General features: G+C 35.8%; 4 protein-coding genes, 2 non-coding genes and 1 pseudogene across 7 annotated transcripts; 5 read left to right on the forward strand and 2 right to left on the reverse strand.

The window, feature by feature from the left end:
• Positions 1–22038: 22038 nt before the first annotated feature.
• LOC141709679 (small nucleolar RNA R71) lies at positions 22039–22145 on the forward strand. Its single transcript, XR_012570244.1, has one exon. It is a non-coding gene; the product is annotated as a small nucleolar RNA R71 (small nucleolar RNA).
• Positions 22146–26523: 4378 nt separating this feature from the next.
• TRNAS-CGA (transfer RNA serine (anticodon CGA)) lies at positions 26524–26605 on the reverse strand. Its single transcript has one exon. It is a non-coding gene; the product is annotated as a tRNA-Ser (tRNA).
• Positions 26546–31142, forward strand: LOC141707496 (kinetochore protein SPC24 homolog). 2 transcript variants are annotated; one of them, XM_074510690.1, is made up of 6 exons: positions 26546–26757; positions 26851–27073; positions 29522–29663; positions 29768–29869; positions 30679–30755; positions 30865–31142. In XM_074510690.1, the coding sequence occupies exons 2-6, from the start codon at positions 26896–26898 to the stop codon at positions 30969–30971; spliced, it is 606 nt and encodes a 201-aa protein (XP_074366791.1). In that variant the 5' UTR covers positions 26546–26757; positions 26851–26895; the 3' UTR covers positions 30972–31142. The 2 variants fall into 2 exon arrangements, with proteins under 2 accessions (XP_074366791.1, XP_074366792.1); XM_074510691.1 differs by having other exon boundaries at positions 26863–27073.
• An 847-nt stretch (positions 31143–31989) lies between these two features.
• LOC141707497 (protein TIC 56, chloroplastic) lies at positions 31990–35466 on the forward strand. The gene is made up of 5 exons (XM_074510692.1): positions 31990–32817; positions 33581–33778; positions 34214–34496; positions 34629–34791; positions 34991–35466. The coding sequence occupies exons 1-5, from the start codon at positions 32133–32135 to the stop codon at positions 35153–35155; spliced, it is 1494 nt and encodes a 497-aa protein (XP_074366793.1). The 5' UTR covers positions 31990–32132; the 3' UTR covers positions 35156–35466.
• A 507-nt stretch (positions 35467–35973) lies between these two features.
• On the forward strand, positions 35974–38279 carry LOC141707498 (small ribosomal subunit protein eS4-like). The gene is made up of 5 exons (XM_074510693.1): positions 35974–36116; positions 36693–36770; positions 36869–37049; positions 37258–37355; positions 37641–38279. The coding sequence occupies exons 1-5, from the start codon at positions 36114–36116 to the stop codon at positions 38073–38075; spliced, it is 795 nt and encodes a 264-aa protein (XP_074366794.1). The 5' UTR covers positions 35974–36113; the 3' UTR covers positions 38076–38279.
• Positions 38280–39502: 1223 nt separating this feature from the next.
• Positions 39503–41719, forward strand: LOC141707500 (uncharacterized; annotated as a pseudogene).
• A 138-nt stretch (positions 41720–41857) lies between these two features.
• On the reverse strand, positions 41858–43553 carry LOC141707501 (uncharacterized protein At5g01610). Its single transcript, XM_074510694.1, has 3 exons — positions 43361–43553; positions 42550–42604; positions 41858–42427 (listed from the first exon to the last, which is right to left on the reverse strand). The coding sequence occupies exons 1-3, from the start codon at positions 43445–43447 to the stop codon at positions 42057–42059; spliced, it is 513 nt and encodes a 170-aa protein (XP_074366795.1). The 5' UTR covers positions 43448–43553; the 3' UTR covers positions 41858–42056.
• Between the last annotated feature and the right edge of the window lie 28536 nt (positions 43554–72089).

Below are 72089 nucleotides of genomic sequence, written 5' to 3' on the forward strand. Positions count from 1 at the left end.
TAATACCCTAAAGTCTCTTTAGGATATCCCATAAAATTACATTTTATGGATCGAGATTCTAGCTTATCTGGGTCAAATTTCTTGACATAAGCTGGACATCCCCAAATCTTAACGTGTTTAAGACTCGGTTTCCTTTCTTTCCATATCTCATATGGAGTTTGAGGAACAAATTTGGAAGGCACCTTATTCAGTAAATATGGTGAGGTTTCCAATGCATAACCCCATAGGAATACTGGAAGATTCGCATAGCTCATCATGGACCGGACCATGTCTAACAAAGTTTGATTTCTCCTTTCAGATACCCCATTCAACTGTGGAGTATATGGAGGAGTCCACTGGGAGACTATACCATTTTCTTTGAGATAATCTAGAAACTCTCCATACAAGTATTCACCACCTCGATCTGATCGAAGAGTTATAATATTATGTTTGGTTTATTTCTCCACTTCATGCTTATATTCTTTGAACTTTTCAAAGGCTTCACACTTGTGTTTCATCAAATACACATATTCGAATCTAGATCGATCATCTATGAAAGTAATGAAGTATGAAAATCCACCCATGGCTTGCGTAGACATTGGTCCACATACATCTGTGTGTACCAATCCTAGCAAATCTGCAGCCCTCTCTCCATGTCCACTAAATGGAGATTTGGTCATTTTACCCAATAGACAAGACTCGCACGTAGGATATGATTCAAAATCAAAGGGGTCAAGTAACCCTTCCTTATGCAATGTCCGCAGTCTTTTTCACTAATATGACCAAGTCTGCAGTGTCATAAGAAAGTGAGATTTTCATCATCCCTTTTTCTTTTATTAGTTTGTTCAATCTGAAGTAAATTATGCTCTACGTAACATACATACAGACCATTATTTAAAGTACCACGTCCATAAAGAACATTATCTCTAAGAATAGAACATTCATTATTCTTAATAATAAATGAAAAACCATCCAAATCCAACATAGGAATAGAAATAATATTCCTCACAGTAGAGGGAACGTAATAAAAATTATTCAAAATAATAGTCTTGCCCGTAGGCATATGTAAACTAAATGATCCTACAGATATGGCGGCAACCCTTGCTCCATTGCCCATACGTAGAATCGCCTCATCTTCTTCAAGAGTCCTACTTCCCTTTAGTCCCTGCAACGAATTATAAATATGAGAACCACAGGCGGTATCTAATACCCAAGTAGAATTTTGACTTAGTGACATATTAACTTTGATCATGAACATACCTGAATCAGAAGCGGTAGTCTCACTACCCTTCTTCTTCTTTAATTCTGCAAGGTAAACCTTGCAGTTTTTCTTCCAGTGCCCCACCTTGTTACAGTGAAAGCAAACAGCTTTGCTCTTGGGGTCTTCAGCTTTTAGTTGAACCGGCTTTTTCTCACCTACTTTCTTCTTCTTGGAAGGGTTCTTCTTCCTTTTCTTAGGATTGGAACCTTCACCAATTAGAAGAACAGAACTCTTCTTAGGGGGAAAATTCGATTCTGCAGTCTTCAACATGTTGTGGAGTTCAGGCAGGCTAACATCCAGCTTATTCATGTGAAAGTTCACAACAAACTGCGAGAACAAACTCGGAAGTGATTGCAAGACCAAATCTTGGCTCAGCTCCCAATCCATGGCAAAACCAAGTTGTCCAAGACGTTCAATCAAATTGATCATCTTAAGTACATGGTCATTCACAGATGATCCCTTAGACATCCTACAACCGAACAGCTCCTTCGATATCTCATATCGAGTTGTCCTCCCTGCCACATCATACAACTCTTGTAGATGCATAAGGATAGCGTGAGCATCCATATGCTCATGTTGCTTCGGTAGCTCAATGTTCATGGAAGCTAGCATGATGCATTGAGCAACATTTGCATCATTTATCCACTTACGATACACAACATGTTCATCATTATGTGCATCGCTAGCAGGTTCAGTAGGCTTAGGTGAGTCAAGCACATATTCCAGCTTCTCAACCCTGAGAACAATTCTCAAGTTTCGAAGCCAGTCAGCAAAATTAGGACCAGTCAACTTGTAAGCATCTAGTATACTTCGGAGTGATAGTGCAGAAGACATAACATATATAGTAAATCTGTAAATGATGAACACATAACAACACTTAGCAAATATTCAATTTTATTTCAAAACACTATATGAATCGGGTCTTTATTCATAAGTGGCTCCCACTAGTTTATCTAATTTATATAACCCCCTAAGTGAAAAATTAAGCATTCATAATGCTAGTGGGAATAGGGATCCTACATTCCATCACACAACCTCGGCTGTAGCACGAAACGTCATGTGATGTTCAATAGGTAGACAACTCTTGTCAATTACATCTTATGATATTCCCTAATAAAACTTTAGCCTCTTGAATAATTGAGTCACGGCTGTAGCATGACAGACTCAATATTCTAAGTCAAGTCTAACCCAACATTTCGTACAATTAAATCAGTCTCCAACGGGCCACGGCTGCAGCACGTAACGACCTTTAGATTCTAATTCAATGTACACATCTCTATGTAATAGACAAGTATTTCTTATTTTGAAATCAAAGCCCTCGGCTGTAGCACGAAACGATAATGATTTAAAAATAAGAACTACTTTCTACCATGTTGGAAGGCTTTGACCGACACAAGCCCGTTGTGTCATTGGCCAATTACTACTTGATATTATTTAATTTTAGAGGGATTATATTATGTTACAATTATAATCATATTATAAAGAGATTCTTCCTTTTAAATTAAATATTTCAAATCAATAATCGATAATCAGATGATTCCCAGATCGGGGGGAGCATTGTCAAGAGGCGTCACTTAATACCCCTTTCTTACAGATAGAAATCTGCTTTTGACAGAATCATCCTTTCTCTCAATATTGAAAATTCATATTTAATTACATGTTTCATAAACACAAGAATCTCATGATTGTATTCATAATATTATTGTTAAGGCAAGAAACGAATCTTATTCTAGATTTTCTAGAGCACGCCTTATATTGATTTAAGTTCACCTAAATCTATCATCGCATGGTAAACATAGGCATATATCTCATATATAAAAATAAATAAACAAGTAAGCATGCAAGCAATATCATGTCACACATTGATATAATGATGTATGAATTTATTATAGCATTTAAAAGCAATTAAAACAATTAAAACATTCTTTAAAACACTTTCGGGAATATAAACAGTTCAAAACTTTTATATAAAAAAAAATTGACCACTCCATTAGATCCGTCTCGGAAAAACGAATCCAACGATATATTGCACGCTCAAAACGGAGTTATGAAACTCCCAGAAATCAAATTAAAAAAAATAGATGGGCTGTAACGCATTTCAGGAACGCGTTACAAGCCCTGTAACGCATTCCGATAATGTGTTACAACCTTTTTAAGCCATTAAAAGGTGTATCGCATTCCGTGAATGCGCCACAGGGTGTAACACATTCCGGAATGCGCGACACCCCTTTTCCCCGCGTGCAGCTTCTGCGCCTGTCAGCTTCTACCGCCGCCTTGTCTTGAAAACCGTGTCACCATTAATCAGCAATAGCAGAACACCTTTCTCTTTATTCCAGCAGCAAACAAATATATATATATACTATATATACATATATTTAATTACGAATTTTAATTAAAACAACTTCAAAAAATCATAATAATTAATCCACACATCAGAAAATTATGAAAAAAATACCCAGACGATCTACAACACTTATAGAACCCAGATCTACAGTCAAAACAATTTTGAGAAACAATTTCTAATCAATCATAATTAATTCATGATATAACTTGCAAAAATCATAATAAATTCATACAAGATCATAAAATTCTGAAATTTTTATCACAGATCTATATGTATACAACCTAAGCTCTGATACCATTGTAGGATTTTATACATCGCGGAAGCATGGTAAAACAATTTTCTTGATATAAAATCCAAATAAAGGCATACAAATCGTGATTAAATCATAAGAGATCGTTCCTAACCTTTAAAAGCGATCCAAGAATGACGAGCGGAGATCCCTAGCAGCTGCTCCTCAAGTGTGAAGCACTCCACCGGTATCCACCAAGAGATCAACGTGATGGAGGAGGAGGGGGGGAATTAGGGTTTTCTTAACATTTTAGGTTAAAGAAAAAATAGGGTTTATAATATTATATTTATAGGCAAAATTTTCAGCTGAAAATTTTCCCATAAAATATTATTATTATTATTAACCCTTTATTTTTATTAACCAATTAACTAATAATTAAAACACCTTTTAATTATTAATCCTTTTTCTAAACACTTTGGAAATAATTCTCTCACTTGATTTAATTTCCAAAAATTAAATTCTTAATTAATAATATTAAGAACTTTTTCTTAATTAATTTATAATCAATTAAATCTCATTTAATCAATTATTAAATTTGCCAATTAATTATTTATTACATAAATAAATAATTATCATCCATTATTAATTAATTCCTCCACCATTAAATCATTCTCTTTTATGGTGTGACCTTGTAGGTTCAATATTAAGCCGGTAGTAGAAATAAATAATAATAAAATTATTTAGCAAAAATAATAATAATAATAATAATAATAATAAAACTATTTTATCATTATTTATATAAATTCTCTAATTCATTAAATATGATTAATTAATTAATCATATTTATTCTACATCGTGAGGGATACTTCTCAGCATATCGCGACTATCCGGATAATACGAATTCACTGCTTAGAATACCAAAAACCCATTCAGTGAATAGTTACCGTACAATCAATTCCTTCTACCCTGCAATGTCACGATTAAATACAAGGCATGGAACTTATGTCAAGCCTATCTTATTTAATCATATGCTTTCCCATTCACTATGCTTAGTTCTAATTAATGTAAATTAGAAACTCCTTTCTAATTTCATTCACTCTGGCCAGAGATTCCTGAACTAGTATAAGTGGATCAGCATTGAACATTCTCTTCCTTCACTGGAAGGGGCAGATCCTTTATTGATCATACACTATCTTCGTGTACAAATTCCTATACCCAGTAGAGCCCTTATAATTATCCCTGGAGACTAAGAACTAAACCAAAGCATAGTTCAGTGTACACAGGATGACTATGATGATCTCAAGTCTAAGGATACTTGTACAACTATCACTATGTGAACAACTGCTGACACGTGAGTGAACTCCATCAGTTGTTCAGCTGTGTGAGTCATGTTCAGTGAACTTATTCTATAATAAGCAGCTACATACTAGCTATAGTGTAACCACACAAATGTCTATGAGAACAGACAACCTTTATAATGAAGCAAGCATAGTATGTACCGATCTTTGCGGATTATTAATTACCAGTTAGTAATCCTATGACCAGGAACTATTTAAGTTTAGAGTTATCATCTTTTAGGTCTCATTATTATGATCTCATCACAATCCATAAAAAGCTTTACTCTAAACTGTGGTATATCTTATTTAAACACTTAAAATAGATAGAGCCCGCAATATAAACAAAAAAGTCTTTTATTAATATCAATGAAATCAAAACAGATTACATAAAAGTTATTCCTAAATCCTCATACATGATTGGACTTAGGACACATCTCTTTCTGATTCACTAAAGCCAAACAAACTCAATCTTTGAAGACTGCTATAAGTGGTTTTGAAGCAAGAGTGGTTTCAGGAAAGGAAGCAAGAGATAAATCTGGATTGGGTAGTGCTGATGAAAGAAGAGTGCAGAACACAACCAATGATCCAACTTTCTTAAGTGAACCAGGTGTTGGAGCAACTCCTGAAAGATTGAATCGACTTGAATCTGTACAGATGGTTTACCATATCTTCTTGAAAGAACACATCTTGTTATATTTCATGACAGATGGAAGGGTATACCATATTAGGGAGAATGCTATACCACTGAAGTATTTTGAGGAACTAGAACATGTTCTATTCTTACTTCAAGTGAAGAACAGATTAACAGAAAGTGCTGCAAATTATTTGAAGACTCAAATTCAGAGACAGGAGAAGCTTTATTCTGTAAAGTCTGACATCACATACTGTCCCAAGTACAGAGATCACAAGGGTGATATTGTTGAGATGAAGCCTAACTCTGCTAAGATTATAACTACCTTTCTGGGTTATAAGGTTGTAGAATTCAATCTTGAGTCTGACAAGGCATATTTGATCAGACTAGATCAGGACATAAGGAAAGCTAGAATAAACGATCTCAGGGCTGCTATCTTTTAAATTGGTGAAGATACAGTTGAATTGAAGAATGCTAAAAGAAGGATGATTGATGAACTTAAATATGCTGAGAGATGTTTGTTAAAGAACTATCTCAGAACAACTCCTGACATCAAAGAGATCAGTAATTGAAGCCAAGTCAAGATCTACAACTGCTCAAATTCTGATGTGTATACAGACTGAAGCTATTATCAGAAGTTAAAGTTGGTAAAGCTTTAAGGACTGTAAGTTGTAGTTATCTAGTCAAATTCTCATGCATTTGTACTTAATTTTTTTGACATCATCAAATATCTGTTAAACTTGTATATTATGCTAATTTATAAGTTGGGGGAGATTGTTAGATATATTTAATAATGTCATGTCTAATATGATTTGTGTTTAGTTTTCAGATCTTACTTAAACATGACAAATCAGTACTTAACTGGAAATCAACACTTATACTGAAGTCAGAACTTAAGTGGTCAGAACTTAAGTTATCAGGAGATATTTATCAGGAGACAATATCAGGACTTAAGGAGACTTTCAGATAAGGAAGGCGGCTGATTGAAAGGAAAGAAGATCAAGACAAACGCAAGAAGAGATATGCATGAAGAAGGAAATCTATGAAGAGTAGAATACTTGGAAAAAAAAATATCTAATTGATATATTTTAGGAAGTAGAATTATATTCCATATCAATTAGAGATTATCTTGTAACTGTGTAGTATATAAACACAGACATAGGGTTTACACTATATGTGTTATCATTATTGAGAATAATATTCATTATAACCCTAGCAGCTCTCGTGATATTTGTTCATCACTGAGAGAGGACAGTTCCATATTGTAACAGAGTTTAATAAAGTTTGTTTTCTGTTACTTGTGTTCTTTTAATTCGATTTGATTGTGATAAACACTGTATTCAACCCCCTTCTACAGTGTGTGTGACCTAACATAGATCTTACAAAATAACTTAATATAAAAATAATCTAATTAAAATATACAAAGATCACCATTATTATCACAAACATCACTAGATCTAATTACAAAATACAATAATAAAATTATAACAACCACATCACCACCATCAAATATTTTAACAAATCTAAGCATGAAAATAGTAAAATCGTAGGAGATGGTGGTTCAAAATGAGAGGAGGGGAAAGAAAGCTTACGGGAGAGGAAGTGGGGATGAGGGGGCGGAGGAAGGAGGCGCAACGGCGGAGGCATGGCGACATAAGGTTGTGGGGAGCAGATTGTGGTTGTTAGTGGATACGAGAAGGGTTGGAGGATGGAGGTGAGAGAGATGGGATAGGGTTGGGTAAATGGGCATGAGAGAAAATATATGGTGTGGATTAAAAGTAAATTAAAAAAATATTTTAAAATGGAGGGCTAATATTAGATCTCAGTTCTCACAATAATATGGGTTCTTATTTGAGTAATCCCCTGTATATATATATATATATATATATATATATATATATATATATATATATATATATATATATATATATATATATATATATATATATGAAATACCTTTAAACAATTAATCTAATTTCGTCCAAAAAATAACTAATCTAATCTTTCTCTCCCTATATATATATATTCAGTTTTAGGTGCAATTACATGTAAGGTTTTTGTTGTGATGGAGGGAGGTGGTTGGTATGATACTATAACAGACAGTGTCTTTCGTAAAACCGAAATATTGTATTTTAATTCAATTTATTTACAAATAAATTATTATTTTTTCAATTAAGATCTAAATTTTTTTTGGAGATAGAATCAAGTCTTGTGTGTGGATTTATAATAAGTCAAATTTACTGTGACAAAAATTAAACAACTTAAATAATTCAAAAATTTACTATATACATCCAAAATATCATGATTTATATTAATCAATTCAATAATAGATATACCTTCTTTTTCATTAAAAGAGAACCGCAAGAAACGGCATCTGTTTCGGTCATAAAAAGTTCTCCTCAAATTGAGGTTCAATATCAACAAGGTAATTTTTTTTCCTAAACTAAAACCAAGAGAAAACTTATATTATGCGAATTACATAGCATTAGGGGCATAATCCCTATAAAACACCTAGGTAAAGTACAACTAAACATCTGAAAATCTAAAAAAAAATTGACCGATTGTCAAAGTATACAAATCTATAGTTTAATCTCACAAAAATTGAATAAAATTATAGATAAAAGGAAGGGACCTCCTGCCAGCAAAGATGCCACCGTCGAAAGATGGTGAAAATTGGCAAGAGAGTAGAGCTTTTATTTTAAGTTGGATAGGGTTGAAAAAGTTAATATAACGTGGAACTAAGATGTTCAGACTCATTCCTAGTTGAATATTATTTGGTATTTAACAAATGAGTTTGAATTCAAGCATTTTTAAAAGAGTGGATCTGCTCGTTTAAATTTAGCAAGTTTAAATTCCTGACCGAATTCGACCATCATAATTAAATTTTTGATAGAGACATTCAAAATAAAAACACGAGTAATTCATTATTCAACACAAAATCACAAAAAAAATTAACTTGTAGTACAATAAACAATACATTTCACCTTATTTGACTAAACTAAAATGTTTACAAATTTTGATATTATGCTAAATTTGTTACCCATAATAATCATAAACATACACCCAAAAATATTTTGTTGTGATGATTCAATAAAATTACAATTGATCTTATAAATAGAAAAATCCAGGAAGACCATATTCAATTTAGAAATTAAAGTAAATTCATTAGAATTCTTGAATTTTAAATAATTATCGTTGATTATAATTTTGAGCGAACTTTAACAGAGTTGTTGTTGAAAAAGTCTCTGAGAGCTTGTTGATTTAAAGAACTTGTTTTTAACGTAGTTCAAACAAATATTTCAAAATCTCATAGATTTTAGAAGACATAAATACACTAATAAATTTATCAAAATCTACCATTTTATCAATTATAAAAAATTCATAAATATTTGAATGTTATCGAATTAATTGCAGTTTTTAAAATAAAAATTGAATATCACCCTATTTTAATGGACTTTTTAAAATTTAAATGGAATATTCTCAAATTTTAAAAGAATTTTATTCAGTTTTCAATTTTCATCAAATACTACCAAATTTTAAAAGATCATTTTTAAAAAAATTTGGGAATCAATTCAATAATTAATGAAAAGTCATACAAAATCTACAAATATAATTGAAATTGAACAAAAATTTTAAACATATCGCTCATGAATCCTTGAGATGCAATCAAGAGATTTATTAATATGATAGAAATATATGTATTTGTTGCGACTCCACTATTGTTTTGAGCAAATGATCAAATATACGGCCTTATACAAACTTTTATCATTGAATCAAAATAATAAAATCTGCAGATATATTATTCCAGACATGAAAAATACCAAATCGCGCCAAAATAAACCAAACTCTTATAATTAAGGAGAGATAAAATAAAATCCAAATAAATTGGGAGATTATTGAAACAAAAAAACAAAAACTTAATCAAGAAAAACAAATAAAAAAGAAGGATGGGGACTTTCCACCAATAAAAATCGATGAAACCCTTTGAATTTTTTTGAAACGGATACTTAACGAAGTGAGAGGATATTAGGGTTTTTAAGTATGTGTGTATTTTATAAGATCTTTTAGTATCTAAATTGAAAATACTATAATTTAAAAATCCAAAAAAAAAAATCTTTAAAATCTGCAACTCTAAATTAAGTTTCTTGAATACAACATAATACATTATTACTACGTTTTTACATTATAATAAACTAGTATATAACCCGTGCGATGCACGATCGTTTTCATCATTATATATTAAAAAATATAATGTTAATAATATGTTACTTGTAGAATTCAATCTTATATTACTTGAATAATAATTTTAAAATTATATATAATGATTCTCATCAATTTGATCTAACGGCTCTAGATTGAATAACTAAGGACCAACAACCAAATTTTTAATGTTTTGTTTTTTAAATTATATCTAACGGTTCTAATCAATTTGATCTGACGGCTATAGATTGAATGACCAATGACCAATAACCAAACTTTTAATGTTTCGTATTTAATATAATAGTATAGATATAATAAAGATAGTACAAATAATATAGATTAGTTACATACTGATTTTATCAAGAAAATATATATTTAATTGTAATTGGTTTTCAACTAAATAAATTACAAATGGCAGATTTTATTTTAGCTAAATATAAAGAAATAATAACATGTTTCAAAAAATATAGGAGGGGCATTTCCGTCGGGAAAAAATATAGATGGATACCCTAGGTTTAAAAAGGTATAAAAATAACGGGGTTGGCGTCAAACCCTCAACTTGATTTTTTTACCATCATCCTCTTCGAAGTGTTGTATATCCTCTCTCAAGTCTCAGGGAAACACTCTTACAGTACAAACATCTCTGTAATTACTTCAACTTATGTTTATACTTTATACGCATCTTAATTTTATACGTCATTCATATTTATAGGTTTGCAGTATAATATATAGATTTATAATTAAGGGCAACACAAATAAAATAAAATCAAATTTAAGGATATTTCGGTAAATTCAACGTGTACCAAAAAGTAGGCACCACACCGAAACTTCCAATATTTCATCTTTTATATAATAGTAATATAATTAAGGGCAACAAAAATAAAATAAAATCAAATTGAAGGATATTTCGGTAAATTCAGTATGTACCAAAAAACAGGTACCGTGCCAAAACTTTCAATATTTCATCTTTTATACAATAACAAATGATAGATTTTGTTTTAGCTAATTTAAACATATGATAACATGTTTCAAAATATATAGGTGAGGCATTTCCGTCAGGAGAAAATATAGATGGATACGTTAGGGTTTAAAAAGGTATAAAAATAATCAACTTGATTTTTTAACCATCATCATCTTCAAATTGTTGTATCTCTCTCAAGTCTCAGGTAAACACTCTCGCAGTACAAACCTCTCTGTAATTGCTTTATCTTATGTTTATACTTTATACGCGTCTTAATTTTATACTTCGTTCATATATATAGGTTTGTAGTATAATATATAGATTTATAATTAAGGACAACAAAAATAAAATAAAATCAAATTTAAAGATATTTCGGTAAATTCAGCGTGTACCAAAAAATAGGTACCATACCAAAACTTTCAATATTTCGTCTTTTATATAATAGTAATAGAATTAAGGGCAACAAAAATAAAATAAAATCAAATTTAAGGATATTTTGTTAAATTCAACGTGTACCAAAAAATAGGTACCGTACCAAAATTTTCAATATTTTGTCTTTTATATAATAACAAATGGCAGATTTTATTTTAACTAAATTTAAAAAAATAATAACATGTTTCAAAAAATATAGGTGAGGCATTTCCGTCGGGAAAAAATATAGATGGATACCTTAGGGTTTAAAAAGGTATAAAAATAACGAGGTTGAGGTCAGGCCCTCAACTTGATTTTTTAACCATCATCATCTACGAAGTGTTGTATATTCTCTCTCAAGTCTCAGGTAAACACTCTCGGAGTACAAATCTCTCTATAATTACTTCATCTTATGTTTATAGTTTATACGCGCCTTAATTTTATACTTCATTCATATTTATAGGTTTGTAGTATAATATATAAATTTATAATTAAGGGCAACAAAAATAAAATAAAATCAAATTTAAGGATATTTCGGTAAATTTAGCGTGTACCAAAAAATAGGTATCATACCAAAACTTTCAATATTTCGTCTTTTATATAATAATAATAGAATTAAGGGCAACAAAAATAAAATAAAATCAAATTTAAGGATATTTCGGTAAATTCAGCGTGTACCAAAAAATAGTTATCATACCAAAACTTTCAATATTTCGTCTTTTATATAATAACAAATGGAAGATTTTGTTTTAGCTAAATTTAAAGAAATAATAACATGTTTCAAAAAATATAGGTGAGGCATTTCGGTCGGAAAAAAATATTTATGGATACCTTAGTGTTTATAAAGGTGTAAAAATAACGGGGTTGAGGTCAAGCCCTCAACTTGATTTTTTAACCATCATCCTCTTCGAAGTGTTATATATCATATCTCAGGTCTCAGGTAAACACTCTCGCAGTACAAACCTATGTGTAATTACTGCATCTTTTGGTTTATACTTTATACATGTCTTAATTTTATACTTCATTCATATTTATAGGTTTGCAGTATAATATATTGATTTATAATTAAGGGTAACAAAAATAAAATAAAATCAAATTTAGAGATATTTTGGTAAATTCATCGTATACCAAAAACTAGGTACCATTTCAAAATTTTCAATATTTCGTCTTTTATATATAATAGTAATAGAATTAAGGGCAACAAAAATAAAATCAAATCAAATTTAAGGATATTTCGGTAAATTCAGCGTGTACCAAAAAACAAGTACCGTACCAAAATTTTCAATATTTCGCCTTTTTAAATAATAGTAATAGATTAAAAAATGTTTGTCCCATCTATTACTATTATATAAAAGATGAAATATTAAAAGTTTTGGTACGGTACCTATTTTTTGGTACACACTGAATTTACCGAATTACCTTATTTTGCTTAAAAAATTATTAGCCTTGGGAATCAAATTATAATAGAAAAAGAAATAAAAATCGTTTTCAACTTTAACACGTTACCTTTTTTTTCTCTCAATTAAAACAACTTCTCTAAATATCACAGACAAATTTATTTAATAAAATAGAATAATAATATTATAACCACTAATAAATGTTAGGCACAAAGCATGCGCTAAATAAATCACGCAAGTATACGCGTTCGCAAGTAATATAGAATGATTTCTAGTTCGTTCCCACAGAGACTCTGATTAATTATATTTAATTAACAGTTACTCACCAATGTATGATTATTCTTCAATGTCAAGACAATAATAATTAAGGTTGATTAACTAATAATAACTAAGAGAATTAAACACTTGAATGAACAATATTAAACACACATGAGATCATAACTTCATTACTACTTCATTCAATAGTAATTGTTATTACCCTTAGCATGTAATGGTAATGATATTAATCGAACAACACGAAACTGATAAACGCCAACTTTCGTTGTACGAACACCATTCTACCAAGCATCCATAATTAAGATAGAAGTTGAATAGGCATCAATTATGTTGAGACCCTATATATCTAAAGAATTTGACAACATAACGATTTAAGCGCAAGTTATTCATGATGATTACACAGGGCAAGTAAAACGGTTAGAGTAACCCACTAATCATGCATACAATACACGAACCTATGCTAGCATGTCAAGTTCTAAATCTCAAGATTCATTGTCGCTTCACAAGAGATTAACAGGCTATCTTACATGTTCGAGACGCACATAAGACGAATAAGCACAACCTATGCTAGATATCATACAATCACCACATACCAAGGTATTGAACAATTAACTAAAGAAATCCATTGTAAATCCGCTATGATCCCATGATCATGATTAGCCCATAATAGAACTCATCGTCACAATGGGTTCATATGAAAACATGATAATAACACAACGATATAAACTAAGAAAATACTTAATAAATAATGAAGTACGTCACAAGAGTATTAAGGTTCAAAGCATAAAGAAAACTAGCATCCACTGTTACAATGAATTAAAAGAATCACAAGATAAATGTATGCTTCCTCTTCTTCGTTGTTGCGTGCTAAAACGGTCTTCTCATCTTCTTGCCTTTGCTCTCAATTATCTTCTATGAAGAAAACATCTTCCCAAAAGGTTTATATAATAACTCAAAAGAGCCAGCTCTCATAGAAGTCCAATCGTAATAGAATTATAAAATCCAGATTCGGAAAATCCGCACCCAGGCGGCCGCCTCCTTCTTCCAGGCGGGCGCCTGCTACCAGGCGGTCGCGTGCTCCCATCAGGCGGGCGCCTGCACCACTTCTGGAAAACTCCTATTTATGCTTCTGTTTTTGCTGAATTCTTCGCACATCAACCCGAGACTGATTCCAAGCACTTCCTTAGGCTTTATTTGATGAAAACACCCTATCTAAGCAAGTTATACCCTTAAATGCAAAAACACTCGAAAACACGTCAAATACACAAAATACTCGAGTTCAAGACACCAATTCAAGACGTTATGAGACGCTCTAAGTGGTATAAAATGCCACTTATCACACCCCCAAACTTAAATCGATGCTTGTCCTCAAGCGTCACAGACTCAAACTCAGAATAAAACATGCATAAATGCAAACTATATGAATGCAATGATCCTCATCGCGATGACTAAACCAACCAACAGATGACATATCAACAAATGCAATTAGGTGACTAAAGATCAATTAAATCTCGCAAGCTAATGTACAACTAGAAACGTGGTGTGTGCGAATGCTTAACAGATATGCTTCGAAACTAGATCAATCACCATAACTTAATTATACTCAAGGCAATCACAAGCTTATATGAAGAATATATTCTAGACACAAAATGACTTATAACACTTCAAGATTATTGGATTTTATTACAGAATCATGCTTTTATTCAACACATAAACAAATGCTTATTTGATTATGCAATGAGTGAGGTCCACAAAAGACTTATGCAATGGTACCCTTTTAGCGAGAGTTAGGTTAGCGGATCCCAGACTATAAAAGCCTTAGGTCACTAGGCACAAAGTCCCCTAAGAACTTAATAACTCGAATACCAAAGAGCTCACTCGTGATCAATTGTGCATTAAACCATTTTTTTCTTTTTTCTATTTTTTTTCAATTTCTGAGCAAGTGCGTTTCGCTCCATCTTGCTCAACCCTATACTACTCGTATACAATACCAGCCGGCTACTAGCTATTTGACGCCTAGCCACAACTAGAAATGAATTCCAATTTTTCCAATTTTTATCTTTTCATGTCTTTTATCATTAAGAGCCTATCATACATTCTAAGTATAAGCAATAGATTAACCTCAAAAACCATCAAACTATGAAAACAATCTAGTCCTTAAGCATACTCTAAGACTTAGTGAAATTACAAGTGTTTCTAGCATGCATGTCAACCTAACAAGATTCAACATCACTCAAACGTTATCACTACACTCGCATCAATATCACATATTAATCAGTAAAGCAACACAAAGGGATCATGGTATATGCATGAGCTATATGACATGATAAATAAAGTTATAAAATAAAAAAAACTATATCAAAAAAAAACTATATGGAAAAAATATGCAACTGTATGAACTAAACTAACATGAAAATGCAACTACATGACACACACATAAATATGTTCCTTAACTACCACCCCCAAATTTAAAATCTTCACTGTCCCCAGTGAAGGTAATAGAATGGAACACAAAGTATACCTACTCAGATGAATCATCATCATCACCCTCAGAGGGTGGAGTGTTAGGAGGTGGATAAGCAGAATTCTCACCATAAACGGGCCACTGGATGTCAGCTCCAAGGCCTCTAAATGCAGTCCCAAGTGCTTGGGTGAGCTCCTGCGCAAACCTACTCTGCGACTCATACATCGCATCCATCCTCCTGGAAAGCCTCATGTACTAGACATCAGCCAATCCCGAACCATCTCCTCCCTGGGCTCTCGAAGAACCTGCCTCTCCCCGAGCCTGACTGTGCCTAGCCATGGTAGCACTAGCTGCTGGAACTCCTCCTGGAAGGTGATATCCCAAACCATGCGACTCGGGCTCTCCACCCGTCCACTCCTGCATCGCATTCAACATCGATGAATCAATAGGAGTGGCCGCCATCTATAGCTGTTCATAAGACGGCTACTGGACTCCATATGCCTTGCAAAGCTTCGTGACAATAGAGGCATACGGGATAGAGTACTGCGATTTCCCCCTCAAAAACTTCAAAATCCCTTGGTAGATGTACTCACCAAGGTCCACATAATATTCCTCATTCAGAATTCCCCATAACAACCTCGCCCTCTCCACTGTAACCTCATATGCATGCACAGAAGGAAGAATATTAGCACACATAAATACATTCCAAGCACGAGCATACCTGTTCATCGCGACAGCAGAAAAATTACGATACTCGTTGGTTCCTCTTTTGAACTTCCACACTGTGCCCGACCGATAGAGAGTAGCAATAATCAAGTCCATATCAAAGTCCTCAGGGACTTTTCATTCCAATTCTCATCCTGTGGTTTCCTTTATCGCTGCCCAATAACAGGCGAATCGCCTCAGGCTGATAATCAATAGTAATCCCACGAACAACAGAAAACCCATTCTTGCCGGCCTTGGCGTTCGCATAGAACTCGCGAACGATACTCATCGGAACCGCCTCAGGTGGCTCGCAGAATGTAATCCATCCCTCCTCAGCAATCATCGGTAGCAAATCACCATCCCTCCCTGATGGCAAGAACCCCCTCTCCCTCATAATAGGCTTAGTCAGAATCTTGGTCTACTCTTCTTCAGCAACCTCATCCAATAATTGGGGCCTCGCAGTAGTGTTCCTCGAAGAATCAACAGTCGGAATGGTGCTGCTACTCCCTACAGTTCGTGATCTCTTTGGGGCCATTCGAACTGAAAATAAGGGTTAGAGAGTTGTGTTTGGTGTGTAGGAGGGATTTCGTAGAGTTGAAAGTGTGTGGGATGTGTATGGAGAGGTTGTATGTATATATATAGCAAATTAGGGTTAGAATTTGATTAGGAGTAGGAATTGTAGCTAATATTGGGGAAGAATTCGTGGGTTAGTGGTGATATGCTGCTGTGTTTTTTGTTTTGTGTTTTTTTGTATTTTTTTTATAGGCTGAAAATGAATTTTTCAAAATTCAGGGGCGCCGGCGGTCGCCTGCTAGTGCGCGGCCGCCTGATCCTAGCAGGCGGGCGTCTGTAAGGTCTCTAGAAAAAAAAATTCTGCCAACATTTTTCTGATGGTGCCAGGCGGGCGCCTGCTAGCGCGCGGCCGCCTGATCCTAGCAGGTGGGCGTCTGCAAGGTCTCTGGAAAAAAATTTCTGCCAATATTTTTCTGATTTTTTTTTGGGGTTTTGGATAAAGTACTAAATTCTAAGGTGTCCTATAGTCTCATATCTTAGGTTGCCTCCCAAGAAGCGCTTCTTTTACGTCATTAGCTTGACGTAGAGTAATGCGATCAAGTTGACAATAAAACAGCACTAACCACTTCACGGTTTGTCATATCCCCATAATAGTGCTTCAATCTTTAACCATTTACTTTGAATGCTTGGCCCGGATCGTCCACAAAAATCTCCACCGCTCCATGTGGAAACACAGTTTTGACAATAAATGGTCCAGATCACCTTGATTTCAACTTTCCAGGAAAAAGTCGGAGACGAGAGTTGAATAGAAGAACTTGTTGCCCCGGCACGAATGACTTAGACGATAGCTTCCTGTCATGCCACCTTTTTACCTTTTTCTTGTACATTTTGTTGTTTTCATACGCTTGAAGTCGAAATTCATCAAGTTCATTTAACTGAAGCATTCGCTTCTTCCCAGCTACATCTAGATCAAGGTTTAACTTCTTCAATGCCCAATAAGCCTTATGCTCAAGCTCCGCAGGTAAATGACATCCCTTACCATAGACAAGTTGAAATGGGGACATCCCAAGTGGAGTCTTGTATGCTGTTCTCTAAGCCCAAACAGCTTCATCGAGCTTCAAAGACCAATCTTTCCTTGAGGAATAAACGACTTTCTCTAGAATGCGCTTGATCTCTCTATTAGACACTTCAGCTTGACCATTAGTTTGCGGATGATAGGCAGTAGCAATACAATGATTCACATTGTAGCGTTGCATCATAGAAGTGAACTTACAATTGCAGAAATGCGACCCTTCATCACTTATGATAACTCGTGGCATTCCAAACCTTGTGAATATCTGCTTATGAAGAAAACTCAACACTACCTTTGCATCATTAGTCGGTAGAGCCTTGACTTCTACCCATTTCGAGACATAATCGACTGCCAACAAGATGTACTGATTATTGCAGGACGAGATAAATGGTCCCATGAAATCGATTCCCCAAACATCGAAGACCTCAACTTCAAGCATCACATTTAAAGGCATCCCATCCTTTCTGGTAAGATTCCCAACTCTTTGGCAACGATCACACCTTAAAACGAATTGATGTGCATCCTTAAACAACGTAGGCCAGAAAAAACCTGCCTGAAGAATACGAGTTGCTGTCTTTTCACTACCATAATATCCAGCATAAACTGTGGAATGACAGTCTAGTAATATCCCCTCCGTATCACAAAATGGGATACATCTCCTGATGATCTAGTCAGCTCCTTGTCTAAATAAATATGGTTCATCTCACATGTACCACTTCACCTCATGCAGAAACATCTTATTTTGAGCTGTATTCATATTAGGAGGCATTATATTGCTAACAAGATAGTTCAAAATGTCTGCGAACCATGGCTCTTCCTCTTAAATTTCGAACAACTGCTCATTCAGAAAAGATTCGTTAATCAATGTCTTATCATGTGAAGTAGACTCGGGATTTTCCAATCTAGAGAGATGGTCAGCTACTTGATTTTCAGTACCTTTTCGATCCCTGATCTCTAACTCGAATTCCTGTAGCAAGAAAACCCAACGAATAAGTCTAGGTTTCGAATCCTTCTTTGAGACCAGATAGCGGATGGTAGCGTGATCAGTGAACACTGTCACCTTTGTCCCAAGTAGATAAGATCGAAATTTTTTGAAGCCAAAAACTATAGCCAAGTGCTCCTTCTCAGTAGTGGTGTAGTTCATTTAGGCTCCATTTAGCGTCTTACTAGCATAATAAACCACATGAAAGATATTATTCTTTTGCTGCCCAAGAACTGCCCCTACCGCATAATCACTAGCATCACACATCATCTAAAAAGGTTTTCTCCAATCAGGTGTCGTAATAACTGGTGCGGTGATTAAACTCTTCTTGAGAGTCTCGAATGCTGCCAAGCATTCATCATCAAATTTGAAAGGCACTTCTTTTTCGAGCAAGTTGCACAACGGCTTAGATATCTTAGAGAAGTCCTTGATGAAATGCCGATAAAACCCGCATGACCAAGAAAGCTACGGATTCCCTTCCCATAAATAGGTGGCGAAAGATTTTCAATGATGCCCACCTTGGCTTTATCCACCTCAAGACCTTTACTAGAGACCTTATGCCCAAGAATGATGCTTTGCTGCACCATAAAGTGACATTTTTCCCAATTGAGCACCAAATTGGTTTCAACACACCTTTTGAGTACCAAACGGAGATTATTCAAGCATTCATCATACGAATGTCCAAAGACAGAGAAGTCGTCCATGAACACTTCGACATTATTTCCAATCATATCGGATAATATAGCCATCATGCATCTCTGAAAAGTGGCAGGTGCACCACATAAGCCAAAAGAAACTCTGCGAAAAGTAAACGTGCCAAATGGACAAGTAAAAGTAGTCTTCTCTTGATCTTCAGGTATAATGCAAATCTGATTGTATCCCGAATAGCCGTCCAGAAGACAATAATACTCATGACCAGCCAACCTGTCAAGCATCTGATCAATAAATGGAAGAGGGAAGTGATCCTTCCTCGTGGCTTTATTCAACTTTCTGTAGTTCATGCATACCCTCCATCCTGTGACTGTTCGAGTGGGGATGAGCTCGTTCTTCTTATTTGCTACCACAGTAATACTTCCTTTCTTAGGTACACATTGCACGGGGCACACCCAAGAATTGTCAAAAATAGGATATATGATTCATACATCCAGCCACTTTAGAATTTCTTTCTTCACCACTTCTTTCATAATAGGATTAAGCCTTCGTTGTTGCTCAACAGTCGGCTTGCTACCTTCCTCTAGAAGAATTTTATGCATGCAGTACGAAGGGCTGATCCCTTTTATTTCTGCTATAGTCCATCCGATGGCCGATTTGAATTCTCATAAAATCCTCAAGAGTTTGTCCTCATCACTACCTGAAAGGTCAGATGCAATAATAAAAGGCAAAGTAGATGCATCACCTAAAAAAGCATACCTCAAGTGTTCAGGCAATGGTTTAAGCTCCAAAGTAGGTGCTTCCTCAATAGATGGTTTGAGCTTTCCCTCAGCATTCTTGAGATCAGTATTTCCCAGAGATTCAAATGGCATGTCTAGCTTTCGTTTCCAAGGAGAAGCATTCAGATATTGTAGCTGCTCATTGCCTTCATCATCTTCACTGTTAAAATCCCCCAATAAGGCTTTTTCTAAGGCATCATACCTTAGCACATGATCAAGTTCTGAAGTAACTGCAGAATCGACCAAATCCATCTTGAAGCACTCCTCATCTTTCGTAGGGAATTTCATCGCATTGAACACATTGAATGTCACATCTTGATCTTGCACCCTCATAGTGAGTTCACCTTTTTGCACATCTATCAAGGTGCGGCCTGTAGCCAAGAAAGGTATTTCCAAGATTATGGGAATCTTCTTATCTTCCTCGAAATCCAGAATGACAAAATCTGCAGGAAAGATGAGGTTGTCCACTTTTACTAGCACGTCCTCCACGATGCTTCGTGGGTATGTAATCGAACGATCAGCCGATTGTAGAGACATGTAGGTAGGCTTTGGATCAGGCAAATTTAGCTTTTTAAAGATAGACAACGGCATCAGATTGATGCTTGCTCCCAAATCGCAAAGGCACTTGTCAAATAACAACTTGCCAATTGTGCAAAGAATGATGAAGCTGCCTAGATCTTTAAGCTTTGGAGGTAACTTTTGCTGCAGCACGGCACTACACTCTTCTGTTAGAGCAAAGGTATCAAGATCATCCAGTTCCACCTTCCTTGAAAGAATACCTTTCATGAATTTCGCATAACTAGGCATTTGCTCCAGAGCCTCAGCGAAAGGTATGTTGATGTGAAGTTTCTTGAACACCTCCAGAAACTTACCAAATTGCTTGTCCAGCTTTTGTTTTTGCAATTGCTTAGGAAAAGGTGGTGAAGGATAGAGCTGTTTCTCCCCTGTATTACTCTCAGGCAGAGTGTGTTCAACAGTAGTCTTCCTTGGTTCCCCCTCTTTCTCCTTTTGCTTTTCTTCTTCATCCTTAACTTCAACTTCTACCTCTTTTGCTTTTTCAGCATCAGCAACTTTTCCAGACCTTAAGATGACAGCTTTGACTTGCTCTTTAGCTTCCTTCCTGTCTGGCACTTCAGTATCGCTGGAAAGTGTGCCAAGTTGACGATTGAGCAAGGCATTGGCTATTTGTCCAATTTAATTCTCCAAGGTCTTGATAGAAATAGCCTGACTTTTGTACAACAGCATTAACTCCTCAAAATCAGCACTAGAAGGTGGAGCAGCACCTCCTTGTTGAGGATATGATTACCTTTGAGCAAATTGCTGAGGTTGCTGGAATCCAGGTGGATTAAACTGTTTACTTGCAGCTTGCTGATATGGTTGCTGAACATCATTCTGATTATTGCTCCAGCTGAAATTGGGATGATTTCTGTTATTAGGATGATAAGTAGCTGGCACAGGCTGCTGCGGTCGCTCATAATTGTTCACATACTGAACAGATTCATTAACAAGAGAATACTGATTCGTAGCATGAGAGCCTGCACAAAGCTAACAGACATTACCTATTTGATTTACTCCATAGTTGGCTAAAGAATCGATCTTCATAGACAGCGCATATAGCTGCGCTGCAATAGCTGTAGCTGCATCAACTTCCAGAATACCTGCTACCTTCCCATGCATCATCCTTTGAGTTGGGTTTTGATACTCGTTTGCCACCATAGTTTCAATGAGATTATAGGCCTCAGTATAGCTTTTGGCCCACAAGGCGCCTCCAGAAGCTGCATCGAGTATGGGCCGAGATTGGGCCCCCAAACCATTATAGAAACCAGTGATCACCATCCAGTCAGGCATACCATGATGTGGACACTTTCTCAACATCTCCTTGTAGCACTCCCAAGCTTCGCACATAGATTCTCCTTGTTGCTGCGCAAACTGAGTAAGAGCACTCCTCATAGCTGCAATCTTGGCCATTGGATAGAACTTCACCAAAAACTTTTGCGCAAGATCTTCCCAAGTAGTGATGGACCCAGCTGGTAAAGAATGTAACCAATCCTTAGCTTTGTCCCTTAGAGAGAATGGAAAAAGCCTCAGCTTGATAGCCTCATCAGTAAAACCATTATATTTGAAAGTACTACAGATTTCGACAAAATTCCTGATATCATGTTGGGGTCTTCAGTCGCAGCACCTCCGAAAGAAATAGAATTCTGCACCATCTGTAGTGCCCGGCTTGATTTCAAAAGTATTGGCCTGAATAGCTGGATGAATGATGCTTGACTGAATGTCATCAATTTTAGGCCGAGAAAAGTCCATAAGAGCTGGATCAGCTTGAACTATACGATCACCCATTGTTTCAGGTTCTTTCTTTTCACTCTCTATATCCGAATCTTCAAAACTATCTTCTCTGGAAAGTCAAGAGCTGAATCTGTCTCCTCAGCTTTATCCAGATTTCTCTTGCGAGTTCGAGAATGTGTTTGCATAAACGCTCGCTAGAGTACCTGAAACACAACCGAAAGCAGCAAGTAACAAGTCTTAATCAATGAATCCTAATGACCAGTGATGGCAAGTACATAAACTAAACAAATTAACATCGAGTCCCCGGCAGCAGCGCCAAAAACTTGTTAGGCACAAAGCATGCACTAAATAAATCACGCAAGTATACGCGTTCGCAAGTAATATAGAATGATTTCTAGTTCGTTCCCACATAGACTCTGATTAATTATATTTAATTAACACTTACTCACCAATGTATGATTATTCTTCAATGTCAAGACAATAATAATTAAGGTTGATTAACTAATAATAACTACGAGAATTAAACACTTGAATTAACAATATTAAACACACATGAGATCATAACTTCATTACTACTTCATTCAATAGTTATTATTATTACCCTTAGCATGTAATGGTGATGATATTAATCAAACAACACGAAACTGATAAACACCAACTTTCGTTGTACGAATACCATTCTATTAAGTATCCCCAATTAAGATAGAAGTTGAATAAGCATCAATTATGTTGAGACCTTATATGTCTACAGAATTTGACAACATAACGATTTAAGCGCAAGTTATTCATGATGATTACACATGGCAAGTAAAACGGTTAGAGTTACCCACTAATCATGCATACAATACACGAACCTATGCTAGCATGGCAAGTTCTAAATCTCAAGATTCACTGTCGCTTCACAAGAGATTAGCAGGCTGTCTTACATGTTCGCGACGCACATAAGACGAATAAGCACAACCTATGCTAGATATCATACAATCACCACATACCAAGGTATTGAACAATTAACTAAAGAAATCCATAGTAAATCCGCTATGATCCCATGATCACGATTAGCCTATAGAACTCATCGTCACCATGGGTTCATATGAAAACATGATAATAACACAACGATATAAACTAAGAAAAATACATAATAAATAATGAAGTACGTCACAAGAGTATTAAGGTTCAAAGCATAAAGAAAACTAGCATCCACTGTTACAACGAATTAAAAGAATCACAAGATAAACGTATGCTTCCTCTTCTTCATTGTTGCGTGCTAAAACGGTCTTCTCAATCTTCTTGCCTTCGCTCTCGATTATCTTTTATGAAGAAAACGTCTTCCCAAAAGGTTTATATAATAACTCAAAAGAACCAGCGCTCACAGAAGTCCAATCGTAATAGAATTATAAAAATCCAGATTCTGAAAATCCGCACCCAGGCGGCCGCCTCCTTCTTCCAGGAGGGCGAATGCTACCAGGAGGTCGCCTGCTCCCATCAGGCGGGCGCCTACATCACTTTTGGAAATTTCCTATTTATGCTTCTGTTTTTGCTGAATTCTTCGCACATCAACCCGGGACTGATTCCAAACACTTCCTTAGGCTTTATTCGATGAAAATACCCTATCTAAGCAAGTTATACCCTGAAATGCAAAAACACTCGAAACACGTCAAATACACAAAATACTCGAGTTCAAGACACCAATTCAAGCCGTTATGAGACGCTCTAAGTGGTATAAAATGCCACTTATCAATAACTAATAAATTACCTTTTTCAGCTACTTAATTGTTTATTTTATTTAAATATTGTTTTACTTAAAGACTTTGTTAAGCTTCTTGACTTTAACAATCCATAAAGTTTTAATTCCTTTACAAGAACAACTTAGTATCATCATCCTTATTTTTTGACAACAACAACAATCTCATCACATCGTTTAAGACAATGCAAAAACCCTCTGTTTTTAAAACAATGCAAAAGTCAAAACCATATGCATCTCTAAACCAGTAGTTGTCGCGTATATATTTTGTACGAGTCCATAATAAAAAATATTTAATTTTATATAATTTTTCTCATTAATTTAAAGAGAAATATACTTAAAGTAAGCATTAGCTTACAATTCAATTACATAAACAAAATAAAATAAATATTTGATTTTTGAAGTCGATTTATTTATCTATCTATATTATTATATTAAATACGAAACTTTATTGTTCTTCCTTCAGTTACATAATTATCTTTTCTTAAAAACAAATTAATATTTTACTCAATTACTCTTACTTAATTAATATCTAACCAATTACTTTTATAAGTAAAATATGTTGTCTCATTTATTTTCACCAACTAAAACAACTCTTTCCTTACAAATAAACACTTCTTTTTAATTTATACATTTTATAAGTAAAATATGTTGTCTTTTTAATTTTCTCCAAATAAAACAAATCTTTCTCTAAAATATTATGGCCAATTATTTTTAATATATGTTGATTATCTATCTATCAATCGATCTATCTTCTATAATATTTATACTATTATATTAAAGACGAAATAATAAAAGTTTGGTTGGTAGTCGGTCTGGCCAATCACTGTAATTATAGTAATATTTAAAATAAAACACTCTCATAAAATATATATTCACAACAGAATTATAATAGGTCTAATGATTTTGGTTTAAACAAAAAAATATAAAATTCACCTAAGCCGGGTTAAACAAAATTCTACTATTGATCAAATCTTAAATAAATAAATGAAAATAACTACATGTAGTTAGTTGGATTTTTAGGCTCGGGCTAAAATAAACTAATAGACTATTGATCCCGCTAAAATATTATATAATTGGACCAAGCTAAATTAAAATAAAAATTGAAAGAAAATTTGTTTGGTCGATATAATGTCATCAGGTTAAAATAAAATAATATATATTATTCATTGGGTCTAAAACAAAATAATATCCACCCCGTACTAAAATAAAATTAAACAAAAAACTAAGTATATTTAGCCGGATTTTAGTTGATATAATAGGCCTTAAGCTAAAATAAAGATTTGATAACTCATGCTAAAATAAAATAATAAATATTACCGATCTGACTAAAAAAATATATTATTGAACCGAGATAAAAAAAATTAAAATTTGAATGTTAATTCGCTGATGGGTATAATGTCATTATGTTAAAACAAAATAAAATATATCATTTATTCATTTTAAAATATTATATTTTTTATCGCAGTGATACCGCAGCCGCTATTTTTGGAGTGCGCATTGGTTAAACTCCACGGGCTCAGGAGGCATAATAAAAAATTATCCAACCTTGAGATTCGAACCTGTGACCAAGAGGATAATTATCTCCTCTTTAACCAACTCAGTCAACCCTTACGAGCGAATATTATAATATTTATTTATAGCTAAAATGAAATTTAAAACAAACTAATGATATTAGCCAGATTTGTCACATATAACGACCTGAGGTTAAAAATTAATAATGTATATTATTAAACTTCCCTAAAATCAGAAATAAATTCAAATTAAATGTAATTCTTATATTATTGATTCAAGGTAAAATAAAATTAAAGAGTCTAACTAATTTGATGGTAGTTATAATATAGATTTAAAAGAGTAGGATAACTAGGATCCAACCTAGCCGAAATATTAAAATTTGATAGTTGATTTCTATACACAATATTTGAGTTTATATAATTTTGGGTTTTCTTTAATTTCTATAATATACATATTATTTTAATAAAACGAAAATAGAGATGATTACTTAGTATAATCGAGCCACACTAAAATAATGAATATGTATTATTTAAATAAATAAATTATTTAAAACTAAAATATCACTTCCTTACATACCTATGTATTTGTAATTATTATCAAAATATTTTATTATAATTTCAAATAAATATTATTTATAATTTTCTTATAAATTAAATTCAAAAAATTAAATAATATTAAAAAAATCTGTGTATCGCACGAGTTTTAGCCTAGTAAAATTATAATAAATTTACACAAATGTTACATAAAAAAAGCAGATGGAAAACTGAAGGCAAAATTATTCGGCGGCGTCGACAGCAGGATTCGAACCTGCGCAGGACAAGCCCAACAGATTTCGAGTCTGTCTCCTTAACCACTCGGACATATCGACTGATTTTACAAGTGATTACAAAAAGCATATTTAACCAATTTAAACTGTATCATTATTTTAATTTGAAAACTGAAACATTTCTGTTTTTTCCCTCTTTCACATCCCCAATTTCACTCCCAGATTGAATCAAATCTTATCAATTTGAATCGCAGGTAACTTATATCTGTACGTATATCTTTTTTATGTGTATGTGTAATTGTTTTGTTATTGGTGTGTGAGGAAACTAATTGATCTATTAACCCTAGTTATTACTGCAGCTTGGAGATTGTCTATAGAGATAATAATTTTCAATGGGAGAAGCTCCTAGAAGCTTCGATATGAAGAATTTGATTTCTTACAGTGACGATTTAATCAAGTTTTTGAAGTCTGAAAGAGATAGCAGTAATTTGAGCGAGTATTTGGAGCAATCCAACCTTCTTATGTCGCAAACTGATGGCGATTTTAAGAGCGTAGAGACCTCGATACTCGGTATGATAATTCTTATCTTATTTATTTTAGATTATTTTATTCTAGTCTGTTAATTTTTGATAATGAAGTGTAGATAGATGGTTGATTAGTTGTGTGTGTCGTGATGGTTTTATTTTTCTGTTTCTCGGTAGTCGTTTTGTTGTTAATTTCGTGTTTATTTGTTTTGCCAAATGGATAGATATTTGGTAATGAGTATTGTTTTCAGAAAGCAAGTTGAACATTGTACTAGTATTATTTGAATTTAAGGCACATGTTTTATTTAAGAGAGAAGGTTTTGAATGTGGTTTTATGTATGAATTGTAAAAATTGAACGTAGTCCTTATAATAAATTAAATTAGAGGAGTACAAATTTACTCCTGTTTTTGTTAGCATCACTAGGTTTAGACTGTATATTGTGATGAAGATGAATTGAAGAAGAGCTAGCCAACATTATATATTAACTCCATTACTGAAAGATTCGACCTACAGCTTATCATTGTAGAAAGAGATAAGTTAAAAAAAACAATTAACTGACACTGTATTTATACTGAAAGTATATTAAATCTCTTGAACCGACTTTCCTAACGAACTCCAAGCTAAGCTAGCATATTAGCTGGATTCGTTGACTGAGTTGACTCCGTTTCATTTACATCAGTAGTCAGTACCCCCGCCCCTCCCTCAAGCTTTGAAGTGCATAGGACTAGACAGGAGGATAAGTTCCTAGCTCATAAAGAAAAGAAAGAAATTGATGAGAGGAGATACCTTAGTGAACAAATCAGCTAGCTGAAATGTAGTAGGAAAATATGTGAACTGAATTAAACCTTCCAGCACTTTGTCTCAAGTGGGCAATCAATTTTTTTTTTAATGTTCAGTCCTCTCATGGAGAACAGGGTTCTTGGAAATATGCAAACCAGATTGATTATCACAGTGCAATGTAACAGGTTTAAGATTAGTATTCCAAGTTCCTCAATAACAGCCCTTGTATATTTCAGATGAATCAGAGGCCATGGTCGTATATTCAGCCTCAGAAGAAGATTATGAAACACTCTAACTTCCTTTGTCTGAACATTAAGTACCGTCTTTTTTTTACTAGTTGAAGTGATCTATAATTCTGTATAGACTGAGGTGATGGTGAAATTGAATAATGAAGAGGTAAGGTGCATTATGAGATGTATAATTGGGCTAAGGTATATTTTTACAAGTTGAACAACTGTTTGAGTTGCTCTAATGTCCATTTCTTTTCCAGTTTAGGCTCTAGGATTTGTTTTTCGTTCATGTAGTGTAGATAATAAATATGTGGCTAAATTTCTTTATTACGGAAATATTTACATGCATCTTACTTACAGTTAAACTTGTACAAATGTACTTCTGTTAATTCACAAAGTATTTACTGTGTCTGAAATATGGAAGTGATACTAGATTAGTTCCCGGACACATGTCCGGTATATATAATAATTATTTTAATTTAAATTAATATTTAAAATTTAATATATATAACTTTTAAGAATATATTAAATATGGTATATTTTATATTTACGAAATAAAATATATATAATTATAAATAGACATATTTTATATTTTATTCAAATACATTACGTGAAGATTTATAATGATGAACACAATTGAATAACTCAAATTGTTATAACTTAATCCTCTGTCGTTCCAAATTCTGATTTCGACTCCGACTCAATCCGGCAATTTCTATGAACAGATTATTAAAAGATACATTTGTAAAAAAAGAAGATTTGCAATGGTAATGAAGGAAAAATGAGATAAAAAAAAATTAAAATAAGGAGGTATGAAAATGAAGAAGAGAGAGAATTAGTGGAGAAAGAAAAGATAATTAAGGAGAGAGATTTAGTGGAAAATGATTTTTTTTGTTAAGTTAGAGGAGCTTGCCACATAAGCAACTATATTTAACAAGGAAATGACAAGTGTCCAATTTAATGAGAGAGTAACACATGTCAAGTTTGTACTCTCTTTTAGTATAATGTAGACAGTTGACGTATGTAATGGTGGGAGTGAACATTGAGGTGGTAAATGTATACCTAGGGAAACAAGGAGAAAAAGAGACAGTAGGGTGAAGATAGATAGAGAAGTAGGCAAAGTGACAAACAAATGTAGCATGTGGTTGTTTTAGTTTTTTGAATTGTTTAAAATTGGATTGATGCAAACACTCTTGCTTTACTTCGCATTTCAATACATGATCAACACATCAAGCCGATGACTATGTAAATGGCTGAAACCATATGGTGGAATGAGTTTAATTGGTTCCCAAAAAGCTTCACATTAAGCATAATGTAAAAGTGCGCTACAAATATTTAGTTTCGTTTTGCTCTGTGTTTTTTCTTTTGTGTGTCAAGGAGTTGATTACGTGCTATATCTAAGAATCAAAGTGTGTGAATCAGTAAAAAGATCTTTTTAAGTTTTTTTGTGTTATAACGGCTCTGTGCTAATGAATTTTACCAGATTATCAGAAAAAGTTAGATTTGTGCAACCAGAAAATAGATGCAGCAAAATCAGAAGTTGCTGCAGACTCAGAACTTGATATGCTACAAAAAGAGTTGGAAGAAGAAGCCGAGAGAGAGCGTTTTCTTATAGAAGAGCTTAGATAAGAATTTTTTATTATTTTCCATTGAAGTTTCATGTTTATTGATTTTTGTTTACGCAAATGAAATGTCACTGATTAGTGGGATCTTTCGTTTATGTCAACACAACGATTACCAGTGACATCAATGATCTGGAACATCAGAGGGGTTCTATTGAAGAAAGAAGAGAAAGTTTAAGAAAACTTGAGAAACATGAGTTAAGAGCACAGTGAGTTTCTAAAACACATCCAAACTTTAGATTATGCCATAAATATCATATATCTGTAATGTCCTGAGTCTCTTTACAGAGCTTGTTAATTTTCAATTATAAATCAATACCAAAATGTATTGCAATTTTATTTTACTGGACTTTGATAATTTGTTGAAAGTCAATTTTTTGCTAGGAAAATGGTAGATAAGTAAATTAAAGTTAATTGGAGAGTCCATATAGTTTGTTACAGAATTCACATTTTCAAGGTTGGCATGGATTAGCATAGGAGTGTTGCATGATTGCGTGTTATGGAGGGGATGAATGTCTGTACAAAGTTATTTCCTATTTAACAAAACCAAACTGCATTTAATTTGCTTTTACTACTTCTACTCTCTCTGTCATTTGAGTTTATTCCTCATCTACCATTTTAGTAACAATATATGTACAGAGGCTGTACAGAACTATGTAAAAAGCTAGGACACATAAAACCTCATTAGAATGATCAAATGTTATTGAGTGGTTAATTTTGAAGCAGTTAGCTTCCTGTCGGCAAGGGATTTGCATCTGCTAAATTTTGTAAATTGAGCCTGCATGTAGCATCCTTTTGGTATTAGTTGCAAGTGTATATTTTGTTATACTGATACCATAAAATGCACTTCCTTTTCTACAGTTCACAAAAGAATAATTCCAAGATTCTTATTGTTTTTCCTGTTGCACAGAGGTTGCATTATCTGCTTTATCATTTATAACATTTAATATGTTTCTGAAATTGGTAAAGCATCTCAGTTCTAAATCTTTGGAATCAAACCACTTACCTTATCTTGCAGGATGAAGCTTTCAATGTATGCTTCTGTTACTAATGTCATTCCTAAGTTGAATGAGCAGCAGTCTACAATATCAGGCCGTATCCTTTACTATTTTTTTCTTGTGACTCTAATATTACATCTAGTTTGCCAACTTTTGCTTCTTGGTATCCTAAATTGGATAGTTCTCCTTAATCTCGTCAACTACAGATATTGTAGAAAGAGAAAACAAAGTAGTTCAGAACTTTGAATTTGATCCCCTGAAGATGTCGCCGTATGATACATGTAATCGCATGTGGAAGATGATAAATCTTTAACTAAATTTGTACCTTCTTCCATCAGAAGGCATGTGAAATCGGCAGTATTGTAGTCATGTAGTAAATTATTATTCAACTTTTCCAGTTTTAGCTCGTGTGCATTGTAGTAGTGTGAGGCTTTCTTAACTTTTTACTTGAACCAGTTCACCATTTTAAGATTATTCTGCATCAGTTTAGAAGCTTGCCTTGTTACGGTTTTTCTTTTTTGTAATTGATTACACATGCGCACGCTGGAAGTCGTGCAAGGGGTACAAGAGCTCAATCACCGTATCAACACTACCGTATCAACACTTGTTGGCTTGCCTTGTTACGATTGGTACTAGCCCGGCTTGTGAATTCCATCATGGAATTTAATTCCTTAAATAAATGTTCCCCAAATATTTATGAATTTTATGTCTCTAACTTGTACGATTGTTTAAAAAAATATTCCTTATAAAATTTATGAATTTTAAGTTCCTAACTTACGATTATTTAAACAAATATTCGTTAAAAGGCTTATGAATTATAAGTTCCTAATTTGTACTACTGTTTCATCCAACTATTTGACGTTTTATAATTACCTAAAAAGATTTTTTTATTAAATTCAAAATTAGAGATGTGGGGGCAACCTTGGTCTACCCTTACTCTGCAGTCTGCACTTTGGCAATGTGGCATACTTGAGGTTTCACATCAATTAAAAAAAATCGCATCCCCGCTAAAATAACGGGCTTGTAATTCCGCATACTATATATATATGCTAGAATAAAACGATATAGGATGAAGCACAAAGTAAGGCATTTTTTTTAGCTTTCTTGAAATGAAGGTGAAAAGATTTTTCAATTCAAATTTCACTTATAACATTGTCATAAAAGAAAATTAATACATAATTCTCACTAATTTTTATGCCCGAAAGAAAGTATTTGAGCATTAGTGTAAAACTTCCATAGATTAAAATTATTTTTTTTAAAAAAATAAGATTAAAGTTATTTATGTAAAAAAATAAATTAAAATGCAGCTTCTAAAAAGAAATGGCCTTGATACGATAAACCCTGGTGTATCTATCTATCAGCAATTTCCAAATGAACCTCCCACTTTGTTACCCATTTGGCCATTAACATCTTAAGCATCTCCGCCTTCTTCATAACTCACTCCTCTGTAAAAAAAGCTTCAATCTTTGCACTAATGGCGTCAATTAATTTCAACCCATTTGGTGAAAACTGGTTCAAGAAACCACCCAACCCATTTCAACCCATTTCCCCATTTCTTGATTCTCTAAACCCCTTTAAACCCCAGCCCAAATCCCCCCTTTTCGCCTCACTCACAGCTTCAAACCCCATCACACCCGACCCGGAAGAGAAAAAACCTGGAAAGTACAGGCAAATGCTGGACCAATTCTACTGGGAATGTGAGACCCGACCCGATTACAGACACGACCCGGAAATTGATAGGCTAATGAATGAAGACCCACTTATTGAAAAGAAAGAAAACCCAACTCAGGAAGAGATTGAGGAGAATGATAAGTGGTGGAGTGAGTTTCGAAACAGCCCGGTTGTGCAATTCTTGGTTCAGGCTGAGAAGATTGCTGATAGGCTTAATGAGATTGCGTTGAAGGAGAATGAGAGTCCATATCATAAGGAGGATAGTAAGTATTGGAAAGATGTGCCTCATGTGATTGGTTTGGATGGCAGGCCAATGCCGAGGAAGGCGTTTAAGACTCAGAGAGAAGCTGATAATAAGTTTTGGGATTTTACTAAGCAGTTCTTTTTTGGACTTTGGGGGTTTCAGCAACGCCCGTATCCGCCTGGGAGGCCTATTGATGTTTCGCAGGCTATTGGGTATAAGAGACTCGAGAAACGATATTATGATTGTGAGTTTTTGTGCAATGTAGCTTGTTTTGAATTTGTTGATTATAGTTTTCTATGTGGAGTTGTTAGTTTGTGTAATGACAAGGTTGAATGTGTATAAAGTAGACATAATTAATTTCTGAAAGTTGTGGATTGATATGGAGTATGGATATATGGATATATGGTAGTAGCGCAAGTCAGGTGTATAAAATGCTATTGATAGTTTCTTTAAATTTATTTAGTAAGTTACGTTAAGTACGATGATGGCTATTCTCTAAAGCTGACTTGTTCATATCAAGAAAAAGAACACTCGTTAAGTTGGGACTTGGGAGGAATGAGATAGTGCGGGATTCAATGAATTTTGTACTGTTTAGGGGTATTCTTTCGATATTTTCATTCATTCCTTTATTCCGTTCTATTTATACAACTAAATACTAGAGCTCAATCTCAATTTCCACCAATATAGGGATGAGTGTTAATTGCTACCTTTACTCATTTGGTTGACAAAACCTTACCGTACAAATCACACTACTCTATCTTGAATCAATATCTTTCACCTTTATTTCAGTTTAGCATTCCTTTCTTTAGACATTTTATTCCTCATGCATAAAGGTTTTGCAGAACTATAGTTCAGTGCTCCTACTCTTTAATAAGAAGTTTCTACTCGCACATGTATTACTAGTTTTAACTGTGTTTGAAAAGTTGTTTCGACTGCTTTTCATTCTTTCAATACGCAGTAGACATTACGATACTGTACTGATGAGAATATAAATGTCATCATTATAGTTATCATGAAGACTGGTGGCTGGTTCTACAAGGACCGGTTGGGCCGTACAAGAGGTCCGATGGAACTTATCCAGCTTAAGACTGCCTGGGGTGCTGGAATCATTGATAAGCACACCTTTGTTTGGGGGGAGGATATGGATGAATGGGCACCTATTGGCATGATTTATGGCATGGAACGTGCAGTTGCCACATGGGAAGGTTTGTAGGGAATTTCATTTTCTCTTTTACAAAATATTATATGTTATCCTCGAGTACAATTTTTCATTTCTTTTTAAATTTAATTTGAAGTCGGTAAGTATTATAGCAACCATAAAATTTCCGTATCCATGATAACTTTGAGCAACTAGACCAACTTGTCCTACTTAAGTGAGAGAGATCATAGTCTTTCAGTACTTCATTCAACCTTATGTTTTCTTACTGTCGTAATTCCTTTTTTTAATCATACATTTCCATTTATGTGTTTAACCAAGTTTAATCCCATGATTATTGGATTATATTTCTTTAAATTTACCCTGTATATCCTTGTCTATTCTTTTATGTCTTTCTATCATTTCGTCGATAGGATGTCTATAGAGAACGTAATGTTCATGTTTCTGTTTCCATGATCCTAGACTTATCAGGATAATTTTCCAGTTAGGCTAGGTGCTGCTGCAACAGCTTTCCTCCACAAACTGCAGAAAGGTATACCTCCATGGGTGCCCTTAAAGGGATTTGAGAAGAAATCTTATAAGCAGCTCCAGGACGAAGCTTATGAGAGCAAGAGACGTGATTTGACTGTACTTGAAGCTAATGATGGTGTTTGGCCAGGTGTAAGAATTCCTAGCCATGCCTTATTTCTATGGGCCAGTGGTTCTGAGCTCACATCTATATTGGAAAACGATCACATGCCAAACAAATACATCCCTAAAGATCTCAGGTAATTTTGGAACGGTAGCCATTGATTTTTTAAGTTCATGTTCCCTGTATTTGAATAGTCCCTGTACATCATAAATTTTTCACCCATCCTAATTTGTTGATGTACTCCTTTTAAATTTCTTCTGTTGAAAAGGCTCCAACTGGCTAAAGCTATACCTGGTTTGAGGCCATGGGAAGTTCTGAGTGTAGAACAAGCCATGGATCAGATAACTTATAGTGGTAAGTGGTACCGTGAGCCACTTGGTTCCTTCACTACTGGTCCACCATACATTCAACTGTGGAATGAAGAAGTCGAGGTACTTCTATTTTCTGCCAGTGATTTAATTCTGAATTGAGTATTTCTCATCCTGTTTTCTGCTCATTTTTCCAAATGAATCCTGTGTGGCTGTGCGCTGTAATGAGGCTTATATTCAGAAGAACCATGCAGGAAATGTTGTGCGCATTTAGTAGTTGGAGCTCATATATTCATTTTTCTCCTTGAACTTATAAATGCAGGAACTTTTTGAATGTTTTGTAAACCTCAATGATGAGGTAGTGAGTGTATTGAAGGAAGCAATGCCAGGTTTCAAACCTTTTATGAAGAAACTCGAAGCTGATTATTTTGAAAGGCTTGAGAGACGCAAAAAGATACGGGAGGAAAGGAAAAAGTCTCAAGTGTAATGAGAGGAAATTCTGATAAGCATGTTAAACTTTAATGGTCCAAGGTTTTAAGCATACGCGTCTTGGATCATCTTATGCAAACATGGCCCGGATTTGTTTTATGTCCACATGGAAACTGGATTTAGAATGTGATGTGAGAGCCTTGTTTATCACTACTGGGTTGATGTAAAATTGCAGATACTGTACCTTTTGTAGAGTATATTAGACTTGTTGGTGCCTTTGAAGGCAAATATTTAGTATAAAATTAAATTTCGGCAAAAGAGTTTGCAGTTTAGTGACTTTTTGATTGGTATACATTTGAGATGATGTTACTTTTAACTTTTTGGTAATTAAATACTGCTCTATATTTTAGAAGTTGAATAGTTAAAGCACAATAATCTATGTTTTTTATCCGGATTAAAACAAAATTATAATATTGATCTGGATTAAAATAAAAATTAAATATACTTGGTTGAAATTTGATCGATATAATATTCCTGGGCTAATTCAAAATAATAAATAATATTAATCTGACAAAAAAGTTATACTATTGAATGAGATTAAAATAAAATAATACATACTTTACTATTAACAAATGCTAAAAAAATTATTCAATTGACCCAAATTAAGACAAAATTAAAATCAAAATCAAAATATTAAAATTTTTATTTCACTTATCCATTAAACACACAAGAAATTATTAATTTTTGGTATTTTTACAAATATTTATAACTTAATTCCCAAATATATTTTTTAAAGATATTTTGTCATAGTTATAGAAAAACAAACATGGGTGCAAAAGAAAAGAGGCCCAAACGAAGCCCAATAGAAAAAAACCCAAACAAAATAAACAACCGGGTCTGCATTATAAAAACAAAAGAAATGGTAATCTAGGGTTTAGTGTTGGCCGCCATTTACAATACTACCAGTTTTAAATCCAACTTGACGGAGGCGCAACAGCAATACCCACACAGCAACCATGGTCAGTCACTCTAATCTCATCTACACGTTTTTGTATTCTGTGATCTTAATGCTTATACACTTTTTAAATGATTGATTTGATATGTATATCCGAGTTGTTGTTTCAATTGCATTAGATTCTATGTCTTCAGCAAATCTCGAATGGTTATGTTTCGTTGTAAATTATAATTCATGTTATGTACAAGTGTGGGTGTGGGTGTGTAATGCAGAGCTATATTCGATCTAATTTCGATGTTATATCTAGAAAAATTACCAAATAATAAAATTGAAAGAAAATTTGCCGTAATTTTATGTCGAGCAATGTACATTTTAAATATTATTAAAGAGGTATGGACATTTGTAGTAGATTTGTGAATTGTATTTACGATTTACGGGAAAAAAGATTAGAAGCGTGTGAATGAGATATAGAGCAATGTAATATTTAAGAACCTATGTTTTTCGAGTATAGTGTGTAGGGGCATTGGATATATTCAAGCAAGTAATCTGCTCTGGTTATATGTTTAGGCTGGAAATGTTATTAGTATTCTTTAATTTTTTGTTACATTTACTGAAAATTGGATTCTTTGTGGTGAAATAGGCAAGAGGACTTAAGAAGCATTTGAAGAGGCTCAATGCGCCTAAGCATTGGATGCTTGATAAACTTGGTGGTGCATTTGTAAGTAACTCCTAGATTCTCAATTTTTTTGTTATATTTCTCTGTTAAATTTCCTAGACGGTTTAATTTGACCATGTATTAAATTTCTTTTTATTCAGGCTCCCAAGCCTTCATCTGGACCCCATAAATCCAGGGAATGCTTGCCTTTGATCCTTATATTGCGAAACAAGCTCAAGTATGCTCTCACTTATCGTGAAGTCCAATCTATTTTGATGCAACGTCATGTCCTTGTTGATGGCAAGGTTAGGACAGACAAGACCTACCCAGCTGGTTTCATGGGTATGCACATTATCTATCAACCTTAAAATTATTGGCAGGCTTATATTCTTTTGGTAATTTACCAATGGTAATTTGTGCATCTCCAATGGTAATTAAGACGAGCAGATTAAATACCAAATGTTCCATTATTTTCGAATGTAGTGTTTTCTGTAGCTTATATCTTGCGATCACGGTATTAGATCTTTATGTTTATGTACTTCATCCCCAGATGTTGTGTCGATTCCCAAGACTAATGAGAACTTCCGTCTCCTCTACGACACCAAAGGTCGATTCCGCTTACACTCCGTTAGAGATGAGGAATCAAAGGTATATTTATTCACCTGATCTCATATTCTGTATTTTCATTCTTTTAAGTGTATGAGCAAGTTTGTGAGATCATCTTAGATTTGATTGAACAACCAATTGTGTGAAATGTTGTATTTTTTCCGGTGTTAGTGTATCTCTTGACTTTGTTTGCATACAGTTCTTTTATCATGGCGATGTTGCCTTTAGGATTTCATATGCTTATAAAGTTAAAAGTGATTAAAAGGAATTTTTTGTAGATTTATTTGACCAGTTTGTCTGATTAGTACTTGGTTTCCCCCCTAACAGTTTAAGCTGTGCAAAGTGAGATCCGTCCAGTTTGGTCAGAAAGGTATTCCATACATCAACACCTATGATGGGCGAACTATCCGCTATCCTGATCCCCTCATCAAAGCTAATGACACTATCAAACTCGATTTGGAGGCAAACAAGATTGTTGACTTTATTAAGTTTGATGTTGGCAATGTTGTCATGGTGACCGGAGGAAGGAACACTGGACGTGTTGGAATTCTCAAGAACAGAGAGAAGCATAAGGGGAGTTTTGAGACTGTTCACATTCAGGATGCACTTGGTCATGAGTTTGCTACTCGCTTAGGGAATGTCTTTACTCTTGGAAAGGGTTCAAAGCCATGGGTGTCTCTTCCCAAGGGCAAGGGTATCAAATTGACCATCATTGAGGAGGCCAGGAAGAGGACTGCTGCCCAGGCTGCTGCAACTGCATAAATTGTGTGGACATTTTAGCAGAGTTTTATCTGCTGAATTTACAAGCAGGTGGCTGTTATCTACCTTAGGATTTATTCTCATGAAATTATGTTTTATTCTCTGTTGAACTGCAAATCATGAAAAAATATTTTGTTAGTTGGAAATTTGGTTAAATTGTCTATTGATTTTGGTTAGAAATAGAAAACTTCGGAACTTCAGTCCGTATATTTGTTAGTGAAGTAGTCTTGATATGGTACTTGGTCTGTTGTGGTATTGATTGCTTGCTATTAGCAGTGCTTAATAATTGTGGCAGATTGGCAGGCATCTGTATTTTCGACCTGATCCAATATTTCATCTGCTAACCTCTAGCAAAAGTTAGCAATTTTTTTTTTTTTTTGTAATTGTTATCGTAAAAAGAAAGATGGGTAGGCTAAGATTTAGCCATTGAATAGTTCTGTTTGAATATGATTGCATTTCAATCTTGTCCACGGTTATGTAGTTGAAGTTTGCTAATAAAGTAGATAATGCATATACTTTTACTTGAAAGATCATGACCGAAAAGAAAGCTGTTTTTGATTTTCTTTTGTTTTCATTTCTTTCTTATGATGCCATTTATATTCATCTAAACGAATTCAGATAGCCAGGTTACGGTGGGGTTATGCTATCGTCAAAGTTTCTGGATTTCTGGATTATTTTTACTTGGTTATGTTGAAATATAGCTCAGAATGGATGATAAAAATTGGGTAGGGAGAAAGAGAGGTCGATTACGAGTGGTGCTAGTACACACAGGTTTCAGGTTTCATAGTTCTTACTCTTTACGCAAGGGAAAAATCTAACATAACCACATAAGAATCAACAAAAAGAGAACCAAAGGAATGAGTTTAGCTTGGGATAGTTTGTCCAATCCCATAGGCTACAACGTACATTGACAGTTCAATTCTTGAGGGACCTTGGTTTTCTTTAGACTGTAAGGACAATAATTTTCTACTTGGCAATTACTACTTTGCTTATATGCTGCATGTTTTTGGTTGTAATATTTGATGTTGAGGTTATTAGGCTACTTGCTAGTTGCTACTACTTAAATCGGAAGATAATTGCTAAAATGAAGGGACTTGTGTCTACCACACGTCCAATACGCTGCAATAGTTCTATCTTCTTGCTATTATTTTGAATGTGAATGGGCGATATTGATGAGTGATAGCAAGAGTTTGTGAAGACAATGACTTGCTTAAGTAAAGGCTTGTGGTTAGCACACATCCTAAGTCCTCCCTCTAGGAACTGTAATTACTGTACTTAGCTTTGATACTCAACTGTTCAATTGTCAAAATTAACCGAAACTTTAACCCTTAACCTCTTGTTACGAACAGAAAATATTGTAATTGTTCCTTCTTTCTGGTTAAACTACACTCTGGAGTGAGAGCTGCATAACTGAAGAATGAATAGTCAAACTCTAATATCCAAAATTCACCTAATGAAAAGTGATGATGGGCATATAAGTTGTTTCGTTTTCATATCCAAAATCCAATCTTTGCTTCTCTTTCCCCAAAAGATGAGAACGAAAAATGCTCATCTTCCCGACTCCACAGCTTCATTCTTATTTTCTTTTTCTTTTTTTTGAATAAATCTTCATTCTTATTTTCTACTCTTTCCTTTCTCATACTGTATATAAGATTCTTTTAAGTCCCTTTCTTCTCCAAATGCTCCCCATAATAATTCATGCATCACAATTTACTCAGAAAGCGATACCAAAATCAGTAATCATTTAAAATCAAGATAAAATACCAAAAATAATTCAAACTATCCGGTGTATCTCATGAACAGAGTATAAAGATAATTAAAATGCTGAGTATCTTGCACCAAAACTTGTGTTTTTGACAGTGCAGGTACCACTAAAAAAGCATTTGCATAAAAACAACACACAAGGGGAGAGACAATCCTCCCATCACTTACCCATATAAACATCACCCTACTGTTCGTTCTCACCATGGCCACCACTGCCGATTACTACCCAGAAATCGCTGTTTTGCCATCAACCCATGATGGCCTTGAATTCTGGCAATTCATGGTTGCTGGCTCTGTCGCTAGCTCGGTTGAACACATGGCCATGTTCCCAATAGACACCCTAAAAACAAGAATGCAAGTGATGGGGTCATCATCTTCAACTTCTTATTCAGCTCCAGTTATTAATCTCCGGCAATCTCTTAGCTCTATTCTGAGGATTGAAGGTCCTGCAGGATTATATAGGGGCATCGCTGCAATGGGTATTGGTGCAGGGCCAGCACATGCTGTATATTTTTCAGTTTACGAGACTTTCAAGAAATCTTTATTAGCTTATGGAAGCCCTAATAATTCAGCTGTTCATGCTGTTTCTGGTGTTTTTGCGACTGTTGCTAGTGATGCGGTGATCACACCAATGGATGTTGTGAAACAAAGATTGCAGTTGAAGAACAGTCCTTACAAAGGTGTAGGGGATTGTGTGAGAAAGGTGCTGTTTGAAGAAGGATTTGGAGCTTTCTATGATGAATGCTCCATTTACAGCGGTTCATTTTGCAGCGTATGAGGCTGCCAAGAAGGGGTTGATGGAGCTTTCACTGGATAGTGTAGCTGATGAGGAGACCTTGTTGGTTCATGCAACAGCTGGTGCTGCTGCTGGTGGATTGGCTGCTGCTGTTACAACTCCTCTGGATGTTGTAAAAACTCGGCTGCAGTGTCAGGTAATTAAGAATTTTAAACTAGTTTAGCAATATCGAGCATGAATCTGTTTATACTTTATACCCGTGTCCTGTATTTGCAATTTCAGGTTTGCTAGCTACATGTGTGCCATTCATTTAAATGTTGAATTTTTAAAGCGAAGAAGAGTTATTGTTGGATATTTATACATAAATTATTGTTCAAGAGCAATGTGTTTTCTCCCATCTTACGCAATAAAATTAGTGCAAGATTACGTAAATTCCAAGGGGACTGAAAATATTTGGTTCTTTGCATGAATATAAGGCTGGTGATTTGACCTGAAACCATTTCAAATACAAAATTTTGCTCTCAAACTAGAGCTAAGCTGAAAATGACTACATTAGGTGATAATCGTGACTACATTGGGTGAACTTCACCGGTGACAATCTGGCAGTGTTAGATAAAGTTATGAGACAGAAATGGTAGAAAATTTGTTAATTCTACGAGCTTATGGTTTATACGGTGCCAAATTATCGTGTGCACCTGACAGCCTATTCTTATAACCTGTTAAAAGTTCACATTCAACCTGTAGGAGTGAGTGACCAAGGAGGTCCTTAATTTTTCTGTTGCTTTGTGAAAAGCATTGTACGTACGATTACAATCATGGTCTTAAATGTTTCTTAAATAAACAGGGTGTCTGTGGATGTGATCGGTTTTCTAGTTATTCAATTGGTGCAAAGCATTGTGAAGAAGGATGGGTATGTTGGGCTCATGAGAGGCTGGGTTCCGAGAATGCTATTTCATGCACCTGCTGCTGCAATATGCTGGTCCACTTATGAAGCTGCAAAGAGTTTCTTTCAAGAACTGAATGAAAAACAAGCCTGATAGATTGATAGATAGGAGAAACTCGGATTTGCTAAAACGAATCTCAGTCTGGTTAGTTAAGCAACGAGTTTCTTGTTTATACTAGCTCAAGTATCAGACTACATATGCTTGTAACACCTGGCTATCTTCAATCTGAATAATAATGTGGGGGTTCAGAAAATCGGGGAAATGCTGTAAATAAATTACATTCCCCCTTCCCCTGCATCCCATATTATAATGGTTATTTAAACTACTTTGTCTCTACTGTCTATTCAATCTTTAGACCCTGGTTTTACTAATGTTATGGTAAATGACATTTAAACATACAAGGTTTGCCTGCAAATCAAGCATATTGTTTACAATTGTATACTCATAATAGTAAAATTTCAAACAAGGAAAAGGATCTGAAAGGGTTCAGAGATGCTTGATACTGTATATGGTGACATTTACAAGAAATTCAGGCCAAACTCAGAATTTACTGACAGCAACTCCCTCTTTCTGAACCTCATAAGCGTCTCTACTTCTCATCTTCTTCAGCCCAGCTGTGACATGGAGCTTTGATCCTTCAGTGGTTATTAATGTTACTTTTACCCAAACCATCACCTTTGTTTTCATTCCCTCTATATCTGTGAACTTTCCTTTCTCCAGATATCCAGACACATTGGTGGAAAACCGCAAGGCAGACGAGTCTTTGTAACTTACTTCACTGACGGCAGGTACGTGCACTTCTAATCTTTTTGTGGCTTCATTGAACTCGTAACTGGTTACAACAAGAGGAAACAAACCTATCGGCAAGTCGTACTCCTTGAGCAGTTCTGTTAACGGCTTTTCCACTTTCCCTGCAGACGAATGTCAAGAATATGATCTCGAAATTACATTTATCAGTTTTTTGAATGTTTGAAATTTTCTGGTAACTGAGATCCTGGGAAGTAAATTTCTGAAAGAGTTCACAACCCCGTACCTGTTACTTTGTTGACTAACCATTTGGCTCCATCTTCAACTGTATTTGACACCGACTAACAAAAGAAAAAAAAAATCATTCTATAGAACAAATCTCTGGATAGTTTCATCATACAATCCGTGTAAGAAAATTTCACAAATTTATTGTTGTTATTCAAACTCCTCCGAGCAGTAGAGATTAATTCTGGCCATAATGTAAGCACATTGTTCAGAGTCTCAATTTTATCCAAAATGCCTTCAAGTACAACAATTAAAAGCCTAAATCAACTTTAGTGAGGATCATTCAACTTTCAAGCATAAATCACAACACTTAATAAGATCATTCTATCTTTCAAAAATCAAAAGTCAAGGATATAGCATTTATTAGCACGGAAACAATTAGAACATTATTGTCGGCATAACAATGCACCATTGAACATGCGAAAAATATGCATAATAATTGTTCTCATTGTTTTCTTGTAAAAAATGATCTCGGCCTAAATCATGCTCTAATCACATGTAAGAAACATAAATAAAAAATACAATGTACTAAGAAAATTAAAGACATCCATACAACCAAAACTGTGAACTGTGCACAAAAAAATAAATTTACTTGGAGATCTGTTTTCGAAAATTCATCTCCCAGATAATGCAACTAATTTAGGATACATGCATATCAGTTTTCATGAGATGGTCAACCAAGAAGATCATTCTAGGGCAAAATCCTAAACAAATAAAATCAAGCCACGCACGAATGTATCATTTTTTATAAATGGATAACAGAAAATATAAGAAAAAATGGCCAAGGAAATTTTTGTAATAATTCATCTTACACTGATGTTATTGCCTACGGTATCAAGCTCCTTGGTGGCTTTTTGATTAAACCAGTAAGAACCCACCTTGCCAAATATTTGATCCATCACTAATGATATCTATAATTGCTGATTTCAAATGAACAAAATAAAATTATTATTTTTGCCCTAATCTCTGATGGCAGAGGAATAGAGGGTCCTCTTTCTGGTAGACATTTACAATGGCGCCAATTTGGTAAATATAATATTTTACTAGGGTGATAGCTGCATCTGTTATATGATTTTTTTTTTAAATACCTAAGTTTAATTTTTTTTTATACAAATACTATCACTTTTTAAAAAAATTGCAAATATACATTTTTATTTGTAAAAATACTAATTTCAACTTTTTTTACAAAAATACAATTTTTCTGCAAGTCGATAGAGATATAATTCCAACTAGTTTGTACAATTTTATGCAACCGAAATACAATAAAATAAAATTCATGCAAGCAGTTACATATGTAGTTGATTTTGGTTTATTGTAAATATTTTTAAAAGATAGTAAAATTGTAAAAAAAAAGGTTAGAAAATTAGTTTTCTTTTGATAATTTCTCTATTAATATTCTACTATCTCTACGTTAACTAGCATAATAATCCGTCCGAGATACGAGCCATTTTCTAGAATTATTTCATGCATCATGCAATTATAATGTTCTTAAAACAACTCCAACATTATTCTTATATACTTGTCTCTCTCTATGACATTAGGAGCTCCGAATGATTTCTCACTTTTAGGAGTGAATACCCTTCCTCAACTATTATTATATTATATTTTTCTTACCCGTCTATGTTAGGAATATGTTGTGAACTTGATGATAAATTAAACAAAATACCTTAGTAGATTTAACTTAGTGTATTTTGTAGCACTCGACGGATGATCAAATATAGTCCCGACGGATGATTTAATATAGTCCCGACGGATGACAATTTGACATCCACCGGATGAGTAGCTTATGTAACAAATAAGTATTGTAGCACATTTCTGCAAACAACTTTGTGTAGAATCTGTAGGAGCATATGAGTCATGTTGACTACTAATGGTTATGCAGAATAGGTTGATTAATTGTAAATATGAGATGTCTTGTAATTCTATGTAAGTGAAAATGGAGTCAAGTGACAAATAGCTACCCGACGGATGATCAACAAAGCTACCCGACGGATGATCAACAAAGCTACACGATGGATGACAAACATGTACCCGACGGATGATCAAATTCAAATATCTGTTAACAGTGACAACACAATCACACGCGTTGGGTGTTTGCAAAAGGAATGTGGCAGCCTGTTAAGTAGGAATTTGAGAACAAAGAAGCATTACCATTTTCATGCTATTATGAAGATATTCAAAGATGCTGGAATAGAGTAGTGAAGTAACATGAAGTTAGACTATATATATTTTATTTTATTATCTTATCTTATTGTCATGTAAACTTGGTGATATAAACCAAGCGTAGCTAGTAGAACACATAACTAAGAAAACACATTTCAAAGAGAGATAGAAAAAGCTATACTTGTCATGAATTTCTCTGTAGTTTGTTTGTTCTACTTGTAAGCAGTTGTGAGCTATTTAAGCTTCACAGGGTTCTCATTCGATATATATATATATATATATATATATATATATATATATATATATATCTGGTGGATACTTTCAAATCCACCAGAAAGTTTTAATAACTTGTGTTTTTATTACTTTACGTTTTGATTTATATAACTATTTTATTCCGCACTCAGCAAATCAAACACTCATATATTTATCGAGTTAGAACTATTTTAAAATCTTGAAAAAGTAGGCAGAATTACATTCAACCCCCCATCTGTAATTCTTGTTGTATTGGTAGGGAATAACAAATGGTATCAGAGCAAGCTCTTGAAGTACAAAGAGTGTAAAGATCACAACAAACAACAAGATGAACAAGAAGGATGTTGGAGTCAAAATTTCATTTCTAGACAAAGATAATTATCACCACTGGAAGGTGAAAATGCACCTACATCTTCTTTCTTAAGATGAGGCCTATGTGGATTGCATAGATAGAGGTCCTCATGTACCAATGAGAACTGTAACCGTCAATGAACCATCTGTTCCTAAACCTAGGCATGAATGGTCAGATCCTGATATTGAGCAAGTCAGGAAAGACAAGAAGGCCATGAGTATATTGTTCAATGGAGTTGATGGTGATATGTTTGATAACATCATTAACTACAAAACAACCAAAGAGGTTTGAGACACAATCCAGATTATTTGTGATGGTACTGAGCAAGTAAGGGAGAATAAGATGCAGCTGCTAATTCAGCAATATGAGCACTTCCACTGTGAAGAAAGTGAGTCTCTCACTGATATTTTTAGTAGATTTCAAAAGCTACTAAATGTTCTGCAGTTGCATGGAAGAGTCTATCAAACAAAAGACTCTAATCTCAAGTTCCTTAGATCTCTTCCAAAAGAGTGGAAGCCAATGACAATCTCATTGAGAAATTCACAAGATTACAAGGAGTTTACCTTGGAGAGACTGTATGGCATCCTGAAAACATATGAGCTTAAAATAGAGCAAGATGAGAGGATGGAGAAAGAAAGGAAGAAATGAGGGTCCATAGCACTGGTTGCTGAGTTAGAGAAAGAGATGAAGGTAGAAGCTGTTGAGTCTACATCAAAGGTCTGTGAAAGCAAGGGTAAAGGGCTGGTAGCTGAAAATGAAGATCACTTGAGCCAGGATGACATGGATGATATTGATGAATATTTAGCATTCCTATCCAGAAGATTTTCCAAGCTCAAATTCAAAAAGAATTTTGGAGTAGCCAAGCCAAATAGAAACATGGTGGATAAATCCAAATTCAAATGTTTCAAATGTGGCTTGGCAGGGCATTTAGCCAATGAGTGTAGAAAGTCAAATTCTAGCAAGAAGAAGTTTGAGCCTGTTGATTATAAACAGAAATATTTTGAATTGCTCAAGCAAAGGGAAAGGGCTTTCATTACACAAGAAAATGACTGGGCAGCTGATGGATTGGATGAAGATGAAGAAACAAACTATGTCAACCTAGCCCTGATTGTGGCGCCCTCCAAACCCGGGTCAGATTTTTGGGGTCCACACACACACACACCTTATTTATAACCTCCTTATAACAATAATAAAGATAATAATAATATGCATTGACTCTACTTACCAACTACCACGGACCGCAACAGGTTAAAGTATGCACACAAGCCACACACACACTTTATATTACAAACGTCCAAATCCCAACTATTCAAACTCAAAACTGAGTATTAAACATTATTACAAACTTTTACAAACTTAAAATTATCTCAAAAGATGCCTACTAGCTTAACTCGATCAACCTGAACCCCTAGCTCTCGCGCTGGACTGGGGATCCTCGCTACCAACTGGTTCCTTCTTAACTGGAAAAGAACATAAATAACATAGCACAAATGAGCTAACTAGCTCAGCAAGTCTCAATGACAAGACTGAGAATAATGATCATCAAGTGAAAAGGGTTACGATATCAAGTGAACAATGAATTATGATTTAGAATTGGATATTATATTTTCATTTTAAAAACCAAGGTTAGGCTGCTGATCAGTAACGCACTAACCCTAGGCAAAGCACACAACACTGCTCTAACTACTAGATCCTCGCTACAGTAAAGACTATTTATAATTACGGAAAATTAGTATCCCGTTGGATCATTCCGGATATAAAATGGTACATTTATTTATAAAAACTGATCCAAACGGTACCGGTTTTCGGGATAATTATCCAAACCAGTACAATTTGTACTGCGGTCTTGGTCTCAGCGCCTGGTTACATGTATTACGAGGTGATAATTGTGATAGTTTAATAAAAAGATCCTGTTTATCGAAAATACGAGTTTTAACGATTTACCGAAATGAATAATGTATCGAAAATGTTGTGTCGGGACCCGCACAGGACAAACCGTAAGCCGGATCAAAAAAGTCGGAACATGGAAAATGCTTGGAATATTGCAATTAGGTTAGGAAGGAGTTCTCGGAAGAGTTTCGGGCTATAAAAACGTAAAAACGGATGACGTTGGTTGGTTCCCTATTGTATAAAATAGTTTTTAAATACTCGGAAAAAGATTTTATAAAATCCATATATTTCCTATAAAAGCATAAATCAACATAAAAATAAATAGGAAGATATGACAATTATTTATATTTTATTTTGGACATATAAAAATTAAAATACTCAATTAATATTATTTTTAAACATCCAAACACATATAACACTTAACAAATAATTCACAAAATAGATACTGAACATACATAATAATTATTTATCAGCAAAATAATTACACGGTATATCCCGGATATTACATCCTTCCCCCCTTAAAAGGATTCTGTCCTCAGAATCTCCTAAGAAAACAAATGAGGATACTTTGCTCTCATATCACTTTCTAACTCCCAGGTTGATTCTTCAACCTTTGGGTTTCTCCACAATACTTTTACTAACTTTACCACTTTATTTCTTAATACTTTCTCTCTTTCCTCTAGAATTTCTATCGGACTCTATACATATGACAAATCTGCCTGAAGCTCTATTGGCTCATATTCTATTACATGTATGGAGTCTGGATTATACTTCTTAATCATCGATACGTGAAAAATATTGTGAATGTGCTCCATGTGCAGAGGTAACGCCAACTCGTAAGCTACTTTTCCAACGCGCTTTAGAATCTCAAAAGGTCCGACATATCTTGGGCTCAGCTTTCCTTTCTTTCCAAATCTCGTTAATCCCTTCCACGATGATACTTTTAGTAATACCAATTTCCCTTCTTCGAATTCCATGTATTTCCTTGATTGATCTGCATATTTCCTTTGACTTTCTTGTGCTGCTATCAGTCTCTTCTGGATAACTTCAACAACTTCCTTTGTCTGCTGCACTAATTCAGGTCCAAGTATTTTGCGTTCTCCTACCTCGTCCCAATACACTTGAGATCTGTATTTGCGTCCATAAAGAGCTTCATAGGGTGGCATCCCAATACTGGCGTGATAACTGTTGTTGTAAGCAAATTCTATGAGGGGTAAATGCTCGTCCCAACTTCCTTTAAAATCAATAGCACAAACACGTAACATGTCTTCGATTGTCTGGATCGTTCTTTCTCTCTGGCTGTCCGTTTGTGGATGGTAAGCCGTACTCGTATTCAGTCTCGTTATGAAACATTCTTAAAAAGTCTTCCAAAATCTTGAATTAAATCTTGGATCTCGATCGGATATGATAGATACAGGAACTCCATGACGAACTACGATTTCTTTCAAGTACATATGGACTAACTTGTCGAGTGAAAATCTTTCATTTATAGGCAGAAAATGAGCTGACTTGGTAAGTCTATCCACTATAACCCATATGGCATCATGATTAGCTTTTTTCCTTGGTAATCCAACTATGAAATCCATGGCAATATGCTCCCACTTCCACTTTGGAATCTCCAATGGCTGTAGCAATCCACTTGGTCTCTGATGCTCTGCTTTAACTCTCTGACATGTATAACATCTGCTAACCCATTCCATAATTTCCCTCTTCATATCTGGCCACCAATAATTTTCCTTTAAATCTCTGTACATTTTGGTACTCCCTGGATGGATTGAATACCTTGAACGATGAGCTTCCTGTAAAATTTCATTCTTCAACTTCGTTACTGGTGGAATCCAAATTCTAGAAGAAAACCTAAGAATACCTTGATCGTCCTTTTGCGTGCACAATTCTTCACCTACCAAACGATTTATGTCCTGATCCATTACTTCTTCTTGACACTTCTTTATCTTCTCTAACAACTCCGGCTGGAAAGTCATACTATACACTTTTGCTTCATTAGGATTGCAAACTCTAATCTTCAATTCCAGTTTCTGAAATTCCTTATATATTTCTTCGGGGACTGATAACACATTTAACTTTTCCTTCCGACACAACGCGTCCGCTACAACGTTCGCTTTACCGGGATGATAATTAATTGTACAGTCGTAATCCTTGATCAATTCTAACCATCTCATCTGTCTCATATTAAACTCCTTCTGTGTAAATATGTATTTCAAACTTTTGTGATCCGTGTAAATCTCGCATTTTTCTCCATATAGATAATGTCTCCAAATTTTCAAAGCGAAAACTATGGCTGCTAGCTCCAAATCATGAGTAGGATATTTCTGTTCGTGTGGTTTCAGTTTCCTTGACGTATACGCAATCACCTTATCGTGCTGCATCAGAACACAGTCCTTTATGAGAAGCATCACTATAAATTACGAAATTTCCTTGATCATCGGGAAGTGACAAAACAGGTGCCGTGATTAATCTTCGCTTTAATTCCTAAAAACTTTCTTCGTATTTATCGTTCCATATAAACTTTTCATTCTTCCGTGTAAGCTTTGTCAATGGTGTTGCAATCCTTGAGAAATTTTGAACGAATCGACGATAATATCCCGCTAATCCCAAGAAACTTCTTACCTCTGTTGGTGTTCTCGGTCTTTCCCAATTTGTAATTGCTTCAATCTTTGCTGGGTCCACTTTAATCCCTTCATTACTGACTATATGTCCTAAGAACTGAACTTCCTATAACCAAAACTCACACTTCGAGAATTTAGCATATAACTTCTTTTTCCTTAAAATCTCCAAAGCTGTTCTCAAATGTTTTGCATGATCCTCTTCTGTCTTTAAATAAATCAAAATATCGTCTATAAACACAATAACAAACTTGTCCAAGTATTCCTTAAAAATTCTGTTGATCAGGTCCATAAACGCTGCCAGGGCATTGGTCAATCCAAAAGACATTACTAAAAACTCATAATGTCCATACCTCGTCCTGAAAGCTGTCTTTGGTATATCTTCTGGCTTAATCTTTAGTTGATGATATCCCGATCTTAAGTCAATCTTGGAGAAGTACTTGGCTCCCTTCAATTGGTCAAACAAATCATCAATTCTAGGTAACAGATACTTGTTCTTGATTGTAAGCTTGTTGAGCTCCCGATAATCGATGCACAGTCTCATGCTCCCATCTTTCTTCTTGACAAACAATACCGGTGCACCCCACGGGGATACACTGGGTCTGATTACTCCTTTCTCTAACGACTCTTGCAATTGCTTCGCTAGTTCTTTCATCTCAACGGGCGCGATTCTATACGAGGTCTTGGATATTGGTTCTGTTCCAGGTGCTAAGTCGATTGCAAACTCAATTTCTCTGTCTGGAGAAAGTCCTGGTAACTCATCAGGAAACACGTCTGGAAATTCATTAACTACTGGAATATCTTCAAATTTTGCTGGCTCCTGACTTCTATCAATCATATATGCAACGAAATACTCACATCCTTGTCGTAGTAACTTCTTGGCTTGAATCATTGTTAAGAACTTCTTTGCTTGCTTCTGGCCCTTGAACGTTACTATCCTTTCGTCTGGCGTCTTCACCATTACCTTTTTATTTTGACAATCTATCTAGGCATCATGCTTAGATAACTAATCCATTCCTAAGATAACGTCAAATTCTCCTAACTTAAATGGTATCAAATATTCACAAAACTTACTACCAGAAATCTCAATCTCATAATTTCCACAAATTTGGTTAACAGATACACATTCTCGATTTGCTAATTCCACAATCATTATTTCATTTAAATACTCAACTGGACAATTTAACTTACTAACAAAATCTTGTGAAACAAATGATCGAGTTGCTCCCAAATCTATTAACACTTTGGCACATAAAGAATTCACATTAAGCGTACCTGCCACGACATCAGTATCCTGGATAGCGTCCTTTACAAACATATCAAAAACTCTAGCCCTTGGAGTCTCATTCACTGCTGGGGTAGATCCCATAATTCTCAATGCATTACTAACTAGGGCTGGTGTCTTGCAATCCCTGGCTATATGTCCCGGCTTCCCACATTTAAAGCACGTAAATCCAATAGCTGGAACCTTAACTACTGGATTCCGGATAGGCTGATCCTTGTTTGCTAGCTCTCTTGCTGGCTGATTTTGGCACTCCCTCGAATAGTGCCCTTTCTGGTTACACTTGAAACAAACTACATTCAACTTATTACAAACTCCTCCATATTTCTGCCCACATACCTAACAATCTGGAAAAGTTAACCTCAACTGATTCGGCTGATTCACATTGACTGGACGGTTGCCCTGGCCTCCGTCGCCTGCATTTTATCTCTTGAAATTAAAATTTCTCCCTGGATAAAACTTGCCCTTCTTAAAATTTGGAAACTTCCCTGATTGTGACTAACCTTCATTCCCTTCAAATTTCCTTTTCTTACTTTCTTTCTCCTTCTGTGACATCTCACTATCTGTCTCTGCAATCATGGCCTTCTGTACAACTCCTACATAGGTATCCAACTCAAAAATGGCTACCTTTCCTCTGATCCATGGCTTCAGACCTTGCTGGAATTTTTTGGCCTTCTTCCTATCAGTATCCACATATGACGGCACATACCTTGACAGCTCTTCAAACTTACTCTCATAATCTGCCACCGATATATTTCATTGCTTTAATTCTAAAAACTTTAGGTCCATCTGATCCTGAACAAACTGGGGAAAATACTTTTCTAAAAACAATTCCTTAAACCTCTCCCAAGTAATAACATCTGTAACTTCCAATGTCTTCACAGTCTCCCACCAATAGGTGGCCTCATTCTTCAAATAATAGCTTGCAAACTCAACGTTCTGTTCTTCCTTTACTTTCACTAAAGCAAACGACTTCTCTATTTCCTTTATCCAAACATTTGCTTCAATCGGATCTAAAGAACCTTTGAATTCTGGTGGGTTTACTGCCTGAAAAGTTTTGAAAGTTACCTGGGGATTGGTCTGCCTTTGTTTTTGTTATGCCAGGTGAACTGTTTGTTGGGCCAAGATTTGGAGAATCTGGGCTATTGCTGGGTCTATGTAACACCCCCAGATCCGGGGTCGGGGATCCGGGTTGTCACGGTCTTTCTTTCCACAATATCACTTCACTTAATTAATAATAAATAACCTCATGCTGTGACCCCATACTAACACACACCACAACCCGTTATAGTCTCAGAGATGAAATTGAAATAAGTACAAGTCTTTGAATCCACCATTTAAAAGTTATTACAACCCAAAATGATTACTTGATAAATTTACAGTTAATTGCCATTATCTGCCACAAGTTATAATTATACATAATTTGATTCTCAAAAGTAGATGGTCTGAACTACAATGGATCTACCTCTGCAGCTATAGCAGCTACAACGTCATCGGGAAGACGCGGGACGCTTCCCACACGCTTGCGCTGGGTCTGCTGGAGTCTGGCCATCTCTCCTAACTGTTGTTGTGTGATGAAGAAATAAAGCAAGAGTGAGCCTTACAGCTCGCAAGATAATACATAGTGATAACAATAATATAAGCATCTAAATGGATACTTAATAGAATCTCTATCATGCGTAAGATAATTACTTACTAGATATAAGTAAAAACAAGGAATGAAGTTACCAATACTTCACCACGCTTATATCATTTATAAAGCTACTTGAACTACCACCGTTCAAAGTATTATAAGTTTTAAGAAAAACATCCCATAGATGAGACCACAAGTTAAGACTTGAATAGATTCAATCTTTGAAATATTATTGAATGAAAAAGTTATGAGATACTTTATTTAGTCCCGATATATATATATCCACATATATATATATCTCTTTAAACATTTCCTGGAACCTCTGTTATATGAAGTATGAACAGAGTTTGAAACATCCAATGAATTTTGGAAAGGAAAAGAATTTTGGCATAAACCAGATATCTTGCTGATCAGGCAAAGATACCAATAAGTAACCTTTTCTACTGTAGATGGATGAATTCCTCACCGGTCATCACCCTGGCCGCATTAGGACCTCGCGCTAGACCGTTACCCGGCCCCTCACGCGTTGATGGACTGCCACCCAGCCACTTACACTTTCATAGACCGTACCCCGGCCTGTCGCTTATGCCGACTCAATTAGATGGGCTTACTTCCCGAACGTTGGGCAAGTAATCAATTCATTTACCAAAACTGCAACCTCGTTGCGAATATAAAATACACCACAGAGCCGGATTCCCCAGGTTTTGAGCGAGTATTTAAATCCCCTTAAAAAGGAAGATCTTAAATATAAAAATGAGTTTTGGAATCCGCTCTGACTTTAAAAATCATTTTGAAGACTCGAAAACACTTTATAGAGTGTTTGGAGTAAAGCTGATTTAATGAAGTAAATCAGTCCCCAGAATATTTAGAAAATGACTGAATATTATTATTTAAATAATATTCCCATAAAGAATAATCTTTATAAAAATAATTGAAGTAGAAGTATTAAAACTTATACTTGAAACGAGTATTAAATAACCAAAGATATACTTATATGAAAGTATTATCTTTATTTGAATAATCGAAAATAAGTTTGATTATTGACACCTTATTCTTTAATAAAATAAAGAATATATTTCAGCAAATAATCGGAGTCATAGATCCTCAAATGAATATTCAAATAATATTCATTAAATAATATAAACTGAGTCATAAGCCTTCGAATGAATATTCAAAATAGTATTCAATAAATAATATAAAAGAGTCATAAGCCCTCGAATGAATATTCAAAATAATATTCAATAATAAAATAAAGCTAAAGTTATCGAATAAACCTTATTCGATTAATAGTTTGGAAAACTATAACCATATATATAAATATATATATATATATACATATATACATATATATATATATATATATCCATATCCATATATACAAGATTACTCGGGATCCTCGACTCCCGGTTTTTAGAAAATATTTTCACCTTTGGGTCCCTATACTAAGGGTATATGCAAGTTACCGCTATTCTCTAGCATAGGTATTATCAACTGAACCAACACATATATATTTCAAGAATATGAAACAGGCATGCATATATACCATATCACATGCTACAATATATCGCAAGAATTTGCTAATTTAACCAACATGCATTTATCGCAAGATCATGCATATACAAATGTATACATCACAACAACAGTATAACGGATAGAATACTTGCCTGAGCGACTTGGGGTGATAAAAGGCTCGGGACGAGTCTGGTAACCTATAAACAACAAGTAAGTTGGAATTAAACCAAAATCACTTGTAAATCTATACTTTAACTAACTTAGACTCTAACGCTTGTTTTGCGCTCACTGATTTGCTTAAGTCACTCGGGTACCCGCGGCTCCACCATTTTTAATAATTTAACCTTTACGAGTTTTAAAGCGATTCCTTCGCGAGTGTCTTACCAACTGCCTAACACACTTACCATAAATGTTTCATACATTAATTAACCCTTTTTGGTCTTTAACCTATGTTTCAAATTAAGGCGAGGGAAAAAGTTTCGTTCGCGAAACGCCGTTACTTGAAACGGTCGTTTCTCCTAAACCGTGCATCGGAATCGAACGAACTACATATCAAAACGAAGCTCGTAACATGAGCTATCTAAACATGGCAGTGGTCATAATCTAGCAGGGGGTTCTCGGGTCCTAATGCTATGCACAAAAACAGTCCAAAGAAAATCGGACGTTACGACGGCTATGTTTACGTGATTTCCCAATTTTTAACCATTCAAAACCAACCACAAACCAACCTCAAATCCAACATACAACCAACATCCATCCTCATCACATCATAACAACCCCAACCAATTCAATTTAATCATCATACTTATGCCTAAACTTAACTTTAATCATAATTAAGTTCTTTTAATCAAAACCACAACATTTACCATTCCATTTCACTACCATTCCAAATCCCAAACTCTAAATCACAACAACAAGCTACAATATCATCCTACCAATTAAAATCATCTTATAATACATAGGGATCTAGGGTTTGGAGATGGTATACCTTCCTTGAAGTGGTGGGATGAGCTAGGAAGCCTTAAGAAGCTTTGAGAAGTCTTAGGAAAGCTTGGATCTTCAAGAAAAACAAGAAAACTTCAAGTTAAAAAACTTGAAAACACTATTCATAGTCTTCTTCTTTGATTAAATGAAGAAGATTGAGAAGGAATTGATGGCTTAAACTCATGGTATAGCCCTAACTAAGCATGAAGATGATTAGGGAATTTACTCACCAATTTAGGAAGCTTGGATCTTGAATTTTTGAAAATTCTTGCCTAATGAATAGTAAAAAGCCGAGAGCTTCAAGAACAAAGCCTTGGTTGCTTTTTGATTTTTGATGAAAATGATTTTTGCTTGGCTTGGTTGCTTGGTTTTTGTGCTTGCTTTAGTCAATTACCTTCTTGCCCTTGAATTTGTGTGGTTACAAAGCCACCACACCTCCTTCCTTCCCATGTCATGCTTATGTCATCCTCATGATGTCATCCTCCCTTCCTTGTCCTCTTTCTATTGGTTGAATGACATCATTCCCACTAATCCCTTTGATTAACTTCCTAATCGTTTGCCTAATGACCGCTGATCTGTTATACGGTTCGCTTAACTTTCGTTCTCGTTTATCGTTTGAAGGATCATACCCGGGATCTTATTACTTAGGTTCCCTTAACCTTTCTCAATACATTATATTCCTTTTTATGATCCTCTATTATAATCCTTTAATTTAAATCCTTTTTATCCTGTTACCTTATACTCAATTCTCTCCGTATCTTGTGGATTTCCGGGAAAAACCAAAGTGTTCGGAATTGGATTCTGACGATCTTTACATACACTTATATACTTCATAGAGTACTAATAATATCCCAGAATATCCATAACAGAACCCCTACATAGTGTGGCGTGAAAAGTTTCTTCATTCAGCTAAAACACTATTCACAAGGGTTACAAAAAGTTGAAAATTTTGGGGTTATTACAGTCTCCCCTCCTTAAAAGGATTCCGTCCCGGAATCAAACAGAAAACAAATGGGGGTACTTTTCTAGCATTGTGCTCTCTAGTTCCCAAGTTGATTCTTCCACATTATGATTCTGCCATAGTACTCTGACTAGCTTGATCACTTTGTTCCGAAGCACCTGCTCCTTCTTATCCATAATCCTTACTGGCTTCTCCACGTAAGTTAGATCTGGCTGCATATCCACCTGCTCGTACTCCACTATGTGCCTGGCATCCCGATGATACCTCCTTAGCATTGACACATGGAACACATTATGAACTTGTTGCAAATTAGGGGGTAGGGCTAGCTCGTAAGCTAACTTTCCAATCCGTCTTAATATCTCAAAAGGTCCAATGTATCTTGGGCTTAGTTTTCCTTTCTTTCCGAACCTCATTAATCCCTTCCAAGGGGATACTTTCAGCAGTACTAAGTCCCCTACTTCATATTCCTTGTCCTTTCGGGCTAGGTCTGCATATTTCTTTTGTCTGTCTTGGGCTGCTACAAGTCGCCCTCTGATAAGATCCACTATATCTTTGGTCCTTTGGACCACTTCGGGTCCGAGCATCTTCCGCTCTCCTACTTCATCCCAGTATAAGGGAGATCGACACCTTCTTCCGTACAGGGCCTCATAAGGCGGCATTCCTATGCTAGCATGAAAGCTATTGTTATAAGAAAACTCGATCAACGGCAAGTGATCATCCCAACTTCCTTTAAGGTCTATTGCACAGACTCTCAACATATCCTCTAGTGTCTGGATGGTCCTTTCACTCTGTCCATCCATTTGGGGATGGTACGCGGTACTCATATTTAACTTGGTCCCCGCACATTCCTGAAAGCTCCTCCAAAATCTGGAGTTGAACCTGGGGTCTCGGTCTGAGATAATGGACGCTGGGACTCCATGTCGCGTCACTATTTCCTTAAGGTAAATGTCCACCAGTCTATCGACTGTGTATCTCTCATTGATAGGAATGAAATGAGCTGACTTTGTCAGTCGGTCTATAATTACCCAAATGGCGTCGTGATTGGCTTTCGTCCTTGGCAAGCCTACAACAAAATCCATCGCTATCTGTTCCCATTTCCATTCGGGAATCTCCAGGGGTCGCAAAAGTCCACTGGGTCTCTGGTGCTCTGCCTTTACTCTTTGGCAAGTCAAACACTTGTTTACCCATTCTGCTACGTCCCTCTTCATGTTGGGCCACCAGTAATATTCCTTCAAATCCCTATACATCTTGGTACTTCCCGGGTGAATGGAATACCTTGAACTATGGCTTTCATCCAAAATCTCATCTTTAAGTTCTTGAACATTCGGAACCCAAATTCGGTAGGAGTACCTCATTATCCCTTTATCATCTTTCTCAGTATGGATCTCCTCTCCAGTCATTGACTCTCTGCCTTCATTCATTATTTTCTCCTGGCACAATCTGATCTTTTCCAATAACTCTGGCTGCATTGAGATCTCAAAAAACTTTTCAGTTCCGGTTCCGGTTACCTTTACTTCTATTTCCATTCTCTCAAAATCCCTTATCAACTCTTCCGAAGTCGTTATCATTCTGAGTCTTTCCTTTCTACTAAGGGCATCCGCCACCACATTGGCTTTCCCTGGATGATAGAGAATCTCACAATCATAATCCTTGATTAGTTCTAACCATCTCCTCTGGCGCATGTTGAGCTCTTTCTGCGTAAATATGTACTTGAGGCTCTTATGGTCTGTGAAAATCTCGCACTTCTCTCCATACAAGTAGTGCCTCCAAATTTTTAAAGCAAATACTATTGCCGCGAGCTCAAGGTCATGAGTAGGATATCTAACCTCGTATTCCTTCAGTTGTCTCGACGCATACGCAATAACTCTACCGTGCTGCATAAGCACACATCCTAATCCTTTGTGCGACGCGTCACTATATATCACAAAATCTCCTTTTCCGTCCGGCAATGCCAATACCGGAGCCGTTATCAACCTTTTCTTTAATTCCTGAAAACTGTTCTCGCATTTCTCCGTCCATTCAAACTTCTCGTCTTACGAGTAAGTCGTGTCAAAGGGGCTGCGATCTTCGCAAAGTCCTGTACAAATCTTCGATAGTAGCCGGCCAATCCTATGAAACTCCTTACCTCTGTGGGTGTGGTTGGCCTTTCCCAATTTGAGACCGCCTCTATCTTGGAGGGGTCGACCAATACTCCTTCTTTATTGATCACATGTCCTAAAAACTGTACTTCATTCCGCCAGAATTCACACTTCGAGAATTTGGCATATAACTGTTCCTCTCTGAGTATTCCTAGAGCTATCCTTAAATGCTCTGCATGTTCTGCCTCAGTCCTTGAGTAGATCAAAATATCATCGATAAAAACTATCACACACTTGTCCAAGTACTTCTTAAATACTCTATTCATTAAATCCATGAAAGCCGCTGGGGCGTTGGTTAATCCAAAGGACATTACCAAGAACTCATAATGCCCATACCTGGTACGGAACTCTGTCTTGGAAATATCTTCGGGTTTAATCTTTAGTTGGTGATATCCAGTTCTCAGGTCGATCTTGGAAAAATAAACAGCATCCTTTAGCTGGTCGAACAGATCGTCTATTCTAGGCAATGGGTACCTGTTCTTTATGGTTAGCTTGTTCAACTCTCGATAGTCTATGCACAACCTCATGCTCCCATCTTTCTTCTTAACAAATAAAACTGGTGCTCCCCACGGAGACACACTGGGTCTTATCATACCCTTATCCAAGAGTTCCTGCAATTGGATAGCTAATTCCTTCATTTCTAACGGGGCTAACCGGTAAGGTGCTTTTGAAACTGGCACCGTCCCTGGGGCCAACTCAATAGCAAATTCAATCACTCTATCGGGTGGTAATCCCGGAAGGTCTTGGGGGAATACATCTTCAAATTCGTTGACTACTGGAATATCTTGTAAGTTGGGCACCTCCTTCTGCGTGTCCACCACATAGGCTAGGTAAGCCTCACTTCCTTTTCGTAGCATCCTTTTGGCCTGGGCCATAGTCAAAAATTTCTGCGTCTGCCTCTTTCCTCTAAATATAACTTCTTTCTTCCCGGGGATATTTAACTTAACTTTCTTCCCTTTACAGTCTATCTGAGCATCGTTGCTAGATAGCCAGTCCATTCCCAAAATCACATCAAACTCCCCTAATTTAAAAGGAATCAGATCAACACTGAAAGATTGCTCCCCTATGCCTATCTCACAGGCGGGGTGAATCTGGTTAACAAGAATAATTTCATGATTGGCTATTTCTACTTGTAAGGGTTCTATCAAGGGTTCAGCCTTAAGTCTTAACTTACGCGCAAGGTCCTTTGATATAAAAGATTTAGTTGCTCCCGAATCAAATAAAACATTTGCACTGACTGAATTTAGAGAAAGGGTACCTGCTATCACATCTGAATCTTTCATAGCATCCTGGACTGTCATGTTGAAAGTCCTCGCAGTAGGTGGCTTATTAGAAGCAGCCCCGCTTGCTCCCGAAGCTGCTGGTTTGTTCATTGGGCATTCCCTCTTCCAATGACCCGGGCGTCCACATCGATGACAATTGGTGGTTGGAACGACGGCAGGGGCTGACGAAGGGCATTTATTTGAGTAGTGGCCTTCCCGACCGCACTTAAAACAGGTTACTGGCCTTTCTTTACACTCCCCAGTGTGATTCCTTCCACATATGTTACAGGCTGGCAATGGGGGTCGAGACTGGTTGGAATAGGACATTCTTGACTTCTGGCCGCCCTGGCTCACACTCACACTCATTGGCCGCTTAAACCCAGTGTTCCTTCCTGGTAGGGACACTGCTCCTCGATTAAATCTAGTTGGGAAGCTCCTTCCTGCGGAACCTCCACCCATGCTCATACTTTTCCTCTTTATTCCTTTCTTCTCTCTTTCCTTCTGCATCTGTTCACTTCCAACTTCTACAATCGTTGCCTTTTGCACCAGAGTGGCATAGTCCGTAAGCTCAAGGATTGCCACCCTATTCTGAATCCATGGTTTCAGTCCCTGCTGAAACCTCCTAGCTTTCTTTTCCTCGGTGCTCACAAACTCTGGCACAAACCTTGATAACTCAGTAAATTTCGCTTCATACTCTGCTACAGACAAGTTATTCTGCTTTAGCTCCAAGAACTTGAGCTCCATCTGGTTTTCCATAAACCTCGGGAAATACTTCCCCAGAAACAACTGACTAAATCTCTCCCAGGTTATAATAGCGTCTGTCTCCATATTTTTCTTGGCCTCCCACCAGTAGTTAGCTTCTCCTTTCAGAAGGTAGGTAGCAAATACAGTCTTCTGTGCCTCCTCGGTACTCAAAATCTCAAAAGATTTCTCCATTTCCTTTAACCATGCCCTTGCCTCAACTGGGTCGGCTGATCCGTGGAACTCAGGGGGCTTAAGGGACTTAAAAGCCCTGAAAGAGTTTGCCACAGCATTGTTACTTCCTTGAGGGGGTGGGTTGGGTTGACGTTCCAAATTCTGCCTTAGGAGTTGCATGAACTGGCTCATGGGATCCATGCCTGGGTTTGGTACTGGTTGCTCAACCTCGGTTTCTCCTTCTTCAGCCTCTATCTCAAATCCCTCAACATCATATGTTTCCTCTTCCTTTTCATACAGGGAGTCATCCTGTTCCACATAATCCTCATCTTCCTCTTCACTGTGTTCTTGGTTTCTATTGTCCTGATTATGGCTTCCCTGGTCCTCAGATCCAGGGTTCGCCCTAGTTCCAATCTTTCTTGGCGGCATGATTCTGATAATAATAAAAACAATTATTGGGAAAATTCAACGTTAGGTCACAATCATATACAACATTGTGCCTTGCACAGCTCTTATAATGGGGAGAACGTATATCGCAATTCTATTATTTTAAGAAAGTTCTAATACGAAGTGCAGTAATAATAATGATAAAACAGTGATCCCGTCACTATGGAACTGAACTGAAAGGAAACAAATATATACATAATGCGAGAATACATAGTTTGATCTGGTCAAAAGTACAACAGTGCTACAGTCATCTGTCCCAAAAGTGATACACAAGAGTCTATCTGTCTAGTCAGAAAAAGGGATGCTATATACAAGTCAACTATCCCGGAAAATTGGCTCTTACTAAGGCCTCGGCTAACTAGACAACTAGACTATTCCATCATCAATCCTGAATCACACACCGGAGCAGGTCAGCTCCCAAACCCTTTCCATCACACGACGGAAGATATAGTCGGCCTGCCGCCTGGAGATCCTACCATGCCTGTCCCCCTGGAGAGATCTGAGTCTCGCTCGGGACGTGAGCTCTATCCCCGTAAGCTCCCTCCTCAAGGATCGGGGTATAGAAGCCCTAGTCTCATAAGCTCGGGTACGCCTACCCGCCCTCTCTGCATCCAACTCCCTCCTGGCCTCATCTAGTCGGCCCTCGGCAACAGCCACTCGGGTCCTCAATACATCCTGAACATATCCATGAGCTAACGAAGACTGCCTGTGGGCAGGGTCAAGAGGTGGTGAATCCGGAGCCGCTGAGGGTGCCTCCTCGGTCTGCCTAGGCTCGGAAGTATGGGTCTCTGAGCTGTCATCATCAGGAATCCAGGATAGTGGTGGAGGGGTAGGGGCTCTGACCACCGGAAGTGTGGGTAAAGGGATACCAGCATACACTACCATAGGTCCAACACGCTCCTCAGCTACTGGGACCTCATCCGGGTCCTCCTCATCTGGAATAGCAATAACCTCTGTCTCTGACTCCTCTGAGGGGTCCTCCTCATCTGAAATAGCAATGACCTCCGTCTCAGGCTCCTCTGAGGGGTCCTCCTCATCCTCCTCCATCTCAGGCTCCTCCTGATCCTCAACATCTAGCAATGCCTCATCATGCTCACGCTCGAACATCTCAGGGTCCTCTATCTCAGGCGCCTACACATTAAACGAGCTAAGTTACTATCATGATACTTATAAGGGTTCCCGTAAGGGTTTTAACTGTCAGCACTACTTTAAGTAGTCCGACCATGAACTTGGCAAGAGTTCTTATTATCTTTGTGAGTTTGTTATTATATCGACGCATCATCTCTGAGGTTTATAACGCTTAGCTCTGATACCATTTCTGTAACACCCCCAGATCCGGGGTCGGGGATCCGGGTTGTCACGGTCTTTCTTTCCACAATATCACTTCACTTAATTAATAATAAATAACCTCATGCTGTGACCCCATACTAACACACACCACAACCCGTTATAGTCTCAGAGATGAAATTAAAATAAGTACAAGTCTTTGAATCCACCATTTAAAAGTTATTACAACCCAAAATGATTACTTGATAAATTTACAGTTAATTGCCATTATCTGCCACAACTTATAATTATACATAATTTGATTCTCAAAAGTAGATGGTCTGAACTACAATGGATCTACCTCTGCAGCTATAGCAGCTACAACGTCATCGGGAAGACGCGGGACGCTTCCCACGCGCTTGCGCTGGGTCTGCTGGAGTCTGGCCATCTCTCCTAACTGTTGTTGTGTGATGAAGAAATAAAGCAAGAGTGAGCCTTACAGCTCGCAAGATAATACATAGTGATAACAATAATATAAGCATCTAAATGGATACTTAATAGAATCTCTATCATGCGTAAGATAATTACTTACTAGATATAAGTAAAAACAAGGAATGAAGTTACCAATACTTCACCACGCTTATATCATTTATAAAGCTACTTGAACTACCACCGTTCAAAGTATTATAAGTTTTAAGAAAAACATCCCATAGATGAGACCACAAGTTAAGACTTGAATAGATTCAATCTTTGAAATATTATTGAATGAAAAAGTTATGAGATACTTTATTTAGTCCCGATATATATATATCCACATATATATATCTCTTTAAACATTTCCTGGAACCTCTGTTATATGAAGTATGAACAGAGTTTGAAACATCCAATGAATTTTGGAAAGGAAAAGAATTTTGGCATAAACCAGATATCTTGCTGATCAGGCAAAGATACCAATAAGTAACCTTTTCTACTGTAGATGGATGAATTCCTCACCGGTCATCACCCTGGCCGCATTAGGACCTTGCGCTAGACCGTTACCCGACCCCTCACGCGTTGATGGACTGCCACCCAGCCACTTACACTTTCATAGACCGTACCCCGGCCTGTCGCTTATGCCGACTCAATTAGATGGGCTTACTTCCCGAACGTTGGGCAAGTAATCAATTCATTTACCAAAACTGCAACCTCGTTGCGAATATAAAATACACCACAGAGCCGGATTCCCCAGGTTTTGAGCGAGTATTTAAATCCCCTTAAAAAGGAAGATCTTAAATATAAAAATGAGTTTTGGAATCCGCTCTGACTTTAAAAATCATTTTGAAGACTCGAAAACACTTTATAGAGTGTTTGGAGTAAGCTGATTTAATGAAGTAAATCAGTCCCCAGAATATTTAGAAAATGACTGAATATTATTATTTAAATAATATTCCCATAAAGAATAATCTTTATAAAAATAATTGAAGTAGAAGTATTAAAACTTATACTTGAAACGAGTATTAAATAACCAAAGATATACTTATATGAAAGTATTATCTTTATTTGAATAATCGAAAATAAGTTTGATTATTGACACCTTATTCTTTAATAAAATAAAGAATATATTTCAGCAAATAATCGGAGTCATAGATCCTCAAATGAATATTCAAATAATATTCATTAAATAATATAAACTGAGTCATAAGCCTTCGAATGAATATTCAAAATAATATTCAATAAATAATATAAAAGAGTCATAAGCCCTCGAATGAATATTCAAAATAATATTCAATAATAAAATAAAGCTAAAGTTATCGAATAAACCTTATTCGATTAATAGTTTGGAAAACTATAACCATATATATATATAAATATATATATATATACATATATATATATATCCATATCCATATATACAAGATTACTCGGGATCCTCGACTCCCGGTTTTTAGAAAATATTTTCACCTTTGGGTCCCTATACTAAGGGTATATGCAAGTTACCGCTATTCTCTAGCATAGGTATTATCAACTGAACCAACAGATATGTATTTCAAGAATATGAAACAGGCATTCATATATACCATATCACATGCTACAATATATCGCAAGAATTTGCTAATTTAACCAACATGCATTTATCGCAAGATCATGCATATACAAATGTATACATCACAACAACAGTATAACGGATAGAATACTTGCCTGTGCGACTTGGGGTGATAAAAGGCTCGGGACGAGTCTGGTAACCTATAAACAACAAGTAAGTTGGAATTAAACCAAAATCACTTGTAAATCTATACTTTAACTAACTTAGACTCTAACGCTTGTTTTGCGCTCACTGATTTGCTTAAGTCACTCGGGTACCCGCGGCTCCACCATTTTTAATAATTTAACCTTTACGAGTTTTAAAGCGATTCCTTCGCGAGTGTCTTACCAACTGCCTAACACACTTACCATAAATGTTTCATACATTAATTAACCCTTTTTGGTCTTTAACCTATGTTTCAAAGTAAGGCGAGGGAAAAAGTTTCGTTCGCGAAACGCCGTTACTTGAAACGGTCGTTTCTCCTAAACCGTGCATCAGAATCGAACGAACTACATATCAAAACGAAGCTCGTAACATGAGCTATCTAAACATGGCAGTGGTCATAATCTAGCAGGGGGTTCTCGGGTCCTAATGCTATGCACAAAAACAGTCCAAAGAAAATCGGACGTTACGACGGCTATGTTTACGCGATTTCCCAATTTTTAACCATTCAAAACCAACCACAAACCAACCTCAAATCCAACATACAACCAACATCCATCCTCATCACATCATAACAACCCCAACCAATTCAATTTAATCATCATACTTATGCCTAAACTTAACTTTAATCATAATTAAGTTCTTTTAATCAAAACCACAACATTTACCATTCCATTTCACTACCATTCCAAATCCCAAACTCTAAATCACAACAACAAGCTACAATATCATCCTACCAATTAAAATCATCTTATAATACATAGGGATCTAGGGTTTGGAGATGGTATACCTTCCTTGAAGTGGTGGGATGAGCTAGGAAGCCTTAAGAAGCTTTGAGAAGTCTTAGGAAAGCTTGGATCTTCAAGAAAAACAAGAAAACTTCAAGTTAAAAAACTTGAAAACACTATTCATAGTCTTCTTCTTTGATTAAATGAAGAAGATTGAGAAGGAATTGATGACTTAAACTCATGGTATATCCCTAACTAAGCATGAAGATGATTAGGGAATTTACTCACCAATTTAGGAAGCTTGGATCTTGAATTTTTGAAAATTCTTGCCTAATGAATAGTAAAAAGCCGAGAGCTTCAAGAACAAAGCCTTGGTTGCTTTTTGATTTTTGATGAAAATGATTTTTGCTTGGCTTGGTTGCTTGGTTTTTGTGCTTGCTTTAGTCAATTACCTTCTTGCCCTTGAATTTGTGTGGTTACAAAGCCACCACACCTCCTTCCTTCCCATGTCATGCTTATGTCATCCTCATGATGTCATCCTCCCTTCCTTGTCCTCTTTCTATTGGTTGAATGACATCATTCCCACTAATCCCTTTGATTAACTTCCTAATCGTTTGCCTAATGACCGCTGATCTGTTATACGGTTCGCTTAACTTTCGTTCTCGTTTATCGTTTGAAGGATCATACCCGGGATCTTATTACTTAGGTTCCCTTAACCTTTCTCAATACATTATATTCCTTTTTATGATCCTCTATTATAATCCTTTAATTTAAATCCTTTTTATCCTGTTACCTTATACTCAATTCTCTCCGTATCTTGTGGATTTCCGGGAAAAACCAAAGTGTTCGGAATTGGATTCTGACGATCTTTACATACACTTATATACTTCATAGAGTACTAATAATATCCCAGAATATCCATAACAGAACCCCTACATAGTGTGGCGTGAAAAGTTTCTTCATTCAGCTAAAACACTATTCACAAGGGTTACAAAAAGTTGAAAATTTTGGGGTTATTACAGTCTATGGGTCCTGGGTTTGCATTCTGGTTTGTATTATCTTGGTTGTTATTGTTGTTGTTGTTAGTTTCTTCATTCTGGGTGTTGGTGCGGGTATTTCTTCTAGGAGGCATTTTCTGTAAAGAATCAAACAACTTATTTAGCTTTTAAATCAAATCCTTTGCATAAAAGAAAAGTTTTGGTAAAACAGAAATATCTCTTTTTGAAAACAGTTGTAACAGGTGAACTAAGTAAATTGCATGCTTCTTTACAGAATATAAACAGTTATGGGAATAGGGTACATGGTATCACATGGGTATAACTGGTGCAATAAATAAGGTAAAGTAAAACAGGTGCAGTAAAATAAATGACAATGCTGGAAAGGAAAAGGTACTGATATATATAGATCAAAAGTTTTAGGTAATACAAGCGTAAAGACGCTTCGGAAGTAAAAGCAAAAGGGTACAACAACCTACTCACTAGTCAGCAGATCTAGTCTATAAATACAACCCAAAAGTCTACTGATACATACTACACACTACTGTACATACTATACAACCATAACAACACTGATCAACATCTCTATCTCTGGATCTCTGGCTCAAATCCAAGGAAACTCTAGTCCTCCTAGCCTCTCTAAGTCCTCCATCACCTCACTAGCCCATCCCATAAGTGCATCAGGGCCTCGGCCAGGTAGTGTAGCTCCATGTAGCCTAGCCTCAAGAATCCTCCATGTCACGTGGATCTCCTCTCGAAGCTCCCTCACACTACGATCAACATCTGTAGTCCTGATGATATGCTGTAGCTCTCGGATCTGAGCCAACAAGGAATCACGCTCCAATAAAAGAGCCTCATATCGGTAATAGGGAACTGGATACAATGTAGACTGGAATGGGGCACTTGCAACTAAATGCCCAGTGGAATCTGAATCAGCTGGTGGGGGTCCTCTGATAGGTGGCCTCATGCCTGGGGGTGGAATAGCCTGCAGTGGTACGGGCTGCAACACAGGTGGAGGTAGAATAGCCAATGTTGGTGGAACAGCAGGACGTGGATCTGAAGATGGTACTCCAACTGAGGGCTCTGAGTGATCAGCTGATACGTGGATGAAAGAGTCGGCCATCGCTATTATCTGAAATTATATCACAATATAAGAATCTCGAACCACGACGCGAATCTTACTAATACCTATTATACCGTAGCACTCAACCTCTCGACGTTCTATTTTCCTATTTCTTATTTCTAATCCTAACCCTCTACCCATTCCCGTCAACCTAGGCTTGTGTCAGTGACTTATAACCTGTAGCTCTGATACCAAACCTATGGCGCCCTCCAAGCCTGGATCAGAAGTTTGGGGTCCACACACACACACACCCCATATTTATAACCTGCTTATAACAATAATAAAGATAATAATAATATGCAGTGACCCTACTTACCAACTACCACGGACCGCAACAGGTTAAAGTATACACACAAGCCACACACATACTTTATATTACAAACGTCCAAATCCCAACTATTCAAACTCAAAACTGAGTATTAAACATTATTACAAACTTTTACAAACTTAAAATTATCTCAAAAGATGCCTACTAGCTTAACTCGATCAACCTGAACCCCTAGCTCTCGCGCTGGACTGGGGATCCTCGCTACCAACTGGTTCCTTCTTAACTGGAAAAGAACATAAACAACATCGCACAAATGAGCTAACTAGCTCAGCAAGTCTCAATGACAAGACTGAGAATAATGATCATCAAGTGAAAAGGGTTATGATATCAAGTGAACAATGAATTATGATTTAGAATTGGATATTATATTTTCATTTTAAAAACCAAGGTTAGGCTGCTGATCAGTCACGCACTAACCCTGAGCAAAGCACACAGCACTACTCTAACTACTGGATCCAAGGCACACATTGGCCTAACTTGACCATTAATATGGTCTGACCAAGAATCTGGTCCACAATTTTATAAAAACAATCCAATTCTAACATTAACTGAATAAATAATGTAAAGCAATAAACAGAATCATAAACAACAATGGATGTTCGATAAGGAAATGGTTTCAATCTTTACAAGGGATCAGTATGGCAATTTCAAAGCTTGACTGTTAAGTAATGAAATAATTGGATAACAAAGGAATCAATGTTTCAGGGTTACCAGGAATTGGTCTTTCAAAACATAAGGTACAATGGTTTGAATATGTAAGTAATTCGATTTAGTGTTTGGTATTTAGTTTGTATGTATTTATGGAGTAGTATCGTATATTTGTGGTTCGTATTTGGGTGTACAACAATCAATGGTTTAGAAAGAACAAGGTTTACGGCTCAAGATCAATAACTGGAATCAGGGTTTTGGGTTCAGTGCTGCAAAGCACTTGTAATATAAAACAGGACTATCAATCAACTACAATATATCTCGAGAAAGTTCAGAACACTTGCCTGGTATTAGCTTGCTATACTTCTCTAACTTTCAATCACAACCGTCTACTCCTCGACTATCTGTTTCCCTTTCCTATGCCTTGCCTCTTCTTGATTTCTGCAGTTCTGAAACTTGAAGAAACTGATAGAACACTCCGAGACCTTCGATTTGGTTACTCGAGCTTTCCAAATAGAGATCACTAACACCTTGATTTGTTGGTTTGATTCTCAGAAAGGTTTATAAATATATGAATTTTCTCTGGAAAATTATATAATTACTGTTTGCAAATGATTTTCGGTACGAAATAAAATACGGTAAAGGCTATTTATAATTACGGAAAATTAGTATCCCATTGGATCATTCCAGATATAAAATGGTACGTTTATTTATAAAAACTGATCAAAACGGTACCGGTTTTCGGGATAATTATCCAAACCAGTACAATTTGTACTGCGGTCTTGGTCTCAGCGCCTGGTTACACGTATTACGAGGTGATAATTGTGATAGTTTAATAAAAAGATCCCGTTTATCAAAAATACGAGTTTTAACGATTTACCGAAATGAATAATGTATTGAAAATGTTGCGTCGGGACCTGCACAGGACAAACCGTACGCCGGATCGAAAAAGTCGAAACATGGAAAATGCTTGGAATATTGCAATTAGGTTAGGAAGGAGTTCTCGGAAGAGTTTCGGGCTATAAAAACGTAAAAACGGATGACGTCGGTTGGTTCCCGATTGTATAAAATAGTTTTTAAATACCCGGAAAAAGATTTTATAAAATCCATATATTTCCTATAAAAGCATAAATCAACATAAAAATAAATAGGAAGATATGATAATTATTTATATTTATTTTAGACATATAAAAATTAAAATACTCAATTAATATTATTTTTAAACATCCAAACACATATAACACTTAACAAATAATTCACAAAATAGATACTGAACATACATAATAATTATTTATCAGCAAAATAATTACACAATATATCCCGGATATTACACTAATGGCCAAATCTGATGAAACAGAAATAAGTTCTTCAAGTAATCAGGTAATCACCACTAACCTAGCACATTTATCTGAAGTTGAGTGTAACGATGCAATCAATGACATGTCCACAGAATTACATCACTTACGTGTTACACTTAAGTCCCTCACTAAGGAAAATGCTAAAATTAAAGAAAATAATTTGCTTTTAAGTGAGAGGAATAATGTGCTAGAGTCTCAGTTTATTTAATTTGAAAAATTGAGAATTGAGTGTAAGATTGTTAAGGATGAATTAACCGAGTCCTTGAAGAAAGAAGAGATTATAAAGAAGCAGCTTGAATGAGAACATGAGGTGATTAAGGTATGGAAATCATCCATAGATGTCCATGCTCAAATCACTAAAGTTCAAGGTATTGAGTCCTTTTATGATGCAGCCTGGAAGAAGAGTAAGGAGAAGCTGGAATCCAATTTGGTTGAAGGATTGCTGAATGATGTGGACTCGACGGATGATGAAAATCTTCCAGCGGATAATAAAAAAGATTATCCGTCGAATGATAAAGAGCCACATCCGTCGGCTGTGAGTAAACCTGTGAGCAAAGTTAAGCTTGCCAAGCTTAATGAGAAATATGGATCAGTTTCCAAAAACTTTGTTCCAGGAGGATCTAGTCGAGTTAAGAAGGAGAGGAAAGTTAATGTTGGTCATCTGTCCATCAAGCAACTGAATGACAGATTAGAAAAGATTGAGGTTAAAACAGAAACTAAAAAGAAAACCAATAGAAATGGGAAAGTAGGAATTAACAAGCATAACAACTACACACTTGATAAATATGCACCAATAAAAATATGTGTTAAGTGTGGTAGTGTTAATCACTTGTCTGTTAATTGCAAACTTGCCATGCCTACTCCTTTGTCTGCACCTTCCTCTTTTCCCAACATGAATATTATTCCTATCATTCCTGTGAATGCTATGTCTACTCAGAATATGAATGCATAATTTGCTAATATGCCATTTGCATCTAATCCTTATTATGCTGCATTTAGTATTCCTCAAATGCCATTTAGCATGCCTTACTGGAATAACATGTTTGCAAACAACATGCTTTTTCCTGTTAATCAAAACGTGTATGATAATTTTGTTCCAATGACTGGTTTCAAAGGTCCAACTCAAATGACTAAGGATGAATCAGAAATTCCCAAGTCATATGAAATTAAACCTAAGAAACCAAAGAAGAAAGCTAACAAGGAAGGACCTAAGGAAACTTGGGTACCAAAATCAACTTAATTTGATTTTGATGTATGCAGTGAAATAGAAAGAATCTTTGGTATCTGGATAGTGGCTGCTCAAGGCACATGACTGGAGATTCTACCCTGCTCACAAAGTTCAAGGAAAGAGCTGGCCCAGGTATTACTTTTGGAGATGACAACAAGGGTTATACTGTGGGATATGGCTTGATTTCAAAAAGACTATGTCATCATTGAAGAGGTTACCCTAGTGGATGGTCTCAAGCATAATTTGTTGAGTATCAGCCAGCTTTGTGATAAGGGCCATTCAGTAACCTTCAATTCAGAAGCCTGTTTTGTGACAAACAAAAAGAGCAACAAAGTGGTTCTCACTGGAGTGAGAAAAGGAAATGTTTATCTAGCTGACTTCAACGCATCTAATGCAGAATCTGTCACTTGTCTTCTCAGTAAAGCAAGTCAAGATGAAAGTTGGCTATGGCACAAGAAGCTATCCCATCTAAACTTCAAGATCATGAATGAGCTTGTCAAGAAAGAACTAGTTAGAGATATTCCTCAAGTGGAGTTTACTAAGGATGAATTGTGTGATGCCTGCCAAAAAGGAAAGCAGATCAAAGCATCATTCAGAAAGAAGCCTGATTCAACAATTGAAGAACCTTTGCAATTATTACACATGGATTTATTTGGACCAGTCAATGTGTTGTCTATCTCAAGAAAAAGATTTTTCCTAGTAATTGTGGATGATTTCTCAAAGTTCTCTTGGACATATTTCTCAAAATCTAAAGATGAAACTAGTGAAATCATCATCAATCATATAAGGCAAGTCAACAATCATCATGATTTTAAAGTAAGAAGAATCAGGAGTGACAATGGAACTGAGTTCAAGAATTCTGTGATGAGATCATTTTGTGAAGAGAATGGGATTATGCATGAGTTTTCTGCAGTAAGGAATCCACAATAAAATGGAGTAGTGGAAAGAAAGAACAGATCTCTTATTGAAGTTGTAAGAACAAAGCTTGAAGAATCAAAGTTACCAACATATTTTTTGGCTGAAGCTGTGAATACTGCCTGCTACACTCAGAATATTTCTTTGGTTAATCAAGGAAAGTGTATGACACCCTACCAATTGTTCAAAAATAGGAAGCCAACTCTAAATTTTCTTCATGTCTTTGGCTGCAAATGTTTTATCTTGAGGAATCAAACTGATCAATATGGAAAGTTTGATATGAAAGCAGATGAATGAATTTTTGTTCGATATG

This window comes from Apium graveolens, chromosome 2 (genome assembly GCF_009905375.1).
Source record: "Apium graveolens cultivar Ventura chromosome 2, ASM990537v1, whole genome shotgun sequence".
In the NCBI taxonomy this organism is placed as follows: Eukaryota; Viridiplantae; Streptophyta; class Magnoliopsida; order Apiales; family Apiaceae; genus Apium; species Apium graveolens.

Bases quoted from the DNA above. Each gene is read 5' to 3' on its own strand.
- LOC141707496 (XM_074510690.1), top strand. From the start codon at position 26,896: ATGGGAGAAGCTCCTAGAAGCTTCGATATGAAGAATTTGATTTCTTAC. The intron at 29,664-29,767 runs ATAAGAATTTTT...TTATGTCAACAC, and splicing joins TTTCTTATAGAAGAGCTTAG to AACGATTACCAGTGACATCA. The intron at 30,756-30,864 runs GTATCCTTTACT...CGTCAACTACAG, and splicing joins GCAGTCTACAATATCAGGCC to ATATTGTAGAAAGAGAAAAC.
- LOC141707497 (XM_074510692.1), top strand. From the start codon at position 32,133: ATGGCGTCAATTAATTTCAACCCATTTGGTGAAAACTGGTTCAAGAAA. The intron at 34,497-34,628 runs GTAATTTTGGAA...TCTGTTGAAAAG, and splicing joins TACATCCCTAAAGATCTCAG to GCTCCAACTGGCTAAAGCTA. The intron at 34,792-34,990 runs GTACTTCTATTT...TTATAAATGCAG, and splicing joins TGTGGAATGAAGAAGTCGAG to GAACTTTTTGAATGTTTTGT.
- LOC141707498 (XM_074510693.1), top strand. The intron at 37,050-37,257 runs GTATGCACATTA...CTTCATCCCCAG, and splicing joins CTACCCAGCTGGTTTCATGG to ATGTTGTGTCGATTCCCAAG. The intron at 37,356-37,640 runs GTATATTTATTC...CCCCCCTAACAG, and splicing joins TTAGAGATGAGGAATCAAAG to TTTAAGCTGTGCAAAGTGAG.
- LOC141707501 (XM_074510694.1), bottom strand. From the start codon at position 43,447: ATGGATCAAATATTTGGCAAGGTGGGTTCTTACTGGTTTAATCAAAAA. The intron at 42,605-43,360 runs GTAAGATGAATT...TTCTTTTGTTAG, and splicing joins CCGTAGGCAATAACATCAGT to TCGGTGTCAAATACAGTTGA. The intron at 42,428-42,549 runs GTACGGGGTTGT...ATTCGTCTGCAG, and splicing joins GTTAGTCAACAAAGTAACAG to GGAAAGTGGAAAAGCCGTTA.